The 72,089-nt window shown below is 42.2% G+C and overlaps 2 protein-coding genes and 2 long non-coding RNA genes across 7 annotated transcripts; 1 reads left to right on the top strand and 3 right to left on the bottom strand.

The window, feature by feature from the left end:
* Positions 1-588: 588 nt before the first annotated feature.
* On the bottom strand, positions 589-4,914 carry LOC131910555 (uncharacterized). 2 transcript variants are annotated; one of them, XR_009379156.1, is made up of 3 exons: positions 4,550-4,914; positions 3,754-3,935; positions 589-762 (listed from the first exon to the last, which is right to left on the bottom strand). It is a non-coding gene; the product is annotated as an uncharacterized LOC131910555 (long non-coding RNA). The 2 variants fall into 2 exon arrangements; XR_009379157.1 differs by having other exon boundaries at positions 3,763-3,935.
* Positions 4,915-18,458: 13,544 nt separating this feature from the next.
* Thnsl1 (threonine synthase like 1) lies at positions 18,459-21,703 on the bottom strand. The gene has a single exon (XM_059262459.1). The coding sequence runs from the start codon at positions 21,449-21,451 to the stop codon at positions 19,139-19,141; it is 2,313 nt and encodes a 770-aa protein (XP_059118442.1). The 5' UTR covers positions 21,452-21,703; the 3' UTR covers positions 18,459-19,138.
* A 1,129-nt stretch (positions 21,704-22,832) lies between these two features.
* On the bottom strand, positions 22,833-27,211 carry LOC131911533 (uncharacterized). Of its 2 annotated transcripts, none has more exons than XR_009379390.1 (3): positions 27,060-27,211; positions 23,395-23,612; positions 22,833-23,167 (listed from the first exon to the last, which is right to left on the bottom strand). It is a non-coding gene; the product is annotated as an uncharacterized LOC131911533 (long non-coding RNA). The 2 variants fall into 2 exon arrangements; XR_009379391.1 differs by having other exon boundaries at positions 23,556-23,612.
* Enkur (enkurin, TRPC channel interacting protein) lies at positions 27,025-52,861 on the top strand. Of its 2 annotated transcripts, none has more exons than XM_059263674.1 (5): positions 27,025-27,842; positions 36,133-36,278; positions 38,729-38,952; positions 43,876-44,022; positions 52,454-52,861. In XM_059263674.1, the coding sequence occupies exons 1-5, from the start codon at positions 27,766-27,768 to the stop codon at positions 52,625-52,627; spliced, it is 768 nt and encodes a 255-aa protein (XP_059119657.1). In that variant the 5' UTR covers positions 27,025-27,765; the 3' UTR covers positions 52,628-52,861. The 2 variants fall into 2 exon arrangements, with proteins under 2 accessions (XP_059119657.1, XP_059119658.1); XM_059263675.1 differs by lacking the exon at positions 27,025-27,842 and adding an exon at positions 27,885-27,991.
* Positions 52,862-72,089: the final 19,228 nt, after the last annotated feature.

The raw sequence follows: 72,089 nt of genomic DNA, 5'->3' as shown, positions 1-72,089 counted from the left end.
TCTGTAGTGTATGTCTATAATGTGTTTATGTGTGTGAGTGTGTGTGTGAGTGTATGTCTATAATGTGTGTAATGTATGTGTGTGAGTGTATGTGTCTGTGTGTGTATGTGTCTCTGTGTATGTGTTGTATGTGTGTATGTCTACAGTGTGTGTGTGTGTGTGTCTGTCTGTCTGTCTGTCTGTCTGTCTGTTGGGTAGCAGGGGGTGATGGTGTAGGTCCTAGTTGTTCTGGTCACCCTAACCAAAGGAAAACTCCCCCCTTCTCCTTTCCTCTCCTTCCTCTTTGCCTTTCCTCCCCTTCTCCCCTCTGTAAGGTTGCAAGTGAGAGAGGCAGACTAGGCCAGATATTGACGATGGAGGATGGGGAGAGGGTGCAGAGGGGGGTTCTTCCTCGCCAGTCCGTATCCTGCTCCACCTCCTTCTAGAGCCCACATCGGGAGGAAGCAAAAGGAGGACCACTGCCTCACCACCTCCACTAGGAGGGACAGCGTTGAGCACGGCTCAAGGAGTCTCAAGGCTGAGCTAAGTACTGACCCTGAAATAAGTTCTTTCTCTCTCACCCGGATGTGTCTGGTAATCCACCTTGTATCTGAAGCAAGCACCCATCTCAGAGACTGAGACCTGGCCACGCGTCTCTGGTGCCTGGGTTCTTCTCATGGAGACCCATTGCCATGGAGGTACCGACACTGTTGTGATCAGAGTTAACATCTGACGGCCGCCACACTGGGGACTTCGAGGTTTCCTCATCTCATCGAAAGACTCCTGAGGGATGAGGGAGGGGTATAAAACTTGTAATCTCAGCACTCAGGAGGCTGGGTTTTGAGTTCAAAGCCAGTCTGTGCTTCATAGTGTAGAAGGAAGAGAGGGAGAGGGAGAGGGAGGGGAAGAAGGGGAAGAGGAGGAAGAGGAGGAGGAGAGAGAGAGAGACAAGGAATACAAAACAAGACAGAAAAGAGAAAAAAGAAACAGGAAGGATCCTCACTATCTAAGGAAAGAGGAGGGATGGGCCTTACCTTTCCAGGTGCATGGTTGTGGTGGGGTCTACCTGTCCTATGCCCAGAGTGAACTGTCTACTATTCAGTTCTAATCCAATCATGGTTGAAGCTTTATGATGTAAGGTGACAGACACTGGGACCGTTCCTTCTGGAAAATGGCTCTGCACTGATGTCCTGAGTGTGCATTGTTCCTGGAGACTGAGGATGCAGCTAAGGTACATTTCCAGTTGAGGGTAAGTATGAGGCTTCCATGAATTATGCTTTCTCTCTGGACTTTCCTTGTTGAAAATGGGAAATGTCTTTCTGCCCATGATCTGTTTGAGAATGTTGAGCAGTCGAGGTATTCCTTGGCTCTTTGTTGGAGCCTGTATTATGAGACTGGAGACTTGATTCCCTCATCTGGAGTCTGTTCCCGCCCAGCCAAATTACCCAGGAGCCTGGCACCCAGGCTGTTTGCACAACACATTTTTAGACTCTGAGTCACCCATGAGTTCCTTCTGGTATCAGGTTGGATTGAACAGCCCTCACAGCATCCTGTTACCTTGGCTTCCTTGTATAGGCAGGTCCGCTCCAAAGGTTTCCCAGGAGCCCCGCCTCCACAAGTGGAGCAGCCAGGGCAGATCAAAGGCTTGCCTTTGTCCCACACCCACTTGACTGGGAATACCAGGTATTGATAAGAGGGGTTTTATCATGTCCTGCCTTACCAAATTCACAGAAAGCTGCCTTAGGCAAAATGGTGTAACAGGTCCTATTCATCTGGGGATTTTTTTGTCTGTCCTTAGGTTAACATTAGCTAAGATATGCTCTCATTCCCACTAAAATACAGTGTCATGTAGCATGTGTTTCTTAGCAATAACCTTGCCAGGTCTAGGCACGGCAGATACTTGCAGATACTGTAATAAAGGAAATCGACACCTCTCCTCCCTCATGAAGGGGTCAAAAGGTGCGAGCATTTTGACTATTTCCACTATGAAATCCTTCTTTGTACTATATATAACAGGTTTCCCATGACTAGTACAAAACTATACTAAGAAAATCAGGGACAAAAGTGACATCAGTCAGCCGTCCTCTTAAGTCAAAAAGTTAAGTGTTGCAGAGGAAAACAGAAATCTGAAGCATGGGCCTGTGGAAAGGGGGGTGGCCGTGGCTTCTCCCAACAGTTGCTCTGGGTGTGAGTCTCAAGCCGCACTAGGACCGCACCACTCTGCCTTCCATGGCTGCCTTTCCTGCTGACTGCCTTCTGTATCATAAATCAACAGGGATTAGGTGAAAGGTGACCTATTTTAAATTATATGATACAGACAGGTTCAAAAGGCAGCAAGAGCCACGAGACCTTCTCAAACCAGAAAGGAAACAGATGACCAACTGGTCCTGGGTGCAAACTGCTTCCACCTGAAACGGCACCAAGAAAAGCTTCCCGCTTGGCATGGTGGTGCATGCCTTTAATCCCAGCACTCGGGAGGCAGAGGCAAGAGGATCTCGGCTCGAGTTCGAGGACAGCCTGGTCTCCAGCACAGCCAGGATTGTTACATAGAGAAACTCTGTCTCGGCACCACTGAGGCAAAGTTAACGGAAGAGAGACTTCTGCTCTGACGTGGGACAGAAAAAGAGACAGGTACTTCTCCAGCAGGGTACGTGTATGTCTGTTTGTTTACTTTGAGGTGATATGAGTTACACCGAGGCGAGCAGTTTATCACCAAGCTACACCCCAGCTTCATATGTCTGTGATGTACATGTGTGCAACATGCTCGTGCACACACGTAAGGTTTGCACTGTGGGGTTTCCAGTGGTCGGAAATGAATGCTCAAGTGTCCATCACCAAGGATTCCACGAGTAGGGCCAGGTGAAGGTGTAGGTGGTATTCTGTACCAAGAGGGAAGAAGAAGGGGCACAAGTCTGGCTGCTGCCAGCGTCTCCCGGGGCAGTCCTCTTCCGTGTGTGCTTGGCTGTTACCGATTGATGCCGTGTTGCTAGCTCACACAGGGAATCATCGATTTCAGAAGCACATTAGCTCCCTGATCTGACTCTCCCCGAGTCCAGGAGTCCAGAACCATCACGCAGCTCATTTGTTTACTCTCTGTATCGTGTTTCCATAGTGAGCCCCTAGGTTAAACTTGATAGTCTTAATCTTCCCAAGCTCATGAAGAACAATTAAAAACTTAGGATCTGTGTATGTGTGTGTCACAGGGGAAATCTGATTATCTTCTTAGTTCCCGACAGAACACAGCTCTGAGCTGTGCAAGCCTTGACTGTCTGTTTTCTCTCACTTTCCCTAACCCCTGCTCTACCTCTCTCCGGGCATCCATTCTGAGTTTGGTGTGTATTTTGTGTATGTATATGACTGCACAAAATGTTCATTTGCCCTGGGTGAATAAATTTAAGATTGACATATTGTATCCTACCTGTCATTTTTGTTTTAACCTCTTTTTTTCACCTTTGTAAATTTATCTTATTTTTGAGACAGGGTCTCATGTAGCTCAGGTTGGACTGGAACTCACCTATGTATCTGAAGATGACCTTGAATTTCTGATCTTCCTAGTTCCACTTCCCAAGTGCTGGAATTAGAAGCACGCCCCACCACGCCCAATTTGATGGAGTACTGGGGATCGAACCTAGGACCTTGTGGGGGATAGGCAAGAATTCTACCAACTGAGCTTTAACCCGGCCACTCATCTGTTTTTGGTTTCCGTTTTAGTCAAATGCTATTAATTATAGTATCTGTGTCTTCAGGTAGAATTTATTTCCAAGTAAAGTATACCTTCCTGACCTTGGCTGCCCTTGATGGTGAATTTGCTCTGGAGCATGTGACACCAGCCCTGCCCAGATGTGGCTGCCTATCTTCAGCTGAGCGGTGTTTTGATTCCTCCTCGATTGTTCCCATGACTGGGCCTTTTGTGGCAACTGCCACAGCTTCAGGTGCCTGCTCATTGAAAGTTCATCCTAGAGGTGAGTTTTAGGATCGCAGAGGTTAGTGCCACGCCGTTAGTGCACACAAAATTAAATATTTCTGTACTGTCACCTTACTGCCACCACGTAAGGTCATTGCCCCAAATTCCATGACACTAACAGTTCAGTAAATCGGACAGTTCTTAACTCTTGCTTTTATTAGAATTCCCAGCATTCCAGTCCTTCCCCTAATGTAATCTCTGGCCTTCCAGACTTCTCTCCCTCTAAACCACACCCCTAAACAATCCCCTTATCATCTCACCTGTTTGCAGGGCTGTGACACCAGCTTCCTTTTCCCAGATGGAGACTCACACCTTGTATCCTCTTCACTAAACCTGGTGACGTCCATCTTCTAGAACCCCTCTGAAATCCCTAGTTAGCCCCCAAATACGAATTCACCAGTACACCCAGCCCAAGACTTGCCACCGGCCCCTGATTTTAGCAATCTGTACAGCTGAGTCTGCAGTGGAACTGACCCTGGGCGTGTCTTCTCCCTCCATGGACCTGGGAACCCCTGGGGCAGAGCACAGGCTTTGATTTCCAGCAGACCTGGGTTCAAATTCTGACTCTTTTTCTCACTCGTGGGTGACGTAAACCAGCTTGCTTACCTGCAGAGCCTTAGATTCCTCGTTTGTGAAGAGAGGACAACACGTGTGTATCTTGAAGGAGACTAAAGATGGCGCCAGGAATATACAGCAATGTGAAGGTGGGAAGAGCACACATCCTCCCGGCAGCCTTTGTGTGAGTAAGAAGCAGCCACTGCCCACGAGCTGGCTTCGTGCTCAGCTTAAGTTCCTCTCAGGAAAGGTAGACAACAGTTGGTGGCGCTCCAGGAACAGCCTGTTAAATGAAAGTGAACGGAGGCCATCAGAGCGCCGAAGGGGCATGAACGAGCTAGCCTGGTGTCCTTTTTGTTAGCTGTTGCTGATCACCAGTGTTGCTACAGGGTCTCTTGTCATCATTCAGAGCATCCTGCCCTTCCACCCCCAACGCAGCCACTTCACATTCTCCGTTTGTTTTGTGGTTGCCATGGTTTATTTGTTTGCACATTGCTCCCTGAGTTTAGTGTGAAGCTTCACACCTGTGGAGAAGGGTCATAGACTGTACCACATGGGAGCAGTATAAACACACTTACCGCGCATGTCTAAGGAGAGCCAGCTGGCCCTGGAGGTGCGTGCCTTGGCATGGAAGAGAGATGGGCTATGGCAAAGGGGCTCAAAATCAGCACCATGTTTTTTGGAGATTGGCATCTAAGGCAAATAGAATGCATTTCTGTTCCCTATCTAACTTCAGCACACAAGAAAAATGGATTTAAAATATCCATGAACATTCGTATTTAAACAGAAATGTCACAAGAAGACGTGAACAGAGTGACTCGTGAGGGTTGTCAGTCACTCTGGGGATTTGAAAAAGCGGAGAACCAAAGCACTGTGGTAAAATATTTTTAGAAAACCCAATGAGTTTGAAATGGAAAGATTCAAGTGTGAGTTCTGGTCCTTGACTTGAGAGCCAAGACATCTCCAGATCTTCAGAACCTCTGTTCCGAATGCCTAAAGCGGAGATAAAGAATCAGCTACTTCATGGGGAAGCAAGGGAATTAGATCCTTGCAAATGGGAAAGCAACATCCTAAACTCTAAAGCGGTTGTTTATCCTCAGCCTTTGAAGAAAGAGCATGCCTTACGTTTGCAATTGGAAAATAGTCCCGGGCTGGGAAACGGTTCAGTGGATAAGGGCACTAGGTTCAAATCTCCAGGACCCATGTAAAATAAGCTGGGATGTGCCTTTAACTCCAGTCCTATGGGGGAAGTGGAGACAGAAGAATCACTGGGGCTTGCTGGCTAGCCAACTCAGCCAAAGGGGGGAAAAAAAAGTCAAGATCCAGGTTCAGGTTCAGAGAGGCTGGGCTGGGGATGGTTGGGGGCATTGGTCAAAGAGAACTAAGATTCAGTTAGACAGGAGAAATAAGGATTTGTGTGTGTGTGTGTGTGTGTCTATTACACGGCACAGTGACTACAGTTAGTAATTATGCATGACATGTTTCAAATTACTAAAAGAATACATTTTAAATGTTTTTGCTACACACACACAAGTTAAGTGTTTGAAGTGATGTATGTGTTAATCATGTTGATTTAATTAATTCTAAATTATACACATATATTATATCACTTTGTACCCTTTAAAGACAATTATATTTATAATTATAATCTGTCAATATATGAAATTATACACAATTTTAATTTGCCAATTTATAGTAAAAAGATTTTTAAAAGGAAGTTGGTGTCTCACTGAAAAATAAACTTCCATTTTTTCCATTCTTTTGTATAACCCAATGACTGGTATATATTCACTCACCAAGTGAGAATTTCTGTGGATTCAGAACATGTTCAGTCAACATTGTGTCTTACCAAACTAGACAAAGATATTTAATGCTTGCACAAGAAACCATAAAGAGGGCTGGAGCAATGGCTCAATGGTTAAGAGCACTGCTGATATTCCCAAGGACAGGAGTTCAGATCCCAGCATTCACATGATAACTAACAACTGTCTGGAACTGTCCAATCCAGAGGTTCTGATGCCTTCTTCTGGGCCCTGTGGGCACTAGTTGTATGCAGTACCCAAACATGTACAGGCAAAATACTCATACATTTAAAATACAAATGAAAAGTGTAAAAGAAGACATGAAGAAGGAAACTTTCGTCAAGCCCAAATGAGACCGGTCACCTTCTGTGTCTTGAGTTAGGTTTGCTTTTTCTTATCAAGATGTTAGCCGGGCGGTGGTGGCGCACGCCTTTAATCCCAGCACTTGGGAGGCAGAGCCAGGCGGATCTCTGTGAGTTCGAGGCCAGCCTGGTCTCCAAAGCGAGTTCCAGGAAAGGCGCAAAGCTACACAGAGAAACCCTGTCTCGAAAAACCAAAAAAAAAAAAAAAAAAAAAAAAAAAAAAAAAAAAAGATGTTAGACTCGGGCAGTCATTTCTCACTGACCAGGATGTTACACAGTAAGACGGCTTTCTAGTCCATGCCTCTGCACACCCCACCTGAGCATTCTAAGGAACACTGCTTTCAAATTAATGGCAAACTCGCTTTCTGTTCTGTTCCTTTGAGGCTTATATTAGAATTCTGTAATGCAATGTAATTTTTTTTTTTACATTTTTAAAGTAAAACATACTATTATTTTCTAATATGTAGATTATGCATGTTGCAGGTGCAGATGTGTCTGTCTACACCATTGAGTATCCTAACAGTGGACTGCAGAATCATTTCAAAGATCAGGGGGAGACACAGGTTCATGGCGAGCTAGGGAAAACAAGCTTTTCTCCAAACCTTCTAGCCTTGTTTGCTTCAGGGGCGTGGCGATTTCTCTCCCTCACATTCATGAAAGGACCCAGCACAGTTCTGTGGGAATATAAACTTGCACTTTGATCTCAAATATGAAAACATTCATTTTCTCTTAGTAAAGGAAAAGCAAGGGAGGAGATTTACTTCAGAAATCAGAAAACCAATGAGTCCCTAAAATCATTTGTCCTTTGTTCAAGACTTACTAGTATGCTCAGTTTTACACTTCTGTTTACTTTTCAGCATTGTTAGTATAGACGCTTGTACATTCCATGCATAATGAAATGTCTTATTTTCTGAGTCTGTTTGTATTAGACAAGAGTAAGAATATGTTATCAGTAAATAATAAGAAATTTGAACTGAATTAGATTTTTTTTGGTATAGTTGACCAGTACAAAGATAATACTTTAACAAAGATGTTAACTTTAATGATGCCCCCACACACACACTGTAAAATGCATTTCAACCTTTCTCAAACCTAGACTACATTTATATCTTCTGATAATTTGAAACTTTTACCAGTTCTGTTCTACACTAAATGACTGCTGTATTTCCTGTTTTGCTTGGGAAGAGAGTAAAAATGAGAGAGTTCAAGAATCTTTGCCACCTCTTTCTTGTTCTGTGGCACACGGCAGGAGCCTGACTGTGCTGTCTCTGTGGCTCACAGGAAGTCAGTGCATCAGTAAGCCAACAGAACAGCGCATTGGTCTAATTTCAAAGACACTATTATCACTATTTCCATTCAATAAATTTAAAGTGTTTAATCTCATGTGATTTCATTCTGTTTTTGTTGAGATAGGGTCTCATGTATCCCACCCAGGTTACCACTGAACTCTCTCTGTGGCCAAAGATGGCCTTACGCTTCTGAGCTTCCTGCCTCTGCCTCTCCGGTGCAGGGATTACAGGTGTGTGCCACCACACCCAGTTTACATGATACTGGGGATTGAACCCAGGGTCTCATACATGTCAGTCAAGAGCTCTACTAACTGAGCTACAGTCCCAGTCCTCTTCTTACTCTTTAAACCCTAATTTTAAGTTTTATGGCATTTCTCCTACAATTACAGATATGGGAAGAGGCTAGCTATTTATCTGATACTGATTACATATAGACAATTTAAAAATAAATAAATAAAAGATGGTTTGTAAAGGAACATGAAACTCAGAAAAAGGAGCCTAGTAACCTATTTTTTGTATACTCTAGTAACATCAGCTAGCCTTTCATAAGGACTAAGAGAGTATAAGGTCTGAGGGCCATCAAAAAGGATGGCCCTTCTTCACTATTTGCCATCTGGAGCTTTCATTTTTAAAAATGTTTATTTCACTCGTGTGTGTGTGTGTGTGTGTGTGTGTGTGTGTGTTCCAGTGGTTCTCAGGGATCCAACTCAGATCACAAACAAGGGCATCCAGTACCAGTATCTCACAGAGTGCTGGGATTCCAGCCAACATTTTGGAGGAAAAAAAAAGAAGAGGTGGAGAGTAAAAAGCTATAATTTGAAGCTGATACGATTATCTATCTAAAAAACAAAAATGAAAGGTATGAAAGCTTAACAACGGTGTTTGATATCAAATTATAATAAACTATGCCTCTGTCTGCGTCACTTATACTCGATTACGTAACTACTTGTAGCCAAGAGACCACTTACAGCAGCAGTGGAAACCATGAAACATCTAGAGATTAGCCTAACCGACAATGTGTGAAAGGCTTCTTCCCCAGCCCACAGTGCTGCTGGACAGCAACGTTTTTCCATGGGGAGAATAGTCAGTTTCAGGTCTTTGGGGTCATCCTCCCAGAGGGAGCTGCAGGACTCCAGTCCATTCCTGCCGCTTTGCTTTTAGCCATGAGGAGAGCAGTCTCTCCCTCCGCCTCTCACCATGGTGTAATACAAGAGATGGGACCAACTGATCATAGTCTGAACAGGCCAAAACCAAAAGCCCAAAGAGACCGCTCCTCTTGTTGAAGTTGATGACCTCAGGCATTTTATAGAAGTAACAGAGAGCCTGCAGGTACAGTGTCAAGGGAGAAATTATGACACTGTGGAACTGCCTTCTGGGATTATCTGTCCAAGTGGAACTGCCTCTCATGTTATTGGCAACGGTAATTACTACAAATTACTACATCAATTTTCCTCAAATTAGTTTCACACAATAAAAATATAACTAGCTTTTTTTTTAATATAAAGTAACTAAAATTGACTCTGAAATTTCTATGAAAGTTTTAAGGGCTGTGATTAGTTCAACCTCCTTTGAGGCTTCAACTGAAAGCTGGGGGCTTTCCGGTCACTCTCTTCCTTGGGGCCTGGACTTCATAGATTTCTTTTCTTTCATTTTCTCCTCCTTTACTTTGAGTCTGAAAAAAAATCTCTGCTTGGTCTCCAGCTTTGCTTCCAAAATCAGAATGTGTCAAGGGGCAACTATGATATGGTGATTGATTCTCTTCAGGGCTCCTCTGGGGCTTTGGTCCAGCAAATCCTCACTGATGGGGTGGATCAGCCACCACACAGATTGTAACACTTTACCGGATGTCATGGGGAGGGTTGGCTTTGCTAGAAATCCTTCCGTTGTTTTTGACACCATTATGTCATTTTAAGACATTCCCCACATCTCCGGGCATCTGATCCTGGGTTTCACTGTCTCCTTGGCACGGCTCATCTGCCACGGCTCTGCTGGCTCCTGTCATTACCGTCACATGATTCTTGGGGTGACATGGTTTCCCTCCCCATCTTTCCAAGATCCTCTTCGCTCCCTATTTCCACACCTTAGCTGAGAGAATTATTGTTCTCTGATACATTGTTTCACTGGCCTTTTTTTCTCCTTCCCATTCGTTTTTGCCATTTGGTTTTGACCTATGGATCCTTACCCAGATTTCCAAAACCAGTTCCATTGTTATCTCCAGAAACCATGTATACTTTGTTTATCAAGTTTTTCCCAGCACCTAACAAAGTGCTCAGTTCCTTGCTGGTGACTAATAACTACCTGGGAGAATTCCCCCAGAGAACAAGCTAACAGCTCAGCTATAAAGTGCCTGCTTTATGGGCAGGGCACTTTCCGAATGATCTACAGTAAACCCTCCCAACAACCTTTTGACTTCACGATCCTCATTTTAGAGATGAGACATAAAGACATTTCATAATTTACCCTGTTAGTTAGTGTATATTCATTGCTTTTCTTACGGCTGTAACCAAATACCTGAGGAAAACAAAGTTGAATGAGGATTTGCTTATTTGGCTCCCCTTTTCAGAGGCTTTAGTCTACCACAGTGGGGAAGAGTGTGGCAGAGCAGGTCACACCATGGCCCTTCAGGAGGCAGGAACAAAAAGGGATGCTGGCTCTCCGCTTCCCCTTTTCTTCTGTCCAGGGCCCCTGCCCATGAGACGGTGCCTCTTGTCTTCAGGGGCTGACTTCGCTCTCACTCAGTCCTCCACACACATCCAGAGCTTGGCCTCACCCATCTCCTAAGGGATTCTAAATCCAGTCAAGTGAAAAATGATTTGCTAAGCCTGTAATCCCAGCACTCGGGAGGCAGAGGCAGGCGGATCTCTGTGAGTTCGAGGCCAGCCTGGGTTACAGAGTGAGTTCCAGGAAAGGCGCAAAGCTACACAGGGAAACCCTGTCTTGGGGAAGAAAAAAAAAAAAAAAAAAAGATTTGCCGAGGAAGTTTAGAGTTTTAAGTCACTACTTACATTGAGTGACTCCCAACTGTCTACAACTCCAGCTGTAGGGGTCAGATGACCCCTTCTGGCCTCCTGGGGTCCTCACACACATGTGTGCATACACACATGGAGACATATGTACACACATGACCAAACAAACAAAAAGTCTAAAACGAAAACAGAAAAAAATGTAGTTTGACCTTTACTCAAAATCATGGAGGTGTTTAGCTGGGTGTGGTGGCACCCACCTTTAATCCCAGCACTTAGGAGGCTAGCCTGGTCTACATAGTGAGTTCTAGGACAGCCAGGGCTATACAAAGAAACCTTGTCTCAAAAACAAAACAATAATTTTTTTTAAAAAGCCATTGAGACAAAGCCATACAAAAATTCCTTTCCCACTGGAGACCAACATCTAAGAATGGATTGGGAAGAGGCCCTTGTGTCTCCCTGATACCCAGGCTGCCATGAAATCTTAGCCTGATCACACCACTTGAAGTGTCTTGAGGGCTAAGAACAGCCCTCTGGCTCCCAAACAGAATCTAATCTGGTTTGACTTCAGTTTGGGCCTCTGCCTGTGTGGGACTCTGCTTCTCATCAGCAACTTCTGCTTGGTGTCAGGACCCTGACGGGGATTTCAGCGTCTTCTTGGCGTGTTCTTCCTTATATGGGCCTAGGTCCAGTGGTGTTGTGCCTAGCCTTTCTCATGAAGCGCTTAGACTCAGAACTCACTCCCATTCGCTTTCTATAAGCTTATATGCCCTTGACATGATGTGGCATCTGCAGGCAGGATGGAGTTGGGCTCTAACAGTCCTCCTCTGGCTGCCTCTAAAACCGCAGCCATTTTTATCTCCGTGTTATTTTCCCACTTTCCAATTAAAAGTTTCCAGTATACGCTCTCAACTCTTTTCTTGCTAATATTGCTTGACTGACTTCCACCCCTATGACCTGTGGTTTCATGGGAGAGCCAGATGTAGCTGTGGGACTTCCCTAATTGTTCCCACAGAAGATTTGCAGGGGAATTGTGGGAACGCTATTTGTGCTAACAGTATTATACAATTTCTGTTGTGTGGAGTTGGGATGCGGGAGGTGCAAGGTCTTGACCTTGAAGAATACTTCAGAAATTATATGTAAGGCAATCCAGAGATAAAAGGCAGAAACTATAACAAACACTGTGGCCAGGAGAATATTCTATGGGGCATGAAGCAATTAAATACGGCCTAGCCAACCCCATCCTGTGTGCTTTCCTCTGTGCTTTGTATACTTGTTAGGGAGGCTGCAGAAACCATAAATACTTGCTCTCACTGCTACTTTTTAGGTGCCCCAAACCAACCAACCAACCAACCAACAACTACCATAAAATGAAAGAAGAAAGTAGTCCTTAAGATTGCCAAAGAGTGGGACCGGAGTGATGTCTCAGTGGTTAAAAGTACTTGTAAAGGATCCAGGGTCAATTCCCAACACCCACATGGTGACTTACAACTGTCTATACTTCAGTTTCAGTTCCAGGGGGTCCACAGGCATACATGTGGTACACACACACACACACACACACACACACACACGTGTATAAATAAAAAAAACTACTTTAAAAAAGAGATTGCTGGAAAGTGTTCAAGAAAAGGAAAAATTAAAATCTAAACCTGAAGTTCAAGATCTTTCTTCCCTTTTATAACCAGAAAGTTCTAGAACAGGCAAGTCCGTCTCCGAATTAAGGGACTTATTACTTGGACTGTTTTTCTTCTCACTGTTGGTGCCTCTGCTAATGGCAGAGGAGTGGGGATGAGGAGATGTCTCATTGATTGCCAATACTGCTTTGAAAGGACAGAGGAATGAATAAGGTTGGAAGGCTGTTAGGCCCACTACCCCACTTGTTACCACTGCACAAAGATTTGACAGGGAAGAAATCTCCAGTCAAAATAAAGTACGAGAGTATTTAATTATGCAGTCTTTCCCCACCCAAAATACTTGTGCTTATAAAATAACTTTTAACATAACTTTTAAAAAAGGACTACAGTATTCAACTTAAACTCCTCCAGTTACATCACATAGCTTTCAGAAATGTTTAAACCCGTGAATCTTGCCTGGCTTTTTAGCTTCATCTTCAAAGCTTCAGACACCCTTTGCTTCAAACTGAACACTCCACACCACGTTCTGGGCCATCTTCCCGCCAGCCCTGTTTGCTTATTTAACTTCCACTTAAATTTTAAACTTTGGATTCCATGTATGTCGTCATGTCCTCTAGAACATTCATTTTATAATTTTTATGTGTGTTTTGCCTGTATGTATGTCTGTGCCTCATGCACCTGCCTGGTACCTGCATTAGCAGAGAAAGAGGACTGCATCCCCTGGAACTGGAGGTACAGATGCCATGTGGGTGCTGGCAATCAAGCCTGGGTCCTTTGGTAGAGCAGCCAGTGCTCTTGACAGCTGGGCCATCACTCCAGCCCCAGACTCACAAATTAAAGACAGCTAACAGCCAAAAGCAACCTTCTGCAGGAAGCAACCCTCTTTGGTGGTTCTCTTTTCTGTTACATTTGCTACTTTTTTTTTAAGTGAGAAGTTTTTTTTGGTTTTTTTTTTTTTTTTTTTTTTTTTTTTTTTTTTTTTTTTTTTTTTTTTTTTTTTTTTCGAGACAGGGTTTCTCTGTGTAGCTTTGCACCTTTCCTGGGACTCACTTGGTAGCCCAGGCTGGCCTCGAACTCACAGAGATCCACCTGGCTCTGCCTCCCAAGTGCTGGGATTAAAGGCGTGCGCCACCACCGTCCGGCCGAGAAGTTTGTTTTTAAAGGAATCTGTTTTTAAAGTAAAAATATCAAAGGGATAAAGCTAATGATTTTAATAGTTTATAGAGTATATATGGGGCCCCAAAAAAACGATTATTGCATATGTAGATTTTATTCATGTTACTAGATGGAAACAAAAATAGTATTACTTTATATGGGTTTGATGTCAACATAAAAAGCTATTTTTGTTATGGTGACAACAAGTAGTCTGAATTATAAAATAAGTGTGTCAGTGGATTTAGGACAGCACTACACCATCCATGATTTTTCAGTGGGTAACTATTAAACTATAAAACATCATACAATACTATTTTATTTTGATTTAATCATTTTATAATTTCTAAAATGTACACTCAAAAATCTTACTTGCAGCCCATTGGTGGTGGCACATGCCTTTAATCCCAGCACTGGGGAGGCAGAGGTAGGTGGATCTCTACATTCAAGACCAGCCTGGTCTATAGAGTGAGTTCCAGAACAGCCAGGACTACACAGAGAAACCCTGTCTCGAAAAGCAAAACAAAACAAAAATCTTATTTGCTTCTCAAAGTCTTATAAATTCACTGTAGCCATGATATTGTAAAATAATTTCATATACACATTCTTATTGTAATGTCAAGATATAACACAGTATTAGAATTCTACAAAATGATATATTCATTGGATACAAGAATTTATTTTACACTAAGAAAAGTCAATGAGCCATAGCTTAATTCATCTGGCTGTGATAATTTTTAAGTGTCCAAGCAAAATAAATAGATGATGCAGTATGATTTCATTTACATAAAAGTTGACGAAGTTCAAAAATAAACAAAGCAAAACTATATATATAAAAAAAGGAACTGACTTCAAACATAAAATTTGGGGTCGTTACTTCTTGGAGGAAGAATAAATGCCAAGAAGTGGCACAGGAGAAAATGTCTGTGTGGCATTCTGCTCTTCATTCCAGAGACTCAAGTACCTCAGTATTTACTACCCACCCTACACCACACTGCACAGTGGAGTGCCCACCCTATACCACACTGCACAGTGGAATACCCACCGTACACCACACTGTACAGTGGAGTGCCCACCCTATACCACACTGTAGAAGTAACCGTCTTATTAAATAAGAAACACAGAGCCAATGTAAAGATAAAAGCCCAAGAGGTCAGAGCTAAGAGCCTTACCCTTCCTGCTTCAGCAATCCTCTTCAGCCAAGAGAGACCTACTTCCTGTGTGTTTGTCTTTATGTAGACTTTCTGTTCTGCCTTCTCATTGGTTGTAAACCCAACCACATGACCGCCTCGTCACTGCCTGTCTGTACAGACCTCCAGGTCTTCTATGGTTGGTATTGAGATTAAAGGCGTGTGTCTCCAATGCTGGCTGTATCCTTGAACACACAGAGATCTACCTAGCTCTGCCTCCCAAGAGCTGGGATTAAAGGTGTGCACCACCACTGCCCAGCTTCTGCAATGGCTTGCTATTAGCTCTGACCCCCAGGCAACTTTATTTATTAACATACAAATAAAATCACATTTCAGTACAAATAAAATATCACCATACCACACTGTACAGTGGAGTACCCACCCTATACTACACTGCACAGTGGAGTATCCACCCTATACTACACTGTACAGTAGAGTGCCCACCCTACACCACACTGCACAGTGGAGTGCCCACCCTACACCACACTGTACAGTGGAATACCCACCCTACACCACACTGTACAGTGAAATGCCCACCCTACACCACACTGCACAGTGGAGTACCCACCCTACACCACACTGCACAGTAGAGTGCCCACCCTATACCACACTGCACAGTGCAATACCCACCCTACACCACACTGCACAGTGGAATACCCACCCTATACCACACTGCACAGTGGAGTACCCACCCTACACCACACTGCACAGTAGAGTGCCCACCCTATACCACACTGCACATTGCAATACCCACCCTACACCACACTGCACAGTGGAGTGCCCACCCTACACCACACTGCACAGTGGAGTACCCACCCTACACCACACTGCACAGTGGAGTGCCCACCCTACACCACACTGCACAGTGGAGTGCCCACCTGTGGTGATATTGTGTTTCCCAAAATATTGTGTATGCTAATAAACTTAACTAGGGTCAGAGAACAGGACAGCCACAATATTAAACATGAGGATAGGCAGTGGTAGCACACGCCTTTAATCCTAGCATTCCAGAGACAGAAATCCCTCTGGATCTCTGAGTTCAAAGCCGCATTGGAAACAGCCAGGCATGGTGACTCACGCCTTTAATCCCAGAAAGCAGCCTTTAATCCCAGGGAGTGGTGGTAGAAAGCAGAAAGGTTTATAAGGCGTGAGGGCCAGAAACTAGAAGCATTTGGCTAGCAGCATTTGGCCTGGTTAAGCATTTGGCTGGTTAAGCTTTCAGGCTTTGGAGAAACACAGTTCAGCTGAGATTCATTCTGGATGAGGATGCAGAGGCTTCCAGTCTGAGGAAAGAGGACCAGCTGAGGAATTGGCAAGGTGAGATAGCTGTGGCTTGTTCTGTCTCTCTGATCTACCAGCATTGACCCCAATAATTGGCCTCGGGTTTGATTTTATTATAAGACTCTTTAAGATTTCTGCTACACCCACCCTACACCACACTGCACAGTGGAGTACCCACCTTACACCACATTATACAGTGGAGTGCCCACCCTTCACCACACTGCACAGTGGAGTACCCACCCTACACCACACTGCACAGTGGAGTGCCCACCCTACACCACACTGCACAGTGGAGTGCCCACCCTACACCACACTGCACAGTAGAGTGCCCACCCTACACCACACTGTACAGTGGAGTACCCACTCTACACCACACTGCACAGTGGAATACCCACCTTACACCACACTGCACAGTGGAATACCCACCCTACACCACACTGCACAGTGGAGTACCCACCCTACATCACACTGCACAGTGGAGTACCCACCCTACACCACACTGCACAGTGGAGTACCCACCCTACATCACACTGCACAGTGGAGTACCCACCCTACACCACACTGTATAGTGGACATGAGAAAATGGGATCATACAGCCTTTGGCAGCACTAAATCTTGCTTAGAACATGGAGAAATGTAGATGGGTACAAGTGTGGGTGCTTGGAGAGGTTTTGTATGAATGCTAAACTATGAAGTCAGGCTTCCTTGGAGACGCTGAAGAAACAGGAGAGGAAGGGAGCAAGATATTAGAATGAAGCACATTGTCAGAGCTGAAGGGAACCGGACACAAGGCCCATCTGGACACTAGCCCTTGAAAGGAGGACTGCCACCTAAATCGCCCGGGAGGAGAGTGAGCAAACACTGCTGCTCATCTCCCTCTACAAGGAGCTGAAGCCGGGCATGGTGGTGCACGCCTTTAGTCCGAGCAGTTGGGAGGCAGAGGCAGGTGGATCTCTGTGAGTTTGTGGCCAGCCTGGTCTGCAGAGTGCATTCCAGGACAGCCAGTGCTACATAGTGAGACTCTGTCTCAAAACAAACAAAAAAAGAGGAGCTGAGGGATGATGGTGAACCAAAGGCCACCATGAAGACACCAGATAACCATTTAGACACCAACAGAACCAAATGAGAGTAAATTAGGCAGACACAGAATTTTCTCTCTGCTGCCTGACTTCCAAAAACTATCCTTCAGAAATCCATCTGTTATGGAACCCTGGTTACCTCATAACATTATTTTCCTCTTGTTAGCTCATTTATTTATTCAAAGACTGAGTCTCACTATGTAGCACAGGCTGGTCTCAAGCTCGCAATCCTCCTGCCTCAGCTTCCCTGGTGCTGGAACCACAGGTGTGTGCCACCACACCTCCTTCCTTTTTGTGTTCAATTCTACCCCACCTGGCTATATCATTTGCTTTCCACTTCACACACTACTTTGCAGCAGTTATTTTGTGTTGTACATCACTTAGCCTTCATGTGTTCTTCCATTAGTTGATGAGTCCAAAAATCAAGTCCAAAACTTATCATTATCCGTTATTTTTGAGAATGCATTACCATGCACACAGCAGCATTAGGATGATTTTCTAGTATATCCACTGAAGTAAATATTCTGAAATGATAGACTGTATACACAAATACCCACAGAGCTTTGAGTCTCCATTATAAACTGCTTCAGGTTTTTCATTTCTGGCTTTTTTTTTCTCCTTTTCAGACAGGAGCTCATGTATCCCAGGCTGGCCTCAAACTATGTAGCCAAACATGACTTTTAAATCCTGCCTCCACCTTCCTATGTGCTGAGGATGAAACCCAGGGTTCTGTGCATGCTAGGCAAACACTGTACTGGGATATTCCCAGCCTCCACTACAGGCTTTAGAACTCCATTTTAAAAGCCAAAGCCAGAGATCTGATACTAATATGTAATTGGTTTAATTTCAAACTTGTAAAACAAATTGCTCCTTACCCATGAAAACTATTAATCTTTTTTATCATTTTAATTTTTAATATTATGTCTCTGTAAGGTAACTAGAAGCAGAATGTCATCAGCAAAGACCCAGTCTGTGAGGAATGCCATCTTGTGGTGGAGAGTAGCCCATTGCACTTCAGGTCGGTGACAACCTTTAATCCAGAAAGTAAAATATTGAGGAAATACACACACAGGTCACAGTTAAAATCACTGCCACTACACAGTAACGGACATTATGCATTTGCATCAATTTGTGTGGATTTAGGTGTCCAAAAATGTTCATTAAAACTGAGACAAATAGAAACAGACTTCAAATAATACAGAAGGTGGCTGTCTATAATTATACTTTTATTAAAACTTTTTGACATTACTGATTTGGGAACACCTTCCTCTTGAAGTAGGTTTTCTTTATTTCTGTGTTCACTATTTCTGTTGACCGCTGCACCCTAGAGTTAAATGTTGGCTTGATTTTCAAACTTCATCGGCCTAACTACAAACTTTCTAAGAGCAGTGAATGGTCTGGGAAATATGTAAGCAACTGCTGTCCAAAAATGGAGTTTGAACGGGTTAAAAAAACGATGACTCTAATCTTAGTGAACTTCCTGCTTCTCCGTGAGTTAACTATCTCAAGCAGCAAACTGTTTGAAGAATAAACAGTAAATGAATGGGTACAGATGCAGTACTTAAATATTATTTTAAATATTTTTAAATGCCAAGCTAAATACCAGATACTTTGTTCCTCTCAGAAGTAGGGGTGAAGGAGAAACTGCCATACCCCCCATGAGCAGAGACGAAACCTTGACAGCACAAGGTTCCAGGGACTCTGCTGGCATCTGTCTCTTCCGGAGGACCTGAGGAGGTACACTGCAGGTGTAACGGTCAGTCCCGGGGATCAGGACACGGAATTTCCAACAGATGCACACATAAACATTTACATAAAACAAAATGCTATTGTAGTCCACGCCGACTCTTGGGATTTATTTTTGCTTCTTACCAAGAAAAATCCTCTACTCGGACTGCCTTAAGAACCGATTTTGGATCAGCTTCTCCACGTGACTCTTGAGGACACTGACATCCGCTGCACACACCTGGTAGTCCACCTTCCCTTCCTGCTTCATCCTCTCTAGTAAAGCCTCGTGAGGAGGCGGTAATGCGTTGTAGGAGCCCAGCAAGTAAAGCTGGCTTGACGACGTCTGGTTGAGTTCACTAATCTTCAGGGCCTGCATGACGGCGGGTGCAAACTTGGAGTAGTGGGCTATCGAGGAGATGATCACTGGGCAGGATTTGTCTTGTGTCCTGTCTGCAACCACTTTTGCAACAGCAGTGTGTGGGTCCAAAATGTACCCCGACGTGTTGTAGGTGGTGCTGATAGCTTCGAGGCACTCTCCCTCAGAACACCAGTCTGCAACCAAGTCCTCCTGCAGCTTCTCCACTAGCATCCTCTCTATTTGGAAGTGGAGCTGACTCTCTAGCTGGTTAAACAAATCCGCCATTAACTGCCCATCTTTGTTAGCCAACAGGTATAAATGTCGCTCCAGGTTTGAAGGTTTGAGAATATCTATTGACGGTGAAAATGTCTGTGCTAACTTCCTATCCCTTAGGTCGTAATGTCCAGTTTTTATGAAATCAGTCAAAACATGGTTCTGATTAGAGGCACAGATGAATTTTCGAATAGGGATGCCCATCATCTTGGCATACACTGCTGCTAATACGTTGCCAAAGTTTCCTGTGGGAATACAGACATCTACTGGGCTTCCAAAGGAAATAAACCCTTGGCTCACAAGATCAAGATAGGCAGATGCGTGATAGACTACCTGGGGAAGCAGTTGAGCCCAATTTATAGAATTAGCTGAACTTAGGATTGTTCCATATTCCACAATCAGAAAGCCAGTGAAATCAGAATCATTAAATATTTGTTTTACAGCTGTCTGGCAAAAATCGAAATCTGACCTGACACCTATCGCCCATCCATTTTCTCTCTGACTGCCAACTATCTGTGCCTTTTGAAACTCACTAACTCCATCCTCTGGAAAAAATGTGACCACAGAGATCCTTTGCTTGTCGTTTTTATTAAGGTGGCTAAAACCATTTAAGACTGCGCTCCCGGTGTCTCCAGAAGTAGCTACTAGTAACACGTAATTGCAACTTGATGGGATACAGTAAGCAAAAATGTGAGGCATGAGCTGTAAAGACAGATCTTTAAAGGAGCCCGTCGGCCCGTAGAACAACTCCAGGATGAACTGGTTGCCTGAGAGGTGCCTGATGGGGGCAATTTTGGAGCAGGCAAAGTTGTCCCCATAAGCAGTTTCGATCATTTCTCCCAGTTTGGTGGCAGGTATGTCTGCAGGGTGAATACACCTTTCCAAAAGTATCTGTGCTCTTTCTATATAGGTTGCTCCGATTAGGCTTTTCCACTCCCCAGAGCTTAATTTTGGAAACTCCTTCTCAGGAACAAAGAGTCCACCATCGGATGCCAGCCCCTCAATCACTGCCTCGCTGAAGTATTTTGGTGGGAACTTCTTGTCCTGGTCTTTAAGACAAACGTGCCTTGTTGAAATGAATGTCTCGGAGTCCACATCTTGATATCTCCTCACTGCATCCAGCACTTTGTCCGCGACCTCCTCGGCCGGAGCCCCGCTCTCACAGAAGACTCGAGTATCAAACCACTTCTTATAGTACAGTCTTTGATGCCTCAGAAAGTCTCTCATGGATCTTCCAGATTCCTGACCAACAATCCTACCAATTTTCATTGACTTCAGACGACCAATTATATCTACTAGAGGCACATCCAGGTATACAACGATTCCATTTTTCTTCAGATGCCACATGCTAGCATCGTGCATGGGATTGGACCTACTGAGGGAAATCACACTTCCAGATGCAGACAAGTTTAACACGGCTTTTCCTTCCTCTTCTAAAAATCGCTCATGACCAACATCCTGCAGTTTTTCAGAAGCGCTCATGTTCCAGGCTTTCTCGAGGACATCATCATCCACATCGATGACACAACAGCCTAGTTTGTGACCTAGTATTCTGCCCACTGTTGTTTTCCCTGCACCAGGAGCCCCCATCAGGATAATATTTTTGTCTCCAGGAAGAGCGTGGGTTGAGTGCCATGACTTTCCTGGTTCTGGATGTGCAAAGGCTCGTGAGAGCAGGAGTTGTGTGCGAGTCCACACTTGAACCGGCACACTGGAAAAACACTTCTGCGTTATCTGTTTCAGGTGTCGACATCTGGTGAAGTTCAGCATTGCACTTTTCTGCCCAAGCCAACCTATGTTGGCTTTAGCCTTTTTCAAGACAGAAAAAAAAAAAGACATTTGGTTACTTATTTCAACAAATGGTTAAAATTCTGATAGGACTGACTATATCCATGCCCTCAACACATAAGATGTTCAAAATATTTCAAATTGATGAGACACTTAAAAAGTATTATAATAGACACATTGTATACTAACTATCCTTCTTCATGAACCGTTATAATTATGACATATTAATTACACAAAGCAACGAGCTTCACTGGGCCGCTTCCACCATGCTTTTATCAAGCTCTGATGACCCTTTCTCCACCCCTTCCCATCCCCTTCCACCCCCTCCTGTTCCCTCCCTCCCTCCCTGTCCCTCTTCTATTATTACGTCTATTTGGCTGTCTGAGAAAAAACACATAGTATTTTTGTTAATATCTTTTCAAATTTCAAGATACCAATAAAACAAAACTTAAAAAAAATGTGTATGACTCCTAGTATTACAAAAAGCAAATATTTACGAGCAGAAATCTTATTCAGAAAATATCATATCACAGAGTCTTTAAAAAAAAACACAGTAAGTCCTATTAGTCTCTGTCTTTCCCGTAGGAACACTGTTACAAATACTGGGTCATGATTTATTGGCTTATAAGACATACAGAGAATATGTGGAGTTGTAGTAATAATTACTTGCAATTCATAAAAGCTGAGCCACACTCTTAATATTCAACTTATCTTTATGATCATGTTGATAGACTATCATTATTTATTAATTTCTCATACAAGCCATAACAGGAAACTAGAATAAACAAGTACACTTGCTTATAAGAAGCATAAACAATTTTCTAAACTGCAAGTCTAAGTGTGCCCTTTTCTTCCCTATGTGCCTTTAACCTGCAAACTCTGGAGGCTCGTGTTGACATATTTTCATATTTGATGCCTTTTAAGGGCCATAGTGAAATGGATAATTAATAGATTAATTAATGAGGTCTTCATTTATGTTCCTATAAGCATCATTAATGGTGGGACTTAATTCTAGACTTCAGAGAAATAAAGAAACTCAGGAAGGTACTCAGTGATGAAAAGAAAACTTTTTTTGGCATATGGAGATGATCTACAATTGTCCATATCAATCCAGCCCCTGTCTTTGGAAATGTACTCATCCTTAAAACAAAACATGCCAGATATCAAACATTTTGTTATAATAAAATTCAATTTACCATAACTTGCAATATTTCTCAAATTGACTGAGGTAATTTACAGGCACGAAGTTGGAGCTTTTTTTTTTTTTTTTTTTTTTTTGGTTTTTCGAGACAGGGTTTCTCTGTGTAGCTTTGCGCCTCTCCTGGAACTCACTTGGTAGCCCAGGCTGGCCTCTCGAACTCACAGAGATCCGCCTGGCTCTGCCTCCCGAGTGCTGGGATTAAAGGCGTGCGCCACCACCGCCCGGCGAAGTTGGAGCTTTTTACATGCTCCCTGACAGAACTATTTTGCGGCTAAACTATATCAAATATTAAGTGGCTATTTAATTATAAAAAGTTTCCAAGAGTACATTGCTATTGATACTACCTAAAGTCTGTTCTGCAATAAAATCTTTAGACCATTTTTAAAAAGCTAACTCTAAATTTTACTTACAAGCACTTTGACCTATCAAGAGAAAGAATTCATTTCCTTATTTGGTTTGTATGGTGTTGTGTTTAACTCCACTGAAGCACACACACAAACTGACAGGAACCACAGATGAAGAGTCTATTAAGTTTGAGCCAAAGCCGATTTTGGCAAAAGTAGGGTCTACAATGCAAAAGAACTTCAAGTTAATCAGAACTTTATACAGTATCATAAAATTTCATGCATAAATATTTCAAAATGGCACCTGAACTTTGTAAATCACAAGACAATTATTTTTTTCATGTTTCTAAAATCTGTTATTGAATATTAAGATATTGGGCTTTTCTTTATTGCAACATTTATAGTAAAATAGCAAAGAATTTTGCTAACAGTAACAAAGGTATTTTTACCATCAAGCAATAAAAGACAACATAACCAGGAATGGAGAGGTAGCTCGGAAGTTAAGAGCACTTGTTCTTGCAGAGGACCAGGATTTGATTTCCAGCAGCCACACAGAAGCTCACAACCATCTGTAGCTCTAATTTCAGGGGATCTGGTACCCTCTTCTCACCTCTATGGGCACCAGTCAGGCACGTGATACACAGATATCTGTGTGAGCACAACACTCCTACATACAAAATAAAATAAATTTAAATTAAAAGACAACATAACCAAATAGTAACAATTGCAAAATCTTTCTCAGTGACATCTGATTTTAATCATTTAATTGTATGTTTAATGAGGGGCAGATCAGAACTAAAAGCTATAAAATGAGGACCTAAATTGTTCTTTCAGATTTTCTTACCCATCCAAGTTACCATGAAAAGCCTGTAAGCACCTGCCACCCACATACACATCTTAGCTACTGAAATAGGTCTGTGATAAATGCAAAGCGTACATTCTGGTGACCAGCACAAAAATATTAATATTAATCATTGCCAGTCAATGACAAATAACAAAGAATCTATAGACCAAATTGAATTCTCCAGGGATAAGGCTAAGCATATCATTTATAAATTATTAGAGAAAACAGTGGTGCTTACCCCAAATTAAAAACAATTTTGCTATGCAGTCTGATATACTCTCTGGAATAAAGCAAAACCTAGGGAAAATTCTAACTTAAATCACTCAACAATTTGTAAAACTGTACTCTGGTACTGTGTGTTAGCGCTACCTGTTTTTTTGTTTTTTTTTTTTTTTTGGGGGGGGGGGGTTCGAGACAGGGTTTCTCTGTGTTGCTTTGCGCCTTTCCTGGGACTCACTTGGTAGCCCAGGCTGCCCTCAAACTCACAGAAATCCGCCTGCCTCTGCCTCCCGAGTGCTGCGCTACCTGTTTTTAAGGACACTGTGCAGAACAGCATAATTAACCTTCTATTTATGCACAGGTAATACTCTTAGGTACACACAGGCATCAAATACACAGACACACACACACACATACACACACACACACACAAACGCACCCCGGAAGAACTGTGTAATACCTGAGTAGCTGGTTTGTTTTTATTGCTTGCATGGACAATGACTCTTTCATGTTTGATTCAACTTTATATTGGTTGCTTGATGTCTATTCCATAAAGAGCAGACAGTGGAAAAGCAAACACCATGCACATTAACTTTATGTCTCCAGTCTTCTTTGGCCTTACCTCCCCGCGCTCTCATTTCAACTTTCTCTCATTTCCTCTTTACAAAGGACATTGGGAGAGCCAAATAAAAACAAGGTTACTACGGAGTTCAAAGTTCTGCTTCACTGTCATTTCACAGTAAAGGTCCCCATTAGACTGGCAGAAGGCAGACAAGCGCTGTGACAAGTGACAAGTGAAACAGTGCCCTTCCTGAAGAAAAATTCTGTCTTCAACTACATCCTAAACTTTGCTTTGTAATATTGAGCCATAAAAGTAACTTTGGAGCCTTGCTGTGGGATGGTCTGTATGTCAAATGTGTTGCTGATTGGTCAATAAATAAATCACTGATTGGCCAGTGGCCAGGCAGGAAGTATAGACGGGACTAACAGAGAGGAGAATTGAGAGAACAGGAAGGCGGAAGGAAGGCACTGCCAGCCACCACGACAAGCAGCATGTAGACGCCGGTAAGCCATGAGCCACGTGGCAAGGTACAGATTTATAGAAATGGATTAATTTAAGCTATAAGAACAGTTAGCAAGAAGCCTGCCACAGCCATACAGTTTGTAAGCAATATAAGTCTCTGTGTTTACTTGGTTGGGTCTGAGCGGCTGTGGGACTGGCGGGTGACAAAGATTTGTCCTGACTGTGGGCAAGGCAGGAAAACTCTAGCTACAGAGCCTCTTTGCCCAAGTCTAAAGAACCAAAGAGGATAGAATGACTCCCCACTGTTGAACATCTAACTGAATCTGAGTCTACACTACAGTTCTCTGAGTCTACACTACTGAGTGCTTCTCATTCAGGTGGTTAGGCTCTATAATGCCGTCGCTAGCCCTGAACTGGTGAGCAAGACCACTATTCACTCTTAGGCGAAGTGCTGGGTTAGGTTCCTATGAGCCTCCAATCCTTTTTCCCATGAATGAATATATTAGCGCTACTCCATATGCCTATCTGTGCAATGACATTATGTACACAGCTCACTAACTACTATGAACTAAGCCTGCAGCACTCTAACTCATGCCTGAATGAAGCTCATCTTAACATACCTGTTTTCTCTGTAAAACACATCAGTCTCTTCAACACTTGGAACTACTATAGAACACTTGGGTGCTCAGTCACCTAGGAACCTGTTCGAGTGGTCACTGAAACCATAAGAATGCAAAATAGGTGGCAGTGAACAAAATATGAAAAGGGTATCTGTTACTGAAACCCCAAACAAGACAATAAACACCTTGTTTGATTTCATCTGGGAATGTACACACACCACACTTCAAAATTTTCACTGCCATGTGCACGTCCACAAATAACTAAAAATGTGCGGCCAGGTATTGACTTGGGAGATTATGAAAAAACTTGAGCAAACAGGACATTAACATACAGAATCCATGAATAATGTGGGTTAACGTTGTCATTTCCCTTTATTGAAAGCTGCATTCTTACATCTTTTATCATATATAGATTCCTTCCAACTAGAATATGTATAAGCCTTGGGGCGTCAACGTGGCTCCAACCACTGGCCTAACATACCTGAATCCCTGGGTTCAATCCTGAGGTCAGGAAGGTATACATGTCTTGACTAATGACTATCAAGTTGGTTAATACTGTTGTCATTCTATGAATTCATAATTCAAACTTTAGCATGCACAGGAGCAGATTCCCCCAGAGAAAATTTTCTCTATCCATGTTAAACAAAAAGAAAACGAGCAACCATTTTTTCCCCAGGGCAAAAATCGGTAATCTCTGTTTACACCTAAATTTATATAACACGTTTTTCTTAAAAACTCAATGTGATGTGAAATAAAAAGAATCACGCCCCAAAAGGTGATTCATCTGAACTACGGGCTGCCCAGAAAAATTAAATTCTATCAAATCGAAAAACAGAAAATTAAATTTATTCTTTATTCTTACAGAATAAAATTTAGCAAGAACCTCAAATTAGGATTTGCACTGAGCGAAGCCTTCCAAGTAGGAACCGAAAAGCTCACTAAGCCACCAGGCCATTTAACCCATCCACCAGGCAGTCAGAACTGCAGAAGGGATGCGCTGGACTTCCCGGATGGACACCTTCCCAAGGGGATTCAGAGATAGGGATTTTCCTTCCCGAATCAGTGTGTGACTGGGGTCAAGGCTTCCACATGAGCTTGCAGTTACAAGTGCATAAGCATGAACGGAAGAGCAAATGGCTTAAAACGGAATGAAAGCACTTCTCGGAGAGAAAAAAAAAAATGTCAAAAAGGGATCGGGAGCTGAAACCTGGGCAAAACCGGAGGCCCTCTTCTAAAAGCTGGTCCGCTGGCGCCCGCGCCTGCGCTCCGGAGACATAGAGGAGCGCAGGGCGGGCCGCGGGGACCGGTGCGACAGGTGGATGGCCTCGCGGGGCCGATCGGGCGCGACGGAAGGAAGGACGCGAGGGCAACGCCCGCTAGCCTTTCTTTCCTCCTCCATTAACTCACCAAGTAAACCACCCAGAGAAGACCAGGGAGAGGAAGAGGAAAGGAAAGCAGCTTCGGCACCGCCAAGGCAGCCTCAGCCGGCACGCCCGCCCCAGAGCCGCTGCATCTGCGCTTGCGCCGATTGCGCTGCGCCGCTAGGCCGGCCACGTGACCGATACGCCCCGCCCACTGACCCGCGGCTCCTCCCCTTACCGGACCGCTCGCTCCGCCCCTGCAGGGGCGCGGCCTGCGTGTTGGAGATTATTGTGTGACGCCTGCGCACCAGCCACGCTCTCTATTGTAGAATTTTTTTTCTCAGATGCACCGAAGAAAAAAAAGTAAATTTTTTTTGAGTGTGTGTCTGGGGGAACACTGTTTTCATGTCGTCTTTCCCAAAGGCGCAGGAACGTTCTTACGTATTTCTCAGGCAGAAGGAGTTACAAAATAGGGACCAGAGAAAACCAGCCCGCCTCTGCCCGTTTCCTAGCAACTGTTTCCACAGCAACCACTCGGTCGACAACGCTAAGCAGTCTCAGGAGGAGCAGAATAGTTTCTTCCTGAAAAGGGGTTGCTACGAAAGGGTCAAAGGGAGATTATTATACGAAAGAGAAATTTTAGTTCCTTGTTAAGAGAGCAAGAAAAGAAAAAAAAGCGGCGAGAAAAGGAGCAGAGACCGTGGCATAGGTAGCCAAAAGTTGAGTAGTTGTTAAGGGATCCTTTGGTGGCCATGGACCCATCCTGCACTTCCGAGAGTATTTATAACCTCATACCCAGTGACTTGAAGGAGCCGCCCCAGCCTCCTAGGTATGTGGGTAAGCAACAGTGACTTCAGCTCAGAGGAAGTATGGTGACTTTTTTTAAGGACTTACTGGGCTTGCATATCGTAGGACTTTTAAAATTAAAGTCTGTTTTTGTTTTAATGAAATAACCTTGGGTGGCAACTTAAAGAACAGGTGAACAGATCTATTTAGCTTTTCCTAGTTCACAGAGAAGGTGGGCTAGTGCTGTGAGACGGTCATTTTATGGCCATAGTCTCCTGCTAATATGTAACTATTGATCCAGTTATAGGTGGTGTGGTGTCTAGTGCGAAATTTCATGTCGTTAGAAAGAGAAAAATCAGTTTTATCAGTCCGTTTTAGGAAATTCTGTGTTTGATTTTAGGAATTCCGTGTCGTGTTTGACTTTGTGATCTCTCTTTTTGTACTCATTTGCCTCCCACACTTCTTGTCTAAATTAAATTCTCATTTGCTTCTAGGCCTTGGTACTTGAATGGGGTTAAACAAAGATGGTGGACTAGAGAATATTTTCTAGGATATTTTTTGGATGGCTTAATGGAAGGAATATAGGTGGATGGATAGAGATTCCAAAATATATAAATGAGGGAATTTTTTTTTGGTTATTTATGTTTCTGTTAGACCCCCCCAAAAAAAATCTCCAAATCTCAAAGAGGAAACTGCAAAATAAATGTCCCGGATACTCTGCCCTGTAGCTACTTCTTAAACTCTGTTGATGTCTGAGAGGGGAGAAGAGGGCAGTCTCGTTTTGACTCATGAAGGTCACAGCCACTTTAAAAGAACCAGCACTTAGGTTTGCATACCTATTCCAGCATCCAGGAAGCTGAGTTCAAGGCTAGCCTGGGCTACAAAGGCAAACTCTGTCTCTAAAACCAAACAACCAAGAAAAGAACCCAACCCTCTGAGCTTTAAAAATCAAGATTTACAAATCATTGTTTTGGAGGTGTAGAATCAATTTTCAGTTGTTTTCTGATTTGAAAAATAAATGAGATAAACATCTCTAAGGTTCCCTCCAAATGTAATGGTCAACTTCTTGTTACTTGGAGTTGTAACAGCAAAGTGTAAATCCTTCCATTTTAAGCCTGAGTAGCTTAAACCAGAGCAATCACAAATATTGTACTTCCCTTGGCTTATCAAAATCTAGTTGAGGTCAGGCAGGGACATAAATGCTGACACACTTGTGGAGTTTACAATGTTCACATTACTGGTGGCTAAATTTGGTCCAAAATTTCCATAGACTGTACCAGATAAACTTCCTCTTCTCTATAACACACCGAAAGAAACTGCCTTCTATGGAATACTGAATTTGGATGTCATTTTATTAGTTCAGCATTCTGTTAATTAGTAAAGAGCTTACTGCACCTGGGAACTTTGGGTTGTTTTTTTTGTTTGTTTTTTAATAACAATTCATCTGGTCCCTGCTCTGTGTATAACAGTGCCCTAGTATTCTTGCACATGTCTGAAGAAATAAGTACAATAAAATAAGTATTTAGGATGGGAAGGAATAAAGGAGGTGCCCTAAATAACCCTGTTAGGCGAAGTCAGTTTCACTGTTAGCAATAATGGTGAGAGGGTTTTGACAAGATGCCACACACGCAAACTACTGATTTGTTTTTAAAACAGGATAAAACACTCACCCTTTTCCTTCACCACACTACTGTGAACTTGTTCCCCTCAGCCTTCTCATTAATAGAGTCAATCACAAGAAAATATTTAAATGTACAAATCCTGTTTGCATCACTGAATTATAATCCGAGCCCCCGGGGAGCTGGCCATGGCTTTGAAGCCCTGAAGAAGACTCCTCACTGGCTGCACTGTGATGTCCCACACGTCAGAGTTAACAATCTTCTTGTTGGACACAAATAGGAACATTAAAATGTTGATTAAGCACAAAGTAATATATTATTTAAAACCCTAATGAAAGTTTCAAATAAATGAGTGGAAGAGATATTTCAACATGGCAGTTTGCACTTTCTGACGTATGAATGAAGAGAAGCACATGGCATACAAACGAGGTTTTGTCAACAAGGAAAATACAGCTGCCGTGTTCATCTGAGTCACCACCTCTCACCCACGTTTCTGTAGCAAGCATGCAGTAAGAACGGTTAGCACACCTCACTGGAATTCTACCTACAAACCACCGGGGAAAGAAAATATGCCAACGCTACCAGTTAACGTTAGCTGCCAAGGAAATCTGTAGATAAGTGAACCTGTTCAGAACATTGTTCATTACAGAGCAAGGTTTACCATCTTATGCAAATGACTCTGTGTGGTATATTGTGGTATGAGAAGCCATTTTAAGATGTTAGGAACTTAGGCCAGTTGTTAGACTCACCAGAATTCAAATTTTTAGCAAGTAAGACTGTGTCTTTATTTTACCCAGGACTCAGGAAAAAACAAAGTATTAAATTGATTTAGTTTAAAAAATTAACTCAGCTGGGCATGGTGGCCCACGCCTTTAATCCCAGCACTTGGGAGGCAGAGGCAGATGGATCTCTCAATTCAAGGCCAGCCTGGTCTACAAATCAAGTTCCAGGACAGCCAGGGCTACACAGGGGGGAAACCCTGTCTCAAAAATCAAAACAAAAAAACCTCAATATACATGTCTACTAGTAAGAAGAAACACAGATACTGTTGCAACTGGTACTACGCAAAGAATCATGTCCAGCCTACTAGTACTTCTGATGTTCCAGACTCTTATTTTTCACAACCACTATTCACTCCCACAGGAACTCCATTAGATGATTAGTATTATCTTAATTTTATGGAAGAGAAAAACTCAGGTCCAGAAAGTCGAAGCAGGTAAGAAGGACAGGAGCTAAGACTTCCACATGTCTTACAGCAAAGGTCCAAAACTGGCTCATCTTGCACACTGCCCAAAGAAAGGCCAGAAACAGGATGGATGCCGCTGCTTCGGTAGCGTTCACCTTTGGTTGCTGACAACTTCTCCAGTGTCAGATACTGTTAAGTGTCCGTACACAGTTTTCTTCCCGTACAATAAGAGATGTTGCGATAAAACTATGGTGACAGAAAACTCCGATGGCATTACAGATGAGATGGAACACGGCATGTGTGCTCGGAAGTCTTGAATCTGTCTCAGGTTAGACTCGGCACTACCAGAAAGCAGTCAGTCATCCACAAAGGAAGAAAGGTGACTCCAGGTCACTGCGTCACGGGCAAACATTAAACTGACATCAAGCAGAAGTATGGGGCCCTTTATAGGGAGCCTTGAATATGCATCCTCATGGGTCCTGGATCGAGGACACACTGTGGGATGAGGACAGGGGTCAGCGTCAGTCCCACAAGGAATGTGCCATGTTTCATTGGTCTGATATTACTCCAGTGCCAGCATAATTTAATGAAAGCAGTTTGAACGAAAGTGTTGTTCTCTAGTTTAACTGGGTAGATTTTCCTGGTATTTGGGTCAGCACTGTCCAGTAGGAATGTAATACACTAAAACATTTTCTTACAGTCATTTTTAAAAGAAAAAGGAAGGCAAAAGCAAAACTCACCTTAATGATGTACCTTGTTTCACCCAGTGTATCTCCAGGACGGTCATTTCAGTATGTGGCACTAGACCCATTTCAAGTGTTTAATATCCACAAGTACTGAACAGCAGAAATCTAAATGAATATATTGACTGCACTGACATTTGCCAACTTATTTTTTTCTCAGTAGCTTCTTAGAGATCATAATTAGACTCAATGAAACACACCTGCATTCCTGGTGATAAATTAAATACAGAGTGTACCTGGGACAACTAACCAGTCTGGAAGTGGAATTTCATCTGTTTTTTGAAAAAATAATTACTTTATATAGTCAAAAGGATGAATTGAAAATCATTTCAATGCCTGTGGGTGAACTTACACAGTATCTAACTAAATGTAAAGAAAAAAAAATCTCAAGAAATAGTTTGGAGGACTTTATAACATAGTTCAAGCCCCAGAGTCAATATTAATCTAAAATTGAAAGCACGTGCACACGTGCACTCCCTCTCCTTCTCCCTCCCTTCCCCTCCCTCTCTCTCTCTCTTCCTCTCCCTCTCCCTCTCCCTCACTGTGGTTTCTCAGATGTCTCATTCACTAAAAGGAAAAGCTGAAGTTCTTTCAAATTACCAGCACATTTGAGCATATTACTTCTTTGTGTGTCATTTAAAATGTTATAAAATGGATTACTATATGGTGATTATTAGCAATAAAATAGTTATAGTATGTTAGTTGAGGATGACAGTTTTAGTTTCAAAATAACTTATCTCTAGCCCAGTCTAATATAAGTAGACAGCAAATCCAGTTATCTGATAAAACTACCTGCTACATCTTTAGAGTAAAGCCACACAATTTCAAAAATGTAATAAAATGTAGCTATTTAAAAGAATATGCATTGCTGGGCAGTGGTGGCACACTCGGGAGGCAGAAGCAGGCAGATCTCTGAGTTTGAGGCCAGCCTGGTCTACAGAATGAGTTCCGGGACAGCCAGGGATACACAGAGAACCCTGTCTTGAAAACACAAAAACATAATAATAATAATAATAATAATAATAATAATAATAATAAATAAATAAAAGAATAAGCTTTGTATATACTGATATGAAAAGGTATCACACTATATCATATTTAAAAAATAAAGTTTCACATATACATGTACATATATCTATGAAACAACAAGTATTGTAAAAGAGTCCCATGAATTTGATAAAGAGCAAGAGAAGTATATGGAATGGTTAGGAGGGAGGAAAGGAAATAGAGAAATTATGTAATTATAAATCTCAAAAAAAATAAAAGAAATAATCAAATATATATATGCAAAGCTGAGAATTTTGATGACTGTTAGTGCCTAAGGGGAAGAAAAATTAAAAAGACAACAACAGATTAAAGCTGCAATTTATATAGATAAACACAAACTGAATTTACACTGTAAAATCAATTGGAGAAATTAAGGGAAGGGAATGAGGTTATTATTCATTTGTAATTAATTTGAAACAAAAATTGTTACAAATATAGAATAAAATATCAGAGTTTTATGTAACCAATAAATGTTTTTTGATTCATATACACACAATAAGTACTGAATCACACATTTTCAAACTAAGAAGGAGGTGGCAATAGACACACCCTGTTTCACATAAAAGGAAATCCCCTTATTGATGGTGACACCTTCTCTGTCATCTTCCACAGAAGCTCTAAGGCATGGGTCTGGCCTGAAGATTGCTTCCTGAAGTTGTCTTGTGACGTACACGTTTCCAAAATGTTCCCAGCTACTGAGTTCTCGGTTGAGGAAAAGCCCTAAAGCATAGAAACAATCTGTGTTCACAGACACGTTTGTGTATCCTCGTGGGTGTGAACTGATAAGGTAGAATGCCAGGCACGGAGAAGGGGGTGTGATCAGAGTGAAGTTGTACAGACAGGAGATTGTCAAGAATTAAAAACCCAAATTAGAATCAGACCAGGTAGAAAACAGATTACCCCAAATTCCACATCCCTAAGGATTTAAACAGTTATATTTTCATGTATTTCCTTCCGACAATATTAGTGCAGATATTTTGCTGTATTTTTAACTTGGGTAGTAGATGTTACACATACAATTTTCATAACGTCATCAGGTCCTGGGAATTTTCTAAAGTTATTGAGTATTCCACAAAATGAAATCTATTTTTAATTACTATTAAAACAAAACAAACCAAAAAAAAAAGATAGCCAAACTTTGGCTTCCACGTGAGGGTGGGGTTTGTTCTCTCACCAGAAAGAGCCGGGGGAGAAGACACCTGGAACAAAGGGTTCCAAACACCAGAGCATGGACAGCAGAGAGCAACCCTCCCTGAGAGAAGGAGCGGGAATGAGGCAGCCTGCAGTTGCCCTAACAGACACTCCAGGGACTACTTCCCGGCCAAAGTCCAGAGAAAGGAAACAAAGCCCTTGATTATCCCAGAATTAAGAAGACAATTTGGAGTCGGAAAGACCAAGATCTGGAATGCACAGTGAGGTGCACCAGAGAGCAGAGAACTGCCCAGAGAGGGACAGAAGCCTGCATGAGGTTTCCTTGAACTCCCTGATTGATAGTGTACATATGTATGAAATACAACACCAAGAAAATGACCCTCGGAAAGCAGCAGCATTCACCAGCCAGTGGTGAGGACTTCTTATACACAGGGTAGAATCGGAGCAAAGTTCTAAGACTGAAGACTTAATATCTAGCCTTAAAATGACCACTTTTTCAACTATGACAACTGCATTCCAGACTCAAGCTAAAGAAATGTTAAAACAATAGAAAAAGAAAAAGTTTAAAAAAAAAGTCAGGAATCAACGCTATAAAGTTCACATTACTTGGCATCCAATAAAAAAAAAATGTAGAAGCAAGCCAGGCATGGTGTTGCATGCCTTAAATCCCCATACTTGGGAAGCAAAGGCCGGTGGATCTATGATCTCTTCAGGGTCAGCCTGATCTACAGAGTGAGTTATAAGACAGACAGAGCTATAGAGAGAGACTCTGTATCAAAAAACAAGCAAACAAACAAACACAAATAACAACAATGTACAGGCGTGCAGAGAAACAGGAAAATATAAGATATAGCCTAGAGGAAAAGCAGCCAATCTAAGTAGCCAAAAGTGTCACAAATTAGAAAATTACTAGACAAAGGCATTTAAAGCAGCTATTTTAAATATCACGTTCAAAGAGAGAGGGACTAAGATATGGGGAGAAATGAAAGGGGGGGAAAGATACAAGTCTAACTTCTAAATGTGGAGAAGACCATGTCCAAAGTGAAAACAGCACATTGGGTGGGCTAGCATCAGCAAAGGCACTAATCAAGAAAACAGAAGCAAATCTAATGACACCACAACAACACAAAATGAAACATGGGGAGTAAAGACCAGAAAAGAGAACAAGGCACTGGCGAGCTAGGGACAATGCCAGCCAACTTGTAAGTCAAGTGTGGTGGTGCCTACCTTTCATCTCTCTCTCTACCATGTGGTCCAAGGGTCAAAAACAGGTCATCAGGCTTCCTGACAAGCCCCTTAACCTGCTGAGCCATCTCACCAGCCCACAATTATAGACTAGAAAGCACATTAAAATCAAATGACACAGACATACAAACTAAAAGTGACTGGCTAAAATTTCTATGTGGTCTGTTAGAACATCCCTTTAAAAATAAAGATATCAAGCACAAGAACCGGCCGATTCAGTGATCTGACTGGCTTGGGTGGGGGTCCCCTTCCTTGCCACTTCAAGTGTGTCCCTCTCAAAGCCCTGCACTGGGGAGAGGAGGAAGACTTTTCCCTGAGACAGGGAGCACCATTCTTCAGTTAAGGGAATGCAGTTGAGAGGCTAGCTGTGTTTCGTCCATGCTACAACCTCTCCAGGGTATACAGAAGCATTGGTTTCTGTTTTTAAGGACTGAAGCCATACAAAGTATATTCTCCAACTACAGTGGAAATAAATTAGAAATCTGAAAAGACAAATGAGAACCCCGAATCTATGAAAACTGAGCAAACACATGCAAGTAAACTTCTAAAGGAAGACAGTATAAAAGGTATTAGGGTTGCATGAAAATGGAAGGTGTCCTTTCTTTTCTTTTCCTTTTCTTTTCTTTTCTTTTCCTTTTTTTTCCAAGACAAAGGTTCTCTGTGAAGCCCTGGCTGTCCCAGAATACATTTGGTAGACCAGGCTGGGCTCTAGCTCAGAGATTTTCCCGCCTCTGCCTCCCAAGTGCTGAGATTAAAGGTGTGTGCCTCCAAAGCCTGGTGAATGATGTCCTTTCAAATGTTTGGGATGCAGTCAAGGCAGTGCTTAGAGGAAAGTGTATAGCTTTAGACACTCAGAAAGTCCTGAAAGTTAAAAATCAAATATATGTGTATTTATAACTTAAGAAACCTTTTTTTTTGAAAAGCAAATTACATGTAAAGCAAGAAGAATAAATATTAAAGAGCAGTGAAGAAATCATTGAACTAAAACGTGAGTGACCACTAGAGAAAATCAGTGAATTTGGGTTCATTGAGAAGATGATTAAACTGCTAGCAAGACTGACTGGCTTGGACTTGGGGTGGGGAGACACAGCAGTGAGAGATGAGACATCCCAATTGATGCCAGGGATAGACAATAATACGGAGATAAATGAACACCTTTGCCTCCGCATCTCCTTCAACTTCTAGGTCCTAAGTGCAGTAGATGCGGTCAGATCATTAAGCTATGCCCATTCTCCGTTATCAATACAGACACATGTAAATCAGACATGTATGCCTGTTTTTAAGCTTTAAGTATTTTGCTCTAGAAATATAAGTGCTGTAACTTTAAATTTTGAATTTCAGGTACACGTCAGTGTTTAGAGCATCTATAAAAAATGACATGAAGAAATCCAAAACAGCAATGAAAACCATGGGGCCTGCCAAAGTTGATGTTCCTTCCCCAAAGGAGTTTCTAAAGAAACATTCAAAGGAAAAAACGCTACCACCTAGTAGGTTCAATCGCTTCCTGTTTTAAATATTAGAATCGTTGGCAAGTAATTTAGCTGCCCCATTATTTTACCTTCAATCAATATTAAATATACGCAGGCAACAGCAACTTTACCTCATAGTGAACAGGGCTTGGGTGTCTAGGAGAAAGTACAAGCAGAAATAGAAAGAGAATGGCGGGTGGTGATTTGGTTCCATGCAGACTCTTGGTAGGGCAAGCATCGTGAGCTACTTCTTGACCTATCCAAAGAGCCTCCTCCCCCAACGTCATCTGCTTCAGCATCTTGTCTCCTGCCTTGTATCTTTAATTCTAAGCATTTATAAGATGGGTTGGCACCCCAGGTACAGTGTCTGATTGGTGGCAAGATTGTCCCTCATCTTGACTCCAGTCTGTTTTTTTTTTTTCTGAGAGATGAAAATTACAATGGTTATTATCAGTTGTTAAACCAATATCAGATGGAATTAGGGACCACTCTAATAACTTCTTTTTATCTAAATTACCTTAAAGACTTTACTCCCAAGCAAACCATTCACATTGTAAGATACTGGATCTATGAGTTCAATATATGAATTCTGGAAAGATATGTCAGCCCCAAGAAGAGGTTAATTCAACCTATAGACTTTTAACAGCAATTATGTTTTTCCCCTGAAAATGGAAGTAATATAATCTCACTTGTAACAGGACACCAGAGCTTAGGAGCCTCCCAGACCTTAGCACAACTGACTCCATGATGGAAGTACCATTCAGGCTGTAAAACTCAGCATGTAGACAGCACCACCTGCCAAAACTGAAACAAAGGCCTAACTGTCAAAGTCCATAGTTCTGGGCAAGTCTCCAAATGTACTAACCTTGCCTTTTGTGCTTAAGAGCTCACCCTGAGAAAGGCTCAGTGCTACACTGGGATCCCCATCAGTGTAGTCACTGGCTGGCTAGTAAAGACTTTCTATTGGCCTAAACCATGTCCCAACAGCCTTCTCTGGTGAATGCCCCTACAACATCACTGAGAAGACAAAGTCAGCTAATGCAGAAGTGACTAAAGCCTGACCACAGTAACCATGGTACAGTTAAGATGGGAGTAAGGCCCCACCCGATAAGAGAGTAACTGTCTTAGTCCTTAGAAACACACTTTAATTATTTGACATTTTAGAATAGAAAAGCCATGGTTATGTGACTAGTTGGAATTGTTAAACTGAAGAGGCTGTGTTAAACAAAGCAGTTCCGTCTGCTATTATGAAGACTGTGTGGAATAGAGAGAAGATGAAGTCTGGTGGTTACTCCTTTAGGATGGTGGAACACACCAGGAAGGAAGGAGTCGGTGATCTTGATCATATTGGTAACTTGTGAAACTGTGTGTTGAGTACACAGCAATTACTCATTATAATTAATTTCTGTGAAAATATCCACAGATCATTGGGCTTCCAAAATCATTTCTTTCTTTCTTTCTTTTTTTTTTTTTTTTTTTTTTTGGTTTTTTGTGACAGGGTTTCTCTGTGTAGCTTTGGAGCCTGTCCTGGAACTTGCTTTGTAGACCAGGCTGACCTCGAACTCACAGAGATCCACCTGCCTCTGCCTCCTGAGTGCTGGGATTAAAGGCTAACATCAAGTTTTATCAGTTTATTCAATGGCTTTGTTATAGTTATCTCTTTAAAAAACATAATTATGGATAATACTGATAGCATGCTGAAAATATGTTTTTGTATTTAAACATTTTTGTATTTGAAACCTATTTAAATGGGAAAACTGAGTATGTGTTGTTGGAGGTTTTTTTTGTTTTTTTGTTTTTTTTTTGGTTTTTCGAGATGTGGTTTCTCTGCGTAGCTTTGTGCCTTTCCTGGAACTCATTTTGTAGACCAGGCTGGCCTCGAACTCACAGAGATCTGCCTGCCTCTGCCTCTAGAGTGCTGTGATTAAAGGCATGCGCCACCACCCAGCTTATTGGAGTCTATAATTTCCATCAGAAATGTAGTAGTGATCTTTCATTAATACCTTCTTACTCTTTTATACTGTTTTTCAACATCAAATTGCACTTAATTTTAAATTTTGATTATTTACAATTGAGGTGTGATTGACAAATGAAAGGCAATATATTTGATGTACACAAATCAATAAATTTGTGGATATATACAATTTTTTATCTTAAGTATTTGCATATAACATTAATGAAACCTCAGCCGGGCGGTGGTGGCGCACGCCTTTAATCCCAGCACTCGGGAGGCAGAGCCAGGCGGATCTCTGTGAGTTCGAGGCCAGCCTTGACTACCAAGTGAGTTCCAGGAAAGGCGCAAAGCTACACAGAGAAATCCTGTCTTGAAAAACCAAAAAAAAAAAAAAAAAAAAAAAAAAAAAATTAATGAAACCTCAATACCAGTGGTAAATATCTGGATGTCCTCAATAGTGTTGAGTAGCAACAGTTATTTTTGAACATTAACAATGAAATGTTATGTTTAACAGAAAAAAAGTTTAATAGGGACACTCCCAAGAAGCCTCCAGTGCCCTTGAGGACCGATCATCCAGTCATGGGAATACAGAGTGGAAAAAACTTCATAAACACAAATGCCGCTGACGTCATCGTGGGCGTGGCCAAAAAGCCCAAGCCAGTTTATGTTGACAAAAGAACTGGAGACAAGCATGATCTTGAAACTTCAGGCCTGCTCCCCAAGTACATCAATAAAAAGGTAGTACTTGATTTGTCAGTGTGAAATCTGAGATCCCCAAGTCCTGCAGGGAGCTCCTAATCTTCTCCATGAGATAGCTACACAGTGTGCTCCCTGGACAGACCACAGATTCTGCTCATTGCCACGGCTCTGGGGTCTGTGCACAGTTCATATCTAAAGCATGAATGCTGTCTTCCTCAGTCTGAGTTATTAATGTACTTAATAACTACAGCAGACATTCTCTAAAAAATGTCTTATCAGTGAGGTAAAAATATCACTAAAGGCAATCACTACTGTAAATCTGGAGGAACCCACCTTTCAGGAGGTCGTGAGACATAGTCATTCAAGTGCATCAGCTTGGGAACAGAGTGAGAGAACTTAACAGATGAGGCTCCAAAACCACCCATCCCATCAATCTCTCTGAATAACCCACGTTACTATTTTAGTGATTTGACTCGAGTTTGGGTAAAGATTGCAAGCTCTGTAAAGGGATTAATTATTTTGGGTCATTAATTTCTGTCTGAAAAGGTGTTCATCAGAAAGGGATATAATTTTATTTGCCAAGTGTTATGTAAACTTAAGTTTAATTGTTAAAAAAGGTTTTTAAATAAAAAAGCTTACAAGGAAAATATACAAATCCTACCCTATTTTATATATTTTATAGAGCATAAAAGTGTGTATGTGAACACATACTAAAATAGGCTGCAAAGTCCTAAATATTAATAACAAATAGTAGTAAGTTGTGGCCAGAAATAGAGGAAAGAGAAAAGGAAGGAAGGAAGGAAGGAAGGAAGGAAGGAAGGAAGGAAGGAAGAGCTTGAGGAATAGAGGGAGAGAGGAAAAGGGAAAGAGGAAGAGAAGGGGGAAAAAGAGAGGAGGGGAAAGAAGGAAAGGGGAGGGAAGAGGAAGGGAGGGAAGGAGAGGGGAGAGGAAGGGAGGGGAGGGGAGAGGAAGGTAGAGGAGGGGAGAGAAGGGGAGGGGGTGGGATTTCAATAGTGAGGAATGAGTCCAAGTAAGTCTAGTGGTCCAGCATACCCATGAGTGCAGAAAGTGAAAACAGACTCCAGGCTGCTTTCAGAGCTCAGCACCCATTCTCTGGGAAACTTCTCTCATCCAGCAGGTTAAGAACACCTCTAGAAGAACTCAGCTGTTTTCTGGGCCATCGGCCACAGGCTGAGAACTTTACTGAGGCTTCTCAGGATACTTCTTCCTTTTGTGGCACATCTAAGGTGCTCATGGTTCTTGAAGCATCATTGGGAAAAGTGGACTCCTGGCTCCTTCAAGCTACTTCTAGCACATTATTGATCTGTTGTTGCATAAATTTCTTCTCCTTTGGTGGTTGTGATGGAAACTGCTGCCCACATCAATGCATTTTCCTTTGGAACAGAAAACAAATTGAAGTATCCATCACAGAAACATAAAGATAGCAGATTCATTTATTACCTGTGAGTGTTTATCAAGCCATAAAGCAGCACACACTTGTTTTCTTTTTGCTGGTCTTCAGACTTATTCAACTTTTCACTATTCAGAGTTAAGTCTTTAAAAAAAAAAAAAAGTCTATGGTTAGATTGGAAAGGCCGTAGGTAGCACCTCAGTTTGATTTCCATTGCTCTGATAGACATCATGACTAAATCCAGGGAGGAGAGGGTTTGCTTACTATTGCAGCTCACAGTCCATCAGGAAGGGAAGTCGAAGCAGAAACTCAGGCAGTGACCTGGAGATGGAGCTGATGCAGAGGCTGTGAGGGGTGCTGCTTACTGGCTTGCTCCCCATGGTTTGCTCAGTCTGCTTTCCTATACAACCCAAGACCTCCCACCCAGAATGGCACTACCCACAGTGGTCCCTCCCACATCAACCATTAATCAAGAAAATGCCCCCACAGACTTGTTTAGAAGCCAATTTAATGGAGGCTTGAATTTTCTCAATTGAGATTCCCTCTTCCCAGATGACCCTAGCTTCTGTCAAGTTACCAGAAAACTAACCAGCTCCAGGTGGTAAAGGCAATCCGATTTGGGGAAAACCTAATTAGACTTTTTTTCTCCCTCTTTCTTTCTTTTTTTCTTTTTTGATTTTGTTTGTTCTAAATGAAGTATATGCCATTTGTGCCTTAAGATTGTGGAGACAAACTAAAATATGAATGAGCACATGAGGTGTGTAGCAATAATAGTGAGCTATTGTTTTGAATTCCAATTTGTCACTTGCTAACTTTGGGATCTGTGACAATCCATTGAATAGACCATAGGGTAGAGTGAGTGTTAAATGACATTAAGGCTACTAAGCATCTGATGATGCCTGGCACCTAATAAAAGAGCCAAAAGAATAGACATTATAATAGAACATTAGTGACAGGATTCATCAGCCCCCCGACATTTAGCTTGTAGGAACACTTAAGATCACTGAAGCTTTTGCTCATTTGTCAGACTTTTTTTTTTCTCTAAAATGTACAACTCTGATCCCTTTCCTAACATAATATGCCAAACATAATCTAACCTTTTAAAAAGTATTTTATGATGAAGCAGGGTGGTATGCATGTGCCAGAGGACTTTGTGAGAATTGTTGTGAATAGTTTCCATGACTACCAGACCCTCACTGCCACTTCCTCAGAGACACCTCCCCTGGCTTCTTTAGCTTCAAATGCTTCTGTTTTCATTACACTTCTCAGCCCTTATTTACTTCTGGACGTACACACATGTTATTTTATACTTATCCCTCTCAGTGTTATAGAGGGCGTTGGTTTCAGAACCCTTGTGGATACCAAAATCCACAAATGCTCAGAGCTCTCACATGAGTGTCTTTAGTGGATGTGTGTAACATACATAACCTGTTATGGGCCTTATTTTATCTCTAGACTTCTTAACATAATCAATATAGGGCAAATACTATGTACACCATTGGTACACCATGCTGTTTAAAGAATAATAACAAGGAAAAAGTCTGTACATATTCATTATGGATATAGTTTAAATTTTTAGATTTTTTATTTTTATGTGGATGTATATTTTGCTTGCATATCTCTCTGTGTACCATGTGTGTGCCTAGTGCCTGTGAAGGCCAGAAGAGGTTGTTGGATCCCCTGAAACTGGAGTTACAGATGGTTGTAAGCTGCGTGTGGGTGCGGGGAACAGAACTAGGTCTTCTAGAAGGACAGCCAGCACCCTTCACTTCGGAGCCATCTCTCCAACCCCAGACACAGGTTTTTAATGTTTTCCTCTCTTGTGGTTAATTGAACACATCTCTCTACACAAAAATAAGGATTCAAAGAGGAAAGAAACCCTACTTTCCTATTCACTATTATTTTTAGCACTCAAAAATTCTCAAGTTCTTTTTTAAAATCTGAACACAGAGAAATTGTGTTTCTCTAGAAAGTGATAATATGTTCACTAATTTGAAGGAACCACAGTCCATAGCCTCACTATCAGTCCCTGTAAGCAGCTTAGGAGTCTGAAAATGCAGCTTGCCTTTCCAAAACAGCATTAAGGGCCTGGGCCTAGTTTCCCTTAAAGTTGTTCTGCATGGTACCATTAAGGGTTTGTTCTTATGGTTTATAAAGGCTTGTTCCCTTTTATTTAACCAGATTACAAAAAAAGAGACCTCTGTGATGTTTGAGAGATTTCAAATAAAAGCTGAATTACATAAAATATAGGGAGGAAAGACCAACTCTGTTTTCTTAAAGACTTATTTTATTTTTTTTAAATTCTGTATGCATGTATGTTCATGTGTATGTGAACACAGGTACCGACAGGGAAGGGAGGTCAGATACCCTGGAGCTGGAGATACAAGTGGTTCTGAGCCACCCGAGTGGGTTCTGGAACTGAACTCAGGTCCTCTGCAAAGGCAGAACATGCTCCTAACCACTGAGACTTCTTCTCACAAACCCCAGAAAAGCCAACTCCTAAAAGTGAATTTTCTGGGTGTGGTGATGTTAGTCTCAGCACTCAGAAATCTGAGGCAGGTGGATCTCTATGAATTGGAGGCCAGTCTGGTTTACACAGAGAGTTCAAGGCCATTCTTGACTACTCTGTCTAAAAAAAAACTCTAGACCAATAGTTTTCAAACTTCCTAATGCTTCGACCCTTTAATACAGTTCCTCATGTTGTGGTGACCCCAATCATAAAATAATTTTCATTGCTACTTCATAACTGTAATTGTGTTACTGTTATGAATCATAGTATAAATATCTACGCTGCAGAATGGGCTAAGGCTACCCCTGCAAAAGGGTCATTCAACCAGAGCGTCGTGATGCACAGGTTGAGAACAACTGGTCTAGAGTTTAAGAATGGACACTGGTGACACTCAGAAGAGAAAAAGCAAGTTGCTACAAGATCTCTCTTCTTTTAGTGTGTGTGTGTGTGTGTGTGTGTGTGTGTGTGTGTGTGTGTGTGTGTACACGTGTGCACATATGTGAAGGGCAGAGGACAACTTCTAGGAATCACTTCTCTGCTTCCACCATGTGGGTCCAGAGGATTGAACTCAGATTATCAGACTTGGTAGCCAGCCCCTTCGACTACTGAGCCAACTTTCTAGTCCAGTATCTCATATTAAAGGACGAGTGGGGGAGGGGAGCGAGGAGGAAATCAAGGAATTTTGTCAATTTGCAGAGTTTTTGTTTGTTGGGTCCTTTTTTCTTCTTCAATATTTAAGACAATAAAATTGCTTGCTCTCTAGTCCTTAGTTGCTACGCTCACACACAGAAGACTGAGCACAGGATGCTGATTAGGTTTTGTTTTTTGTTTTTTGTTTTTTTGTTTTTGTTTTTGTTGTTTTTTTTTTCCGAGACAGGGTTTCTCTGTGTAGCTTTGCGCCTTTCCTGGAACTCACTTGGTAGCCCAGGCTGGCCTCAAACTCACAGAGATCCGCCCGCCTCTGCCTCCCGAGTGCTGGGATTAAAGGCGTGCGCCACCACCGCCCGGCGCTGATTAGTTTTTTTCTGAAAACCCCTCACAGGATTATGGTATCACTCCTGAATACATATGTAAGCGAAACGAGGATGTAAAGAGAGCCCAAGAGGAGTACGATAATTACATCCAGGAGAACCTTAAGAAAGCAGCTATGAAGAGACTTTCCGACGACGAACGGGAGGCAGTTCTGCAGGTGAGCCTTCCGGAATTCGCTCCTCTCGGCCTCTCTAGACAAACCCCCATCAACTAACTCCACCACTGAAGCCAGGGCTTTGAAGTGTCTCTTCGGTTCTAGCAAAAGTGCACAGAGTAAAGCTTACTCTTTGGAAAGGGAAAGAAAAAACCTGTAGTTCAGAGAGTCTTTTGTTTGTTTGTTTGTTTGTTTGTTTTGTTTTTTGAGACAGGGTTTCTCTGTGTAGTTTTGCGCCTTTCCTGGAACTCGCTTTGGAGACCAGGCTGGCCTCGAACTCACAGAGATCCGCCTGGCTCTGCCTCCCAAGTGCTGGGACTAAAGGCGTACGTCACCACCGCCCGGCTCAGAGAGTCTTAAAATATTTTATTTCTAATTTGTGAGTATTAGTTGTAAGGAAGTCTACTTTCTCCTACAACAAACTGGTATTTTTAAAAAGTAAGAAAATAGTTACTTTCATTCACTAAACTTATTTTTCAAAATTCTCATAAATGAGGTATTTTTCACTAGATGGAGCTCTAGAATAATTGAAGCTGTCCCCAAACAATCTACATTTTCTTTCCAATGACTCAACTTTAAATAAAGTATTAAATAAATGGGTGTTAGATTTTACATATGTTTCTTCTGTTTTGAATAAAAGGGCCAGAAGACCTATTTTCATTGTAGTTTAATGGAAGAGGTCTGTCTGGAGTGTGAGACATCACGAGATGAGCAGGGCATGGCACTGTCATTTGCACAGAGCACTCATTAAGCACCTGCGTGGACTCCTCCGCCATCATGCTATCCCTTAAAAAAGTGAAATCATGATTCTTTTTAACATTTATTTGAAAGCTTTCTGCAAGACAATATCCAGTGACCCCATAAAACAAGAGGATTGTTTGGGGAGATGGTTCAGTAGTAAAGAGTTTACCTGACAAATGTGGGTACATAAAAAGTGGAGTTTGATCATGCATGTTTGTAATCCCGGGGCTCCTGTGCCAACACAGAAGGGGTTGATTGATAGGAGAGAAGCTCATGGGCCAGTTAGCCTGGTGTATGCAAGAGAACCTCTCTCAGACAAGGTAGAAGGTAAGAACCAACACCTGAGATGATTGTCCTCTCACCTCCACACAGACATCATACATAGCACACACATGCCCATACTCATGTACACAATGTGCACACACACCATAAAAAACAAAACTCTTTCTTTTATTAATTTCTGTTGAAAATGGGTTATATGCCATCACAGAGTCCTAATGTTTAATCGATGGCATCATGATCACCAATAAAAAATTATTAAATATCCATTTTGTACACAGTATTAGCCTGAGCCATGAAGATACCGCAAAAGGTATAAGATATAATTTTGCTATAGAGTTCTATAATCTTATTGATGAGGCATGATCTGTATAATGTACCTGGATAGACAGGTATGTGTATTTGTGGGTGTGTGGATCTCAAGTTTAACAGTGTCCCAAGGTAGTAGTCAGCACAAAAAAATACAGATCTTAAGTGGAGCCCTGAAGTGCAGAGTGAGAAGCACCCATCCACCAGGGACCAAAGGGCAGGGGCTTCTCTGTTGAGGAGGTCATGACGGATTGCTGAAGTGGGGGGAGGGCACTGGCAGGCAGGGACGGGGAAGGCTCTTGGCCCATTATTTTTCCATTATTACTTGGCTTCAGGAAGCACATGCCTCTGCAAAAGCTAGGTCATTATACCTGCGTATTGTATGAAGCTGGAAAATGGGGACAGGAAGGACTTCCTTAGAGAGTGCAAAGGCTCTTCCCTCCTGTGCCTTTTCGCTGTAGTGGAGAGACACTTCAATTTCCTCCTCTGGTCACCCCAGAACCTCTCTTGGTGTGGCAATGGCAAAATAGTGACTCCCTCATGGAATGCCTCACTCACTAGCCAGCGCATAGTTACCCAGTTACAAAGCCAATTGCTGTCCTCCTGACAAGCCCCGGACCTTGCTTCCCACCCAGTTTGAAGATGCAGGGTTCTGTGGCACTGCGGCCATATGCCTTCAGCTCATTCTTCATAAAAGCAGCAGTCTCATGACACCTGGAAGGGACCATCTGCTCTAAGGATTCCAAACACCTCATTTTACAGATGAGCAGAGTAAATGCAAATATAATTCATAGATTCATCCGTGCACTCATCTGTTCCTTAATTTGTAGACATCTCTGTGTTTATGGCAAGAGCATAACACACAAAATAAGCACAGTCCTTACTCCAGTGAACTTGAACTCTAGCTATACTTGCCTTTGGCCACATATTTTCAAGTCCATGAGTCAGGACTACAGTCACATCTAACAAACCACGGGCTGGTGTTTTCCCCACCACAGACAAGATGGGCGAAAGAGGAAGTTGTTTGAGTCTGGGCTCCAGGAAACGGAAGGCACACTCAGCTTGGGTTGTGAAGGGAGTTCTAGAAGGAACTGTAGACAAAAGGGAGGTCCAGTGAAGGGAACCAGCAAGGCCCTAAGACCTCCAAGACTAGGGACAGGGAAGTCCAGCACCATCTACAGACATGAAGGCCTGTGAAGGATGGGGACAAAGGGCTGTCTGTGTTCTCAGAACTTCATGAGCTGGAGAGACCTCACAGTATCGATAACGCAGCCCAAGTATATCCGCAGTACAGCAGGCAAGGGGCAGAGGCCCAATCTCTCCTCCTCCCAGCAGAGCTCCTTGAAATTCAGAGGACAGAAGGACAGAAAGCGGGAGAGCCCACGGGATCCGCTGCACTGTAGCCGTGTCACTGGCAGGGCAGGAAAGGGGAGAGAGTTTGGGAGCCAGTGGGCCCGGAGACAGGAATCAGAAGGCTTTTCTTATGGATTGTGGCTTGCTCTTTGAATTTTTACCTCATGAGCTATATTATTTTAGTACAAAAACAGGAGAAAGAAAAATGAAAAGAGGAGAAATTCCTATTGCTATAATGGATAAAAGACTATTTTATAAGATAAAATAAACAAAAATAAAAGGTTTAAAAACAGCACAGAGGCTGCATCAACATGATACAGAATTATGTTGAGTTTCCATCCCTAGCTGCTGACTTTGATCCAAACACTGTTGTACATCCTAGAAGCTAAAAGCAAACTATCCTTCAGAAAGAAAGCCACAGCGGGGAAAAATGTGCTTCTGGGACCACAAGTAATAAGAAAATATTCCCCAACTCATTTGAAAACCCTTTGATATTTGAAAGTGTATAAATGTATACATTTTCTCTCTGTGGTAGGCACCCCTGTGGTGCACTGTGGAAACATGTTCAGGGTTCATAATGAAGGACTCAGGGAAGCAGAGTCCCTCTGAGAACTTCTCTTAGGATACATCTCATGTGCTATTAAAAGCTGCATTGACCAATGTCCCTCTTGAGAGAGTTAAACCTGGGAGGGAGACTATGGCTTCTACCTTTCGCCACCCCAGATCTTTGGTTTAATCTGATTCAACAAGGGCCCAACTCACCTGTCCCATTTCCCCAACCAATGTATCTTCTGGAGTGTATCCTATCTTTTCATTGCCTTACCTAAATACAGAATTAAATCACTGAAACTCCATCGTCCCCCAAAGGTTTCTACTTAGTGTGATGTCCTTGTTATATAAGGTACTTCCAACCCTCTTTGTTCCACTTACTTTGCTTAGTGTGAATTACTTACACAAATTAGTGGGTATCACTGTGACATTTTTTTCATGCAGGCACTTAATGTGCTTAGATCGTATTGACCCCTCCATTGCCTTCTCAGGTCTCCTCTCCCCCCTACTGATCTTTCCCTTTCTAGTTCCTCACCTTTTTGTTACTGCTGTAGTTTGAATGTAATTGGCCCCCATACTCTCATAGGGCGTGTCACTACTAGGAGGTGTGGCCTTTTTGAAGTAGGTGTGGGCTTATTGGAGGAAGTGTGTGTCACTGTGGGGGCAGGCTTTGAGGTCTCCTACACTCAAGATACTGCCCAGTGTCTCAGTCTACTTCCTGTTGCCTGCATATCAACACATAGCATAGCAGCTCCTTCTCAGGTACCATGTCTGCCTGCACATCATCATGCTCTCCACCATGAGGATAATGGACTGAACCTCTGAAACCATAAACCACCACCTCCACTAATAAAATGTTTTCCTTTATAATATTGCTGTGGTCATGGTATCTCTTCACAGCAATAGAAACCCTAATTAAGACAGTTACCAATTCTGTTTTGTTTTGTTTTTTTCGAGACAAGGTTTCTCTGTGTAGCTTTAGAGCATGTTCTGGAACTCACTCTGTAGACCAGGCTGGCCTCAAACTCACTGAAATGCCCCTGCCTCTGCCTCCCAAGTGCTGGGATTAAAGACGAGCACCACCATCGCCCAGCCAGTTTTCCATTTTTAAAGTTAGTGTACATAGTGATGGGATTCAGTATGCATTTCATACATATGTGACTTTAGTCTCTGTTCTAGTTTGTTCCCCTCCCATTGGCCTCTCCCACGTCCCCTGGCCTGCTCTGGCCTGTCCCTTTCTTCACATAGTCCTCCCTCTGCTTTCACATCACATGGTTCCATTATCCTCTCTTCTAGTGCCTTGCTTAAGACCTCCTTCCCCCCTCTCAAGACATGTTGTGCACCTGCACCCATTTTCCTTATCCATTGGTCTGTTGACAGACATCTGGGATTGTTCCCTTTCCCAGCTATTGTGAATACCGCATAAGTAAACACGGAAATGCAAGGATCTCTGGAGTATGTTGGCTATGACTCCTGTTGGTACCTAACCAGGAGTGATGTAGCTGGGTCATGTGATGTTTCTATTTTTGGAGAAACTCCTATAGCGTGGGAGTGGCCGTACCTAGTTCAGAGTCTGCAGCAGTTTGTAAGGATTCCTCGCCCCACAGGCTCACCAGGATTTGTTGTCATTTATGTTTTTGATGACAGCCATTCCAACAGGGGTGAGATGAGATCTCAAAGAGGTTTTAATTTGAATTTCCTTCATGGCTAAGGATATTGAACATTTTTCAGGTATTTATTGACCATCTTTTGTGTTTCTTCTTTTGAGAACTATTGGTTCAGTTTCTTAGTCAATGCACTGATTGATTTGTGGTTGTTACTGTTTCCCATTCTGAAGACAATCTCTTCACTCTGATGATTGTTTCCTTTGCCATGAAGAAGCTTCTTATACATTTTAATTTTATCTTACAAGTATGAGCGTTTTGCCTGCTTGTATGCGTGTGCACCTCGTACATGTCTGGTGCCTGCCATGTCCAGGCGAGGTGTTGCATCCCCTGGAACTGGAGTTACAGATGGTTATGAGATGCCATGTGGGAGTTGGAAATCAAACCAGGGTCTTCTAGAAGAGCAGGCAGTGCTTCTAGCCTCTGAGCCCTCTCTCTGGACCCTGAAGAAACCCTTGAATTTCATGTAATACCATTTGTCAATTTGGGGGTCATTTCCTGTGCTACTGCAATGCTTTACAGAAAGTCCTTGCCTATGCCAATGATTTCAAGTATTTCATCTGTATCTGTCTCCAGCCATTTCAAAGCTTCAAGTCTTACACTAAGATCTTTTGGTCCGTTTTGAATTGGTTGTAGCATGGTGTGAGCAGTTTCATTCTTCTACACATGGGAATTCTGTTTTCTCAGTACTGTGATTTGAAGAGACTGTCTCTTTTTCAATGTATGTTTTTGATACCTTACTCAAGAATGACGTGGTTCTGTCTCTGGGTTTATTTCTGGGTCCTCTATTCTAATCCGTCAGTGTGCATATCTAGTGTTGTGCCCGTACCATGCTATTTTTGTTACTATGACTCCGTAATATAATCTGAGATCAGATATTGAGATTCCTCTAGCATCACTCTTTCTGATAAGGATTGTTTTGGCTATTCAAGGCCCTTGAAAATTGGAAACTGACTCATATGTTCAGAGGTGGAGGCAGGGTCAGTTCAACTAGTGGACTCCAATCCTTCCCCAGCTTTATACTGTTGCTGAGTCTATACTGGAAAACCACAGATCTTCACCAGGTCTGTCTTCACTTTGGCAGCTTTCCTTTTCTTATCAGGAATCTCTGCTGGCCACAGGTAGCTTTTCAACCTATGGGCTGGGCCGTTCTCTCACCCTTCAGATACCTCCTGGATTGCATCTGTGGAGTGGCTAATGTTCTAGCTAAAGAGGGCTCTCAAATGTGGGCTACCTACTAAATGCCTTGGGAGTATGAGAAGCAACCACAGCACTGAACTCTGTCAAGCAGAAAATGTATTTATATTAGCAAGAACTCTTGAGTCCTCACCCTCGTGTTGGAGGGATGCAGCTGTCGGGTATATAGACCACATGTGGAACGTCGGGTTTCTGGGGCTGTACAGCAGTGAAGGTCGGTAATCATGGTTCAGAGGCTGTTCACACTAAAAGCCATCTGACTGCAGGGCTATTCTGTGTTGATGAGATCTGTTCCTGGTCCCCAGGGTCAGATTATCCTTCCCCATGTACTTCCTTGCCCAGCTTCCTGTCGCCTACAGCCTGGACTTGTCAGCATCCAGACTGCTACTCTCCACTTCCGCCTCCAGAGCCTTCCCACACCCTGGGGCTATGGCAGGCCAAACTGAAGCACCCAGGCCTATTCTCACGCCTCAAGGAAGCTTGATTTTTAATAGGTTATTGCTCAAGATGCTGCCGGTTGGCTGCCCTGAGTCACCCAGAGTGACACTGTGGGATTTCTCACTGTCTCACCAAAATCCACAGCTGGAATTGCAGCTTGTGAATGCTGATTTGGGTTTGTCCTGATGGTGGGACTGCCTGTCTCCTGCATGGTCACCTTTCAGAAATGGCATCTGCTTCCTCTCACCCTGCATGGCCCAACTTGGTTTTCTCCTTATTCTTGTGGCAACTGTTATTTCTTCTGTTCTTTGGGGGCGTCCTTTTACTTGCTTTGTGGATTTACAAAGCCCTTTCTTTCAGTCTTTAAAGTGGAGTCTACTTTTTCTTTGTGTCAATGAGTGTGCATGCGTCTGTGCATGCATGTGTGCATATGTGTGTGTGTGTGTGTATGCATGTGTGCTCATGCACATATATGTGTGGAGATCAGAGGTCAATGTGAGGTAACTTCTTTCACTGTCTACCGTATTTTTTTGAGAAAAGGTCTCTCACTGAACCCGGAGTTTACCTATTCAGCTAGGCTGGATGATCTGCAAGCTCCTGGTATCTTCTTGTCATGTGTATAAATAAAATGATCTATGATCTCACAATGAATAGAAAGCGCTAGTTTATAAAACTTCCCTGAATGAATTCAATTAGTGTTTTAAGCCCATGTCGTCGGTGGAGCCACCCCCCCCCCCCCCGTGCACTGTGATGAGAAATGTAACTAGGCAAAGATGGAAATGGCATTTATAGCTCCTAAGAGATCCTTCATTTTGAATTTGTTGATTTTAGAGCCCATAAAACATGAACTATGTTATTGAATTAGCATGTGTTCTACGTTTAATGACCTTCCAACCATGTCTAGAATACATTAACAGGAAGTGTGGAACCCCTGACTATATGGAAGATGACTTATTCTTTGTAATATATTGAAAAGACATATAAAAGGTCATTGTAAAATTGAAATTTTTTTTCTCTTACAATAACATTTTGTCAAATAAAATATGATATGCCAGTCAGATATCCAGGCTTCTGGTGTGACTTCTGTGTTGAAGAATAAGGAATAAAACAGAAAATTCTGGGCAGGGAAGGTGAAATTCGAGGGTGGGGATGGCATGGCCGATAAAGTGCTTTCCTTGTGAGCTTGAGTCTCAGCACCTGGATAAGAATGCCAGGTGTGACGACATGTGCTGTGAACCAGCAGCAGTAGAAAGAAACAGTTAGACCCCCAGGGACTTGCTTCAGACTAGCCTAAGTCACATGCTGAGCTCTAGGCCAGTGAGAGACCCTCCCTGGGAAAAGGTATGGGGTGGGGGGATGGAGGTGGGGGGTTGGGGGGTTGGTCCTGAAGATGACACATGGGACAGTTCCCAGCTTCCCTGACTTGTACGCACATGGCCATGCACGCGCAAACACACATGCACACACAAATATATACACATGCATTAGAACGCAAAACTTCTCTAATTTATGAAAAACATTTCCAAAACCAACTTTTACTTAGGGCTATCAATTTTCAGATTGTTGATTTTTACCAAAACATTTGCTGTAAGCTTGGTTCAACCCTGCTCATAACTCTGCATTTACCCGTGAGATGCTAAAAACAAGCTACAGCCACACTGACCTCAATGCAAGTAAATCCTCCCAGCAGGGATGGAGCGGACAGCAGAGGGCAGGGCTTGGCCTCTGCGCACTGGTTTCTGTTCCTGCGGCCAAGTCCTGGACCGACCGACTGACGTGTTACCATTTCTAAAGCTGCTTTCAGCAGCTTTTTTCACCTACTCCCTCTTTGTCCCTGGTACAGTTTCATCATTATTTCCTTTCGCAGTGTCCATGTTATTTCAAGATTTCTTTACCATTTGCAGGGGCTGAAGAAGAACTGGGAAGAGGTGCACAAAGAGTTCCAGTCCCTCTCGGTCTTCATCGACTCCATACCAAAGAAAATTCGCAAGCAGAAGCTGGAAGAAGAAATGAAGCAGCTGGAACACGACATCAGTGTCATCGAGAAGCACAAGATTATCTACATCGCCAACAAGTGAATGGATCATGGCAGTTCAGAAACAGAAGAAGAAGGAAAAAAAATCCACGGAGGACATAAAAATAAACCCACGCTTTTAGAAGAGGACTGTAAAGAGAATAAAACGTTTTCACCAAAAATGTAGGCAATGTTGAAAGAATAACTGAAGTATTCACTGTACCAGAGAAAATTTTCTCCTCCAGTGTCACGGTTCTCCTTATAAACAAACCATTAAAGTTTGAAGCTCCATCCTTGATCTGTATTCTATGATATCAGTTATATCACTGTGTACTTGTTTTGTATAAACATAAATTTTGGACCTTGAAAAATAAAAACATTTAGCATTTCAGGTTTTTTTCCCCTCTTCTTTGGGTGACATCAAGAGCCCAATTCAGAAAACCACGAAAGTCAACCAGAGATTGGAGCCCGTGATTTCCCGATACTTTGAAATGTTGCTTCCAAACTTCAGAGATTTGAAACATATAATCTCAGGGGTCCGGTGTTATTTGTTATTATTCTTAATTCTAAATATTTTCAGTATCCACAGCATTATACATGATAAAACATTTCTTGAAAGGAAGAAAAAATAAGACAACTTGTGAAATCCAGTAAGAATGCACCCATCTGGCAGACTCTTTTTAAGGCTGAGCATATAGCTCAGTGGCAAGACCTGAAGGAGCATGGAGTGGGCAGAGGGGAGGACACTTTAGATTCCCAGTACACCACAAAATGGGAGCACAAATGAATAAGAACAGAAAAAAATGATGGAAAAAGCCAATATCCTGATTTCAGACTGTGATGTCCTGCTGCATCATATGATTTGCTATGAATATTCATTTAGGTGGGGTCTGTTTTTCTTGGGGGTCCTGTGGAAGTATCAATTTTGTGAGTTATTTTTTGTAAGATTACACAACTTATTAAGCAACAGATTTATATATCTAGAGGTGTCCTCAACTCAAAATAAGAAACAAATCGACACATATCTAAGAAAGAAATCACTTATTTCATGAAATTTAATTATTTGTTTTTTTGAAATAGAGTTTCTCTATGTAGCCCTGCCTGTTCTGGAACTTGCTCTGTAGACCAGGCTGACCTTGAACTCAGAGCTCTACCTGCCTCTGCTTCTCTATGAAATTTTAAATTAGGAAAAGTTGGTTAAGCATCAGTACTACAAACTATCAGAGCAATATAGCTTATGCTATTTACACTGGTTTTTAACCTATGGGTAACACAGGAAAAATACAATAGTCCTTTTGAAACATTTTAAATGCACAGAATTTTACAAGTTCATTAAAAAGCTTGTATACTTAGGGGAGAATGTTTATATGGCACTATTTTTGAAAAGTCATTGTAAGATTTGTTTATGAACTTCTTAATTCCTTTATTAATCAAGGGCAATTATAAGTTAAAGGACAGTGCAGGACACATGAAAAAGATGTTACCTGGTAAAATCCCACTTGTCCAGCTAAGAGCTGCAACACTAAGCCCAGAGGAACTAAATAACCATAATAGAAACCTAGTCCTGATCCCACAGTTATGCTCTGCTGGTCAACAGGAACCCTTTGCACATATTGAGAACCTCAGACTTATGGAGTGGACAGGTTCTGTCATGTTCAGAGACCAAAGGACCACGAACTAGTCAGCCTACAAATGCCGGGTACTGTTCCAACCTCCACTGTCTAAGTCACCAATTACAAATTGCCATAACAAACCCACCCTAATCAAACAAAGATAAGCTTCTCATTTACATCAATACTTGTGTGAATGAGGGAGGAAGTACTTAGTTCTTGTCTAGGGGCCTCCGGTGCCCACCTGCCTTCTCTGCAGGATTCAGGTTAAGATGTCTGGGTCAGTATTTTGTTAATGACCTACCACGCAGATTCATTTTCAAATATTTCAAAATCAGTAGCAATACAAAGAAATCCTCATGATTTCAGGCTTAGAAATGTTCTACTCTGGAGTCACAAGTGGGCATTATCTTAAATGATAGTCGTGATTGAGACTGGTTTTAACAGATAGGGGTTTTGCTTACCTTTTGTAATTGTTCACTTAAAAATTACAGACCTTTTTCTGTTTCCCAGAATGTTGTCTCAGATGAATTTGTTACCTTGTCATATACTGTCTTCCTACAGAAACCTCTTCCACCATCAGGCTCAGGAAAGACCTTCCTGCCATGGACGCTCAACCTTGGGTGGCTCTAATGCAATTGCTCCCCATCCACATGCAATCCTGGTCACCCTAACAGCCAGGGGAGGGACCGACACCTGCCTCAGGCGGTTGGCCAGTGAATAGTAAGATTCTCACCTTTAACTGTGAATTAAGAGACTCAGAGATGAAGACTGAGTAGACACCTGTTTAAATGTCCATACCATTATCTTAGCAGATCTGGCTTACCTGTGTCTCTGCTCTGAGACTTGAGAAGAACAAAGATTTGATGTGGTCAGACCCTCAGCTTGAGTGCTTGAAATACTATCTGTCTCATTCCACTGTAATGAACAGTCCTTATGGTTGTTTGAATAAGAATGGCCCCCATAGGCTTATAGATTTGAATGCGTGGTCATCAGAGAGTGGCACTACTTGACAGGGATTAGGAGGTGTGGCCTTGTAGGAGGAAGCGTGTCACTGGGGGTGGGCTTTGGGGTTTAAAAGTTCAAGCCAGGACCAGTGTCTCTCTCTTTCTGCTGCCTGCAGATCCAAATCCAAATGTAAAATTCTCTGCTACTTCTCTGCACCATGTCTGCCTGTGTATTTTGGTCTTATTGGGGTTTCTATTGCTGTGAAGAGACACCATGACCACAGAAACTCTTATAAAGGAGAATATTTAATTGAGGGAGCAGTAAGAGGTTCATTCTTACAATTCAGAGGTTTAGCCATTATCGTCATGGTGGCCAGCATGGTGGCATGCAGACAGACCTGGTGCTGAGAGCTCTACATCTGGATCCACAGGCAACAGGAAGAGACAGTGAGCCACTAGACCTGGCTTGAGCTTCTGAACCCTCAAAGTCCACCCTCTAAGTGACACACTTTCTCCAACAAGGCTACACCTACCCCAATAAGGCCACACTTCCAATAAAGCCACTCCCCATGAGTCTATGGGGGCCATTTTCATTGAGGTCACCACAGCTGCCACACTCCCTGCCATGATAACAGTGAATTAAACCTCTGAAACTCTAAGCAAGCCCCAATCGAATGCTTTCTTTTATAAGAGTTGCAGTGTTCAGGGGTGTCTCTTCACAGCAATAGAACAGTGACTAAGACAGTCCTCCTCTCAGATCTGCAGGTATTGTCCCCTCTGCAGAAAATGACACTTTCCCTTCTCACTGCCTGTAGGTCTGGCAGATCCTTAGAGTCTGCTAAGGCATTGATCCTCCCGCATTCTAAGTACTGGATAATTGCCCATATTCCACGGAACCAGAGCCTTCTGCAAGGGAAGAGGCTGTGTTTTTTCATTTGCAGTTTTTCGAACCTAAAGAGAGTTTTACTAAATAGAAGGTTCTCAAAATTCTTTACTGAGGACCAATGAGATGGCTCAGTTTAAAGGTGTGTACAGCCAAGTCCGATGACTTGAGTTCAAGCCCCAGGACCAGCATGATAGAAAGGAAGAACTAACTCCTTTGGTTGTCCTCTGATCTTCATATGCACATCGTGGCAAGTGTATGTGGGGGTGTACACACACACACACACACACACACACACACACACACACACTAAATAAGTGTAATAAATTCTTTACTGATTAAATTCATGAGTAATATCACAACATGTATTTTAGAAACCAATTGGCTTTATTCCTATGGCCTTAATCAGACTTTGAGAATGAAGTTTGGGATTGTTTGTTTGGCTGCTTGGTTAGGTTTTGTTTGTTTGTTTGTTTTGCTACTCACTAAACAAGTTGATACCCAAGTAGAACTTTAACATAGTGCTGAAGGGTCCAGGCCCCAGAGTCAGGCAGACTCAGGTCTGCAACAAAGTTCATTCCCTTCCCTGACTGTTCTGAAACCCTTCAAAGCCGTGATTCCCTTCTCTGTACAATGGGATCAATAACCCAGAACTCTGCTTTACAGAGCAGTGGCTAGCAAGAAGGAAATGAAACATGATAGCACGACTCCTGTCCTGTGGAAAGACAGTGAATTACCACTGCAATTTCTAAGAGCCGTCTGTCGATCCTGTGTTACTTTTGCCCATTCGCATACCGTCAGTGGAACTTCCCAGGACAGGAAGAGGTGGTTACAGGAGGAGACCTGCCCGGAGAGTTTAGAAATGCTGAGATTACCCAGCCTAGTTCATCTCCCAAGTGGCACATGTAGATGATAATGACTCTTCAATAACTAGCCAACGTTTGGCAAAGCTTCCTTAGTTACTCAATGTAGACATTCCAAAAAGAAATATAAGTCAGTAATGGTGCCAGAGAGACACCGGATTGGAAAGTCTGCAGGGTTATCTCAGTAAAGCCCATCCCACAGGCGGGCAAGATGGCTCAATGGGCAAAACCACTGCCTACAAGACTGATGACTTGAGTTCAATTCCTGGGACCCACATGGTAGAGGGAGAGAACTAACTGCAGAAAGTTGTTCTCTGTCTTCTACATGTGTGCCATCACACACACACACACACACACACACACACACACACACACACACACCAAATGTAATTGTCTGAAAAAAGCACCTCTGTGGCTGACACTAGTAAATCAATGCAATCCCAGAGCTGATCTCAAGTCTGGGGATACCAGGAATACTCTCAGGACCACATCTTGCACATGAACTGAAGCCCATTTGAACAGCATTGTTGCCTGAGCATCAGCCTTTAAGAAATGTCTCCAGAGAAACCCTGTCTCGAAACCCCCGCCCCCCAAAAAAGAAAAAGAAATGTCTCACAGCTGGGCAGTGGTGGTACAGGCCTTTAATCTCAGCACTCTGGAGGCAGAGGCAGGCAGATCTCTGTGAGTTCAAGGCCAGCCTGGTCTACAGAGTGAGTTCTGGAACAGCCAAGGCTACTCAGAGAACCCTGTCTCAAAAAAGAAAAAAAAGAAAGAAAGAAATGTCTCCCATCTAAAAAAAACAAATCCAGCACGAGAAAGTCATAACCCAAAGGTTATTTGGGATAGGGTTAAAAAAAAAATTGAATTGATTATTTCATCATAACCCCTTTAGCTAACATAACACACTCATTGTCATTCTGAAAACAGTTACTACCAGGAATCATCCTATTTGTTGGGCCTACACAGACTAAAAAATAAATAAATAAAAATAATAAAAACTAAAATTAAAAAGCAGTGTTCGAAGGATATGAATAATCAATAACCACACAAACCACTTACACTTAGAAACTTAGTGTTTTGAAAAGAAAAAAAGAGGATGTTATACAAGAGAAAGAGCATTAAGGAAGTCTTATATCGGGTTTTGTAGGATCCAGCATTTTCAGTTAGATTATAGAATTAGCAGAAGCTGGAGCTGCAAGGAAGCAAAGGTTGCAAGGAGAAAGAGTTCTGAGCAGAGAAGATAAAACGCATGGCAGAAGCAGGAAGTCACCACAGCTGCACGGGGCTTAGGGAGAAATATACCACCTGAAGAAGGAAGCTGGACCAGAGTGTTCCACAGGCATGATGTAATCTGTTTTCAGTCATTTGTCCATTGGCAGACTGTGGAAGATTGAGAAGTCAGCGGCATGGCTCTCAGGAACAAAGAAGCTTCCAGATACATTTATGAGCTAAAAATAGAACTCGGTGATGACTTGAAAGGGGAAGAAAGAGCCAAGTCTCAAGAGGAACAAGTTCTGAACTGAGAGTCAGGTAACTGACTGAGATAACATCTTCTGACTTGAGACAAGCTAGAAGTAGAGCTTGGAGGAAGATGTGGAGGAGAGACATTTTGACAATTCTGTGACATCTACTTGAAGGTTTAGACTGATGGGCTGAGGGGTAGACTCACATCCACACAGGGAAGAGGGGGCATGAACACAAGTCAGGAAAGAGATCTGGGGAGAGCTGTAAGGCCAGCAATACATCAGCAGACGAGAAATTGTCCCCTGGACACTCACTGATGACAGGTCACTAATGAACTCTGAGCAGCTCTTCCATGAGGTTAGATGGACACAAGAAGAAGTCAAAATACAAGCAAGGGGCTAGAGATATGGCACAGAGGTTAAGAGCACTAGCTGCTCTTCCAGAAGACCCAGGCTCAACTCCCAGGAACCACTTGGTGGCTCATAACTCTCTGTAATTTCAGTTAAGGGATCAGATCCCTCTCCTGGGCTCCTTGGTCACTAGGCACACACATGGTGCTCAGACATACTAGGCAAAACCCATACACATAATAATAACTAAATAATTTTTAATTAAAAAGATGTTGATGGGGACAGCAAGATTGGCTCAGTGGGTAAAAATACTTGCCATGAAAACCTGACAACCTGAGTTCATCACTGGAACCCACATAACAAAATGGAGAAAGCTAACTCCCTAAAGTTGTCTTCTGATCTGTGTAAATGTGCCATAGCATGTATACACACCAAGACACACACACACACACACAAAAAAAAAAAAAAACTAACTTAAAACTTAATTGTTGAATGAGGTCAAATGTTGCTCAAATCTTAAATTGGTCTTATAATAAAAAACCCAGTACCAGATATTGGGGTAAATGCTGAAAGAAACAAAGGAATAAGCCACTGCCACATCCCACCTCACCAACTCCACAAATCCTCTGAATGAAATCCTCTGAGTCCTCACCCAAAAGGCTCCAGCTGAAAGAACCTCTAGCTGAAAGGGACACTTCTGCTGAAAAGCCTTCTGTTCCTGTCTCCTCAGGCCTTATGTACCTCTCTCCACCCAGCCATCACTTCCTGGGATTAAAGGCAAGTGTGCTTCCCAGTACTGGGATTAAAGATTTGTACCACCACTGTCTGGCTCTGCTTTTTCTCCTAAACTGAGTTAATCTCATGTAGTCCAGGGTGGCTTTGAACTCACAGAGATCCAGATGGATCTCCCGAATGCTAGGATTAAAGGTCTGTGCCATTACTGCCTGGCCTCTATGTTCAATCTAGTGGCTTGTTCTGTTCTCTGATTTTCAGGCAAATTTTATTAGGGTACACAATATATCACTACATTTCCCCTTTTTGTCTAAAATAATAAAAGAAGGTTATAACTAATATAAGAAAAACTATATACAATAAGTATATACAATATATACAGTTTAGAATTACATTGACAATGTCCAGTCCATAAATTTGACAAATTCAGAGAAAATACTCCATTATCTATCCTATTTTGATGAATTCAAAGTGTTGTACCTAATTCACTTTCTATTCTAACTTATATATCCAACCCAAAACTATCTTTTGATGTTTTTCGAATTTACACACTTTACACTTCTTTTGTGAGTTTCTTTTCTGAATTTGTTAATGAGGAAAATTATAACTATCTAGTCTTCAAGTCCCTCAGAGACCCGAGAAGGAAATAATATTTACCAAGAAAGCAGGAAGTGCAAACAAGCAAGTTCCAAAAAATGTGAGAAATGACAGAAACAGCTGGCTGCCTGGACAGTCACCCAAGGTTCCTCTGCAATGTTGGGGCATCCATCTTTAGCCTATAGGCTTCGCATATCTGACAGACTTTTCTGTGAAGCAGAATTTTCTGTAAGGCTGTCCTACTTTGTCTTGGCAACGTTTGGCAGTCCTTTCTCTTGTGTCCTGCTTGTGTCAAAGGTAGTAGTTTTTAAAATTTTTCTTCCACACACTAAATACCTGATGAACAAGAAATCAGCAACAGAGTAGGCATGCAACTAAAACATGTTACTTCACTGTGTTGGTATAAAGCAATTGTGCATATATTATTTTTGAGCAACATATACAAATGGTGCCTTAGATATATATTTTTTACTCTGAAGGAGTCATCCTGCATAATAAATGAGACTGTGCCAGGCAGTGATGGCACACATTTTTTTTTAAAAAAAATATGGAACGCTTCACGAATTTGCGTGTCATATTTTTAACACTAGTCCTTGGGAGGCAGAGGCAAACAGATCTCTGAGTTCAAGGCCAGTTTGGTGTTCAGAGTGAATTTCAGGACAGCTAAGGCTACACAGAGAAACCTTGTCTCAAAAAAAATGAAAAAAAGAAAAAAAAGAAAAGAAAGAGAGAAAAAATGAAGGAAGAAAAGAAGGAAGGGAGGGAGGAAGGAATAAAAGAGACTGTAGATATAGTAGTGAATGAGAATCATCTCCATAGGCTCATATGTTTGAATTCTTGATCCCTAATTGGTGGAACTGTTTGGGAAGGATTAGAAGGTGTGGCCTTGTTGAAAGAGTGTGTCACTTGGAGTGGGCTTTGAGGCTTCAATAGAGTTGCACCATTCCCAGTGTGCTGCTTTCTGGTCTTGCTTGCATATCAAGATGTGAGCTCTCGGCTGTTCCTACTGCCATGCTTTTGCTCAACGTTCATGGACTCTGACCCTCTGAAACTGTAAGTCCAATTAAATACTTTCTTTTATACATTGCTTTGGTTATGGTGCTTTGTCACAGCAATAGAAATGTAATGAATATAGTATGTAGTGTGTATTTTTGTTAAAAGTGCTTGGGGTCAGTGAGATGGAAGGAGAGAATAAAGTCCTGCAAGTTGTCCTTGGACTCCTACATGCACACATACTCACACACTCACATACACTCACACACACAAAGTATGTGAATAAATAAAATTGTTAAGTGATGTAACATTATTACTCAAGTGAGTGTGGTCTATGAAGGAAGAATATGAAACTTATCTATCTATGAAACTGCTGACATGGCAATTATCTGGGTAATTCTTACAATAAAAAAGTCTCCATCCCACTCCCAAAACTGTCTCAAGTTCTCCTTTCCTGAGATATCCAGTGTTCTCATCTTGTAACAGCAAACACATATGTACACACACATGGACACACAAATAATTACTACCCACCACCTACATTCCTTTAAATTTTGTTTGAATTCTCCCATCTGAGCACTAACTGGGCCTGACCCTGCATAGCTTCCAAGATCAGCAGAGGGTGGTATGGCCATCGAGTCTTTGAACTCTAATGATGGTGTGTCAATTGCCTTTTTCCATTAGTAATATTGTGGAGCTCATCTCCTGAAGACACGTCTGCATTTCTTTTGTGGATGCACACTATTGAATTGCAGAGGGGTATATGATATACTTTGTCAGTGTCTTATTGGTAGGCGCATTCATTCTTTCAGACTTTGCTATTAAAATCAGTGCTTCTATGAATCAACTTGGAAGGATACCATTTCACCTATGTAGGGTGTATTTGTAGGATATTATTCCCAGGAGAGAAATCATTGAACCAAAACCATATGCACTTATAAATTTATTAGGTGGTATACTTTTCTGTGCATATGTCATTAGACGGTCACCTGATCTAAAATTCACAACCTATCTAAAGATGAATAGGGAGTGTCATCCTTCCTCAGGCCCCTACAGCCATGAAATTCCCCTTCCCAGAAGCAGCACTGTAACCAACTTCTGATGTATGTTTTCAAATAATATTTTATGTAAATGCATGTTTAAATACATATATACATATATATGTGCTTCTATAGAAGTACTCCTAGGTTAAAAGTACTTGGTTTCATTTGGTCACAATCTAAAGCAGTTCTCAACCTTCCTAATGTGTGACCCTTTAATACAGTTTCATTGCTACTTCATAACTGTAATTTTGCTACTGTTATGGATCACAATGTAAATTTCTAATATAAAGGATAGCTGATATATAACTCCCAAGGAAGTTATGACCCACAGGTTGAGAACCACTGCTCTGGGGGATCAGAAGACTTGCCAAGAGATGGATCATCTATCAGTGTAACTATTCCTGTTAGAAATATGGATTTGTTTCATATGTCATGTTATTTAATTACATAATATGTTATAAAAGTTATTATAGTATATCTGTACAATATAGTGTATATGTATTATCCACTGTATATAATGGATTTCATTTAATATATATGCATATAGTAGATATATAAATCCATTGTTTGTATACACACACACACATATGTGGAGAGAGAGAGGTGAAATATCTCACTATGAAAGAATAGTTTCATTAGATTTCACTGTGTTGATGTTTTTACTCTGGATAGAAGAGAAGCTATGGATGTGGAAATCTGCACTGTACTGGTCGAACTGTATCAAATATTCCTATTTAGATTTTTTGCAACCATTTGAGATCTTCTTTCTGCATCCTGCTGATGGGCATCGACATGTCAACTACTTTCTAGATACTTCTATTTCACAATTGATTTTCTCAGTATTAGGAGGCTACTCGTTCTTTTTTTTTTTTTAATTTCAGCCAATCAGCAGAGAAAGCACAACACAATCCCATCTATTTATTTTCATCTCTCTATGCAATCTACACACTCATTGTTTGCTCTTTCACATTATTTTGCTAAAAGTACCAAGGAGCAGCTGACCTGCTACAATGTTCTGAGTATTTACAACCAGTTCCCTTGGAAGGGTAGATAGACACTTGGGTGCCCTTCTGTGGCAGTTTTGCCACGGAATAACAAAGGTTAACAGCTTCCTTGTCTGCCCTCAGATCTTTCCTGGGTACTACTGCATCCAATGACTATTAAGAAAATGCACTCTTTTAAGATACAAAAACTCATCAGGTGTTGATTTCAGTAGGATTCTCTTCAAGTGATGTGATGTATGTATGTGACCGGGAGTGACAGAAGAATAGAAGTCTACTGTTGAGTGTTCAAGGCCTCCTAGTGACCAACGGAGTTATCCAACACAAAGTCGGTGATTTCACTCAAAGTTCCTTTTAAGCAAGTCAAACAAACAATGTGAAACAGAGGATCCCACAGCAGTCTACATCTCTCCCCATTTCCTTGATTTTCTGAGGCCTGCAAAGGGGACAAATGTAATCTTGTGTAATTCCCACCCATGAGCTGTTTTGGACTATGGAAGGTTTCTTTTATCTTATTGGCTTTGAGAAGACAGTCCATTTTTTCCTGGATAAGCTCAATGGCTCCACACAGCCAGCAGGCTCGAGGCCCAGAGCTCCCTGGAGGCCACATGTGGTTTCATCTGGACAAATGCTTTGAAACAAATTCCTGGCTTTCCGTCAGGATTATTGAGCTGACAGGCAGCTGCCACCCACATAGAAGGATGATGTCCGGGGCTGGCTAAGCCGGGAGCCCTGAGGGTGTAGATGGCATAAACCCCAAGCCTGGTGAGTTAGCCCTCACATTACAACACCCTCAGAATTTGGATGGCCACTTCACTGGACCATCACACTTCTGGTCTTCTGTAATTCACCCAGAGATTCTTTTTAATTTCTTTGACACACCACACCCTTTAGCATATTAAAACACAGTAGTAAATCCTAAAAGACTCTGTTTCCTATATGCATATTTTATAACTTAAAAAGATACAGAAGAAAATGTGCCAAGATTCTCGGTCTTCAAATTTTCTACTTATTTCAGCATCAGCCAAATAAGCTAGTGGAGATCGGACATTCTATTTTTTTTAATTTAAAAGCTTTTTTTAAAAAGTTCTGAAAAAAATAAGACTATAACCCAAGGTTTTTGTTTGTTTGTTTTAACTTAGTCTGAACTGTAAAAGGCATCTTGTGTAGTCCTCTCACGGTCCCAGTATCATAGCAGGGGTCTGAGCTATACCTGCTGTTGAGTGTCCATACGGCCCTTTCCTTCCTCTCTCCATTCCGCCTTCTGTTCTCCTTCCTTCTCCTGCTCCTCCCCTAAGTGTCTTTATCTCTTCAAATGAAAGCATGTCTCATGTAAGTAGACGGCAGCTGTAATGAGTCGTCAGACCACCCCCACAGTGCACACACCAAGACTAATTTCCTTAAAAGCAAATTTTAGCTATTGTTAGAGTGCTAAAGTCTTACTCTAACACTCACACCAGAATCCAAGTGTTCTGGTTCATTCATCCATTTCATAGAAAATGAGTTTTAAAGATAGTGTATCTACTAACACTTGGAGGGGATCTTGGGGCGTTTGAGTTCCGCCAGGCCCTTGTACTGTATTCAGTTTGCTTTTCTACCATGGGCCCGACGTGCTCCCCCTTTGTCTGCATGTCCGTCCGTACACCACCAGGCCTGAGATGTCCTTCTAGTAAGACAGCAGGCACAGCTATGTCACATACCCCAAAGGAAAAATGTTCTAGCAAAATGTCACAGTGTTGCCTTAGCTCTTCTGAGTTTTAACTTCATATTTGTTGCCAATGCTCTATCCAGCTAAGGTGACTTGTCTTCCTGTGTCATTGTGTGGGCCTAGAAGGTTAAAGTGAAGTGATCCTCTATGTCTTTTCGTCAGCAGTGGGTGTATCTTTATCCCTGCTGCTGAGAACCACCAATGTCAGTCTTTCAGCACATGTTCTGTGCCAGCCAGCGCGGTGGTGGCACAGCCTGCCACGTGAAAGACTCCAGCATCATCTCCGTGATTCTGTCCCAAGCTGCTTCATCCCCTCAGCAATTTGATGGTCCTGGGAGCTCCTTTCTCAGTAACCTCTTCCTTCAGCTAGCATCAAACTTTGTCGCTAAGAAATTTTCATCTCAAGAATGAGTAGTACAGCCGGGCGGTGGTGGTGCACGCCTTTAATCCCAACACTCGGGAGGCAGAGCCAGGCGGATCTCTGTGAGTTCAAGGCCAGCCTGGGCTACCAAGTGAGTCCCAGGAAAGGCGCAAAGCTACACAGAGAAACCCTGTCTCGAAAAACCAAAAAAAAAAAAAAAAAAAAAAAAAGAATGAGTAGTACAGCCTTTTGTATAACATTTTAAATGTAAGTCAAGTTCAGTGTACACAGAGTCAGCTGTCGACAGAAGTCAAAAATACAATGACCAAGTTCACTCATGTGCAACTGATGTCACATATATCATAGTGGCCATCTTTCTGGGCCTATGAGACGTGATAAAGTCTAAAGTAGCCTCAATTCATTGACATTCAAGTGAGAGATCTGTGCATTTTTCTATTTATTTGTTTGTTTGTTTGTTTTGGATTGAGTAAGGATTGAGCCCAAGACATTGTAATTCAGTCATTAAGATAAATGCCCAGGTATTTTTCCCCCCATGTTTGGTATTTTTCATTTTGAGACAGCCCCAGCTTTTCTTGAACTTGTGGCCTTCCTGTATAACCCTTCAAGTAGCTGGGATTCCAAGCCTCTGCCAGCAGGCTCAGCTGAGTCTGTGCATCTTAAGACAAATGGAAACTTTGCTCAAAGCTGGGCATGGTGGGGCACATCTGTAATCCCAGCATTCAGGAGGCTGATGCAGGAGGATCACTACAAGTGTCAGGCCAGCCTACATCATGAGACCCTGTCTCAAAAACACAAAAACACCTTGCTCAAAGCCAGCTCCTCCAAGCCTTCCGAAGTGAAATTCCTTTTGACACCTCATCTTGTTCACAGAGCCTGGTCCACCCATCCTGCCATATATTACCTGTGCTCTCAATTTCAGAGCGAAGCTTGGAGTCAGGGTAGGAGAACCCTCTGACACTGCTTAGTGGAGTGCTCTGAGAACTGGAGAAGAAAAAACTCAGTAGACATCCCAAGGCTTCTTTAGTGCTGGCTTAGGTAAGTCCAAGTTTGAACTTTGGATGTGCAAACTCTGTGGAGGGAAGCCCCTCCCCTCCTCCCCACACTTAACGCCTGCTTAGTTGAGAAAGTGCTCAAACACACAATCTGATGGACTTGACTCCCAACCAGTGTGTGATTTGTATAGCTTAGACATTTGTATGGAAATTTACTACAACGATTATTCTTCCATTCAATGGGGGAAACGTTTTGTTTCTATGGTAACTGTTCTAGACGGGTGTATACTTACGTACTTACTATACTTCTAAAGTATGCAGCCCGTCCTTATGGGAGTACACATCATCTTGAAAGGACTTTTTGCGTTTCAATAAACATTAAATTTTTTAAATCCTTTTCACCTGATTTCAGAATAAAACAAAACTTTGTAAGAATTGCTAAGGAAGAGTTTCACGAAATGAGAACCATGAGTGACTCTGCCCTTTGCAGCTGTCATGAGAGAGTAGCTACTAGGTCCCCAAGTGGTTTCTGGGAACACATGCCCAGTCTCTGCACAGCTGTATTTCTCCCAGTCTCTGTATTTTCCGAGCATCATCATTTTTGCTGTGTTTGGGACGTTGCTATGCAAAATGCTATAAAAGAAGTTTTTTTTCTTTTCTTTTCTGAGGCAATCAAGAGCTGAGCAGATGCAAGTTTAGGAAGATACAAACATTTCTTAGAACAGTTTTAGAGTTCCTTGGGGAATGGTAGAAGAATGCTCATGATAAGAAAGGATAAAGCCTAAACCGTCATTCCACGAGACAAAGCTCAGCACACCAGCAGCTTTGTAGCTATTGACCGAACTTAAGCAGCGGTTTCAAAAACTGCCCTCATTCGGATTTTTGCAAACAAAGGCCTTCTCAATTTTCTTCTTCAAACTCATAGTCTCCACAGACTATTCCCTTTACAAATTACATGGTACAACCTTATTAAGGCAATGAAATAAATACACTAAGACTACAACCTGTGATACTTGTTTTTAAAGCACTGTGGCTTCATTTTTCACTTTCTTTTATATACTAATTTTTCTTCTGATTTGGCTAATAAAGATGGATGGATGCTGTAGTTCTGTGAAATGTGTTCATTGTATCCTCCACAAACACGGCTTACAGACTCTAAAATCCCGAGTCTCCGCAGCCACAGAGGCAGCGCGGGCTTACTGAAGAGCTGGAGTAAGGGCTGGAGGATGGCTCAGTGGGTAAAACCACCAGCTGTGTGAGAGAAGGACCTGAGGTCAACTGTCCAGCACCCACATAGAAAAGGACAGTGTGGCACCATGTGGGCCTGGGCCCTGGCACTCTGGGGGAGACAGCATCACTGGGATTAGTCATCACATTAGATCCAGATTCAATGTGAAACCTTCTTTCAAAGGTATACAGAAGTGATAAAGCAGGATACCTGATGCATGAGGTGATATTTTGTGTGTGCTCTAACAAATGAAACTTGTCTGAAGATCAGAGGGCAAAGCTAGCCACTAATTAGCCATAGAGGCCAGGCAGTGGTGGCACACACCTTTAATCCCAGTACTTGGGATCTCATGCCTTTGTTCCCAGTACTTGGAAGGCACACACGTCTTTAATCCCAGCACTGGGGAGGCTGAGACAGGAAGTGATATGGCTGGGCAGAGAAAGGAATATAAGGTGGGAGGAGACAGGAGCTCAGTGTTTTCAGCTGAGGAGTTGGTGAGGTCAGAGGTGGCTGTGGCTTGTTCCTTTGTCTTTCTGATCTTTCAGCATTTACCCTGATATCTGACTCTGGGTTTTTATTAAGACCAATTGGGATTCGTGCTACAGATGCCCTTCTTGGCATATGTGTTACTCCTACACACACACACACACACACACACACACACACACACACTCAGAGAGAGAGAGAGAGACAGAGAGAGAGAGAGAGAGAGAGAGAGAGAGAGAGAGAGAGAGAGAGAGAGAGAGAATGGCCATTTATGATTTCACTTCTGTGCCTGCAAAGGTGGCTATTAGCAGCTGTCTACAGAAGTCCCAAGTAAAATATGGGATACCCAGGTGGTATCTGAGTCTTCAGGCATCCTGCCTGCCTTCATCTCCTTAATACAGTGCCCAGGATCCCACCGTCAAACCTTATAAAGTACTACTGAATTCATTTGTCCATGTAGGTTGATGGGCCCCAGATAGAGTCAGAGGCAAATAAAAGAGACCATGGAGGGGACTGGGAAAAGTCACAGCTGCACAGGAACATTGGGCAAGGCAGGTGTACGACACCAAGAACAGAACTTGAGACAACAAAATGTATCCAAGAGGGCACTGGCCTCTTGATGAGCAAGCAGCGCCCACCTCTGCAAGAAGGGGAATGGTTGAAAGCATGGAGAGCTTCCCCCTAAGTTTCCCATGTTCAATCCACAGTACAACATATTCCGACCTTCTCAGACCTCACCGGAACATTTCAGAACAGAGCGCCTTCTACTCTGCTTTCCCTGTGCCAGCCCTGAAAAAGAATTCACGCAAGAAAGAAAGGAAAATCTCCCTATATCGGAAGCAGGAAGAGCTTCAATACCTTCCTTGCGGATAATCTTTTAAAATCTACAACAGGAACTGGAGAGGCAGCTCAGAGGTTAAGATCACTTGTGTCTGTTGCAGAGGAGCCAGGTTTGGTTCCCTGCACCCACAGGGTGGCTCACAACCATCTGTATCTTCAGCTCCAGGGCTATGACACCCTCTTCTCACTTCCACAGGTACCATGCACACACATGCTGCACCTACATATATACACGCAGACAAAATACTCATACAGATTAAATAAAGCAGAGAAGTCTAATTTCTTTTTTAATCTACTGCAATTTCCACTGGCATTTTTCATTCCTTCCAGCTCCCCAGTGATGGCCAGAGTTACCAGGTTCCTTGTGGATAGGAATCTACACACACACACACACACACACACACACACACACACACACACACAATGTACTGCTTTAGTCTTTATCCCTTATGTCTTTAGGCTGTGGTGGATCTCTTTCAGTTTGGGAAGTGTTGATCTATGATTATTGGCCAGATTACATCTGTGCTATATTATATCTGTATCTATCTATATAAGAGAGTCAGCATGACTACAGAAAAATCTATTGTGGAATACAGAATTAAGTCAAGAGTAATACAGTGAGAAAGAGTAGACTTAATGAAGTAGCGAGTGCTCAGCTTCTTTGGGGGGTTCTTTTCCTGAGGACAACACCAGGATTTTCATCATTTCTTGGCATAGCATCCATTTAGGTCAGTCCAGGTGGTACCAGCTGCACATGATGAAAGAGATCACACAGCTTCATTATGCCAGTAATGACAAGAGGAATGAGCCGTTCAGACCAGCTGGACCCATCCCTGACACTCTCTCATGTTTTAATGTGCACAGCACATAGACACAAGCACACATACACAGAGACGTTCATACACACAGAGACACATCACAGGGAGACATACACAGATACATATATACATGCATACACACAAAAAAATACAGAGACAAACACAGATATATATATATATACATATATATATATATATATATATATAATACATATATACCTAAACACAGAGACATACACACACACACATATATATATACAAAATACATATACACCTAAATACAGAGACATACACAGATACATACACATATACACACATACACTCATATATACATACATATTCACAAAGACACAGGTGCACATACACATATATACATGCACACAAACACACATAAAGACCATGGACACAATACATCCATATATGCATACACACACACACACACACACACACACACACATATACATTCATAGACACAAACATATACACTTACACACAAGACATACATATATACACATGCATACATACACTCTTACACACAGATACACACACACACACACACACACACACACACACACACACACACACACCAGTGGAAAAGTTCTGAACTTATGGAGGTAGAACCTGAACCTGGACCCTATGGCCTATTATATTGATTTAAAAAAAATGGTGGGCCTTGCTCACATAGGAAGTAAATCTGCTTATTAAATTAAGTTAAAAATAAAATCATTCTGTGTTTCAAAGGCCTTACACAGACAACAAAATGAAACACAGCAACATGGTTGCATTTTTATTTCTATAGCATTTTCATTTCTATAGAAGTAATAGACTTACAAAAGGCTTACTGGCGTCTGCACCATTCAAAGGGCTCAACCTAAGTTAACTCAGTCCTCCTAATCTGTTATGCAAGTGTAGTTATTGTTCTATTTTACTGACAGGGAAACTGAGGTAGAGAGGGTAGGGAATTGTTCAGCATCTCATCATTAATACTTAGCTATATAATGCTGATAAAGAGAGTATCCATGCCCCTAAGTAAACATACTCAAGCTGCTTTAGGGACCTAAATCCCCTTCCTAAGGTTTCCTGCCCCAGCTTCCATGGCCATCAACATCTGCATTTGTAGAGCTGCGTACTCTGAGCGAGGCTGCACAGACACACAAGAAAAGGGTGTGAGGGAGCAGGGCTGGTAGTCCAGGCTGTCAGGGGGTGCTGGGAAAAGATGAGGTGAGGAAAGATGTTTGGATGTCCAGAAACAGGCCCAGTGGAGGAAAAAAAAACTGAAGAAAACTGGAGAGCGTTACAGTTCAAGAGAAAGTCAACATCGCTTTCAAAGCCACTGAGAAAGCTGCACATACCATCTCATGGGATCTCTTGTTTGTTGGGCACCTGACCATTCAGGCTGCCATGCTTTGCCTGTAAATGACCCTTACAGGTTCATGTTTGACCACATGGTTTCCATCTGGTCATAAGGACTAAGGAGGCTGCTGACTTTTGGAGAGTGGTACCTAGCAGGAAGAAGCAAGTATCTGAGGGGTGAGACTTGAAGTTGATGTCCTGGCTCCACTTCCTGTGCATTTTGCTTCCTATTCTGACAGGATGTGAGGAATGTCAGGTGCACACTCTCACTGCCATGTAGGCATCTTCCAGTGTGCCTTCCTCATGATGGTGGACTGTGTCCCCTGAAACTGCAAACCAAATAAATTGTTTACTTCTGTCCTATCACAGCAATGCGTAATATTAAAAACAGCATTGGAAATTGGGAGCATTGTTAAACCTGACTATTAGGTCTTCAGCCTTTGTGACTAGTTTGCAGAAATAGTTTGGTCTAAAGAACTTCTAGAATCCTATAATTAGAGTTTAATAGCCATTCTAGTAGGAGTATGGAAGACTAGCATGCCAATAGAAATGCAGACAGCGAAGGCTCATGAAGTTTCCAAAAGGGCCAAGGAACTGAGCCAGAAGGCATTCATGATATATTTTAGCAAAATAATAAATGCTGTATTCTGTTTCTGTCCTGAACATTTGAGTGAGGATGAATTAGAAAATAACAGACTAAGCTGTGCATAATGGTACAGTCTAGTGATCCTAGCACTTGAGAGGTGGAGGCAGGATGATCAGGAGTTCAAAGCAAGGCTCAGCTATATAGTCAGCTTAAAACACAAGTAATGACCTCATTGATTTGGCAGAAGAAAACTCAAGATGGACAGCACTCAGGCTGTGCCATGGCTGTTACCCATGACTCTAAACCAAGATACATTGAGAAAGAGCAGCATACGGTGCTAAAAGGTATGGAAGATGTGTGTGGCTCAGTGAGGAATGGAACATCAAGGACTTCAAGGGACAACAAGTCTTGTCTGCAGCTACGGACAAAACATCTGTATTTGTTAAAAGAGATTCGAGCCACTGAGAAGCTACAGGCTTTGCTCTGGGACATAAGAAAGGTGTCTTAAGGGCAAAGTCTCACTCCTCTAGAGCTCCAGAGTTAACACTGATAATTCATGGAGAGGAAAATGCCTGGAAAAACAGAGCCTTAAAGCTGAGCAATGGACCTAAGGATTAGTTTCCCAGATTCAGCCATGAACTCACAGCTGC

Source organism: Peromyscus eremicus, chromosome 5, assembly GCF_949786415.1.
Source record: "Peromyscus eremicus chromosome 5, PerEre_H2_v1, whole genome shotgun sequence".
Classification (NCBI taxonomy): domain Eukaryota; kingdom Metazoa; phylum Chordata; class Mammalia; order Rodentia; family Cricetidae; genus Peromyscus; species Peromyscus eremicus.
This window is presented reverse-complemented; position numbering and strand designations above follow the sequence as displayed.

Bases quoted from the DNA above. Each gene is read 5' to 3' on its own strand.
- Enkur (XM_059263674.1), top strand. From the start codon at position 27,766: ATGGACCCATCCTGCACTTCCGAGAGTATTTATAACCTCATACCCAGT. The intron at 27,843-36,132 runs GTATGTGGGTAA...TTTGAATTTCAG, and splicing joins GAGCCGCCCCAGCCTCCTAG to GTACACGTCAGTGTTTAGAG. The intron at 44,023-52,453 runs GTGAGCCTTCCG...TACCATTTGCAG, and splicing joins AACGGGAGGCAGTTCTGCAG to GGGCTGAAGAAGAACTGGGA.
- Thnsl1 (XM_059262459.1), bottom strand. From the start codon at position 21,451: ATGTCTTTTTTTTTTTCTGTCTTGAAAAAGGCTAAAGCCAACATAGGT.